This window comes from Phyllostomus discolor, chromosome 8 (assembly GCF_004126475.2).
Source record: "Phyllostomus discolor isolate MPI-MPIP mPhyDis1 chromosome 8, mPhyDis1.pri.v3, whole genome shotgun sequence".
In the NCBI taxonomy this organism is placed as follows: domain Eukaryota; kingdom Metazoa; phylum Chordata; class Mammalia; order Chiroptera; family Phyllostomidae; genus Phyllostomus; species Phyllostomus discolor.
In genome coordinates this window covers 112,976,290-113,044,053 of record NC_040910.2, presented here as the reverse complement: position 1 = coordinate 113,044,053, position 67,764 = coordinate 112,976,290, and the positions used below count along the sequence as shown (strand labels likewise).

Genomic DNA, 67,764 nt, shown 5'->3' with positions numbered 1-67,764 from the left:
GATCCACACACAGCGACTGTGTACTTGAACGAGAAAAGGAATTCCCGTCACACAAACCTGAGCTCAGAAGAACCACCGGTGGCGACAACCACATGGCCCCCGGGTGGCAGCCAGGTGCTCCCGGTGGGCAGGAGCCGGACATCTTCCCTCAGACCGACGGAGACCGCTGGCCCACCCTCTCCGCCCGGGGTGAGGGGGCTCTCGGTGCAGAGAGGAGGTGACGGCGCCCGGGCCCCTCCGGACAGAGCACGGTCCCTTTCTTGGAAATGAGGACCCAGCCTGCCTCGCTCCTCTGGTCACTCGTCTGGATGTGGGCGAATCCCGTAAACTCGACAGGAGGGGCCTGCGAGTGGTGGGGCAGACACCTGAGGTCGGCCTGAGGACACGTGGCAGGTTCTGGATGCGTCTGGATTGTCACACGATGGGGGAGGGGGAGGCGCCTGGTGTCTGGAGGGTGGAGCTCGGGGACCGTCTGCAGTTGGGCCGAGGGGAGAAGCCCAGAGGCCTAGGGGCTCTGGGCAAGGTCAGACAGGTCAGTCAGGCCCTCTCCAGGCTGCAGCCGTGGGCTGCACCGTCAGGACCTGGGCGCAGGAAGCCCGCCGGGTCCCGGGTCCTGCTGTGGCCGTTGAGATCCGCAGCTCAGGGCCCCGGGAGAGCCTGAGGACGAGTCCCTGCCACAGGGGCCTCTGCTGCCGGGGTCGATGTCTGTGCCGGGCGCAGGCTGGGCTTGGTTCTGCGGGGGCACAGTCGGGGGGGTAGGGGTTCAGCCGTTACTCGGGAAGCTGATACCCAGGAGGGGGCCTTGCTGCCTGTCTCAGAGATGTCACTTTGCAACAACACCTCCAGGCCAGCCCCGTAGACCCCCAGCGAGCTGCCTGCCCACTGTAATCCTGGGAGCACTTGTCAATGCCGGCCGCACGCAACCCGGCCGCAAACCGGCCCTCTGCCCGCCCGAACACCACCGTCCACCATTCATTCAGGGACCCATGGCTGGCCAGCCCCACGACAGGGGGCTCTTCCCCCTCCTTCCAGGTGGCTGCCACCCGAAGGAAGCAGTCCGGGCCCGGCCGCCCCCTCCCCCCGCCTCTCCTTTCCCCCAAACTGCGTCGCCCCTGCGTCTCCCGGCCCCGAGGTCAGCCGGCACGCTCGCGTGGTGATAGATCACTTTCATTGCCTCGCCCCGTGATTAATTTCCCATAGTCGTCCCCGCGCCAAGCCGAGGAGAGGAGAGGGAGAGAAAAGCCGACAGGACCCGCTCTGTGCTGGGAGTATCAATGAATTAGATTTAATTTCTGTTTAATTGTTTCCATAGCTCACCCTGTGCTGACTTCAGGATAATTTATTTTGCGGTCCTGGGGATGGGCGGGGGGGGGGGGGCAGGGTCTGCCTGTGGGCACGGTTTAATTACACCTGATGGTCTCATCTCCCTGTACTTCCTGGGGGCTGCGCCGGCCTGGGAGGAAGTCCCTGGGGGCCCGAGACGGCAGGGGGCGTGGTCCTGCGGCAGGGGGCGTGGTCCTGCGGCAGGGGGCGTGGTGCTGCATCGGGCGCCGCGGAGGGGCCGCTGGAGTCGCCGCCGGTGGGACCTTGGGAAGGACAGGGGGCAACCCCACGTGTCTCCAGACGGGGAAGTTTCTCGGGGTTGCCGTGGGCGCGGACGTCATGATCAGCTCCCCCGCGCAGGTGTCAAGGGGCGAGGCCGCTGGGCAGGAGGGGTCTCGCCTGCCCCTCTTCTGAGGGGTCACGAGGCTGGCGCTGACCGCGGCGCCTCTGGCACCCACATCCCCTTCCTGTCTCCACGGATCTGACTCCTCCTGGGACCTCCTCTAAGGGGGGTCACGTAAGATTTATCCCTCTGCGTCTGGCTGCTGTCCCCGGGCACCGTGTCCTGTGGGTCCATCCGCGCCGTCATGGGGGTCAGTGTTCCCTGTCCTTTTCCAGGCTGGTGGTAGCCACAGGACGGCCGAGCCACGTGGTGTTACCTTTCCACGCCCCACGCAGCTGCTTTGAGCTTCTCGTCCAAGTTCCCCGAGCCTCCCCGGCCCCTGCCCACGGCATGTCAGGAGTGGCCGCCCACAGGGGGGCGCTGTGACCTTGGCGCTCAGGCAGGGCGCTGGCTCTTCTGGGCCGTGAGCTGTGGTTGGTCTCCCCCCCCCACCCCCGGGGCACGAAGCCGGCTCCGTGTCACCCTCACAAGAGACCGGTGAAGAGAGGCTGGTGCCCCCTCTGCAGGTGGGGGACCCGGGGTCACAGGAGTCCGAGTTCTGCCCACGGTCCCTCTGGAGGGGCCGGCACCCAGTCTGTCGTGTGTGGCTGCCCGACCCTGCCTGGGCTCCCCCCCCCCCCCCCCCCCCCCCCCCCCCCGCCTCACCAGGGGGACCTCTGTCTGGAGCCACAGGCAGAGTCTGCCAGGCTCCGCCCACCCACCTAAGTCTATGAGGATGCAACCGGGGCATAAGCCTCAGGGGACACCGTGGCGTGTCCAGCCCTGGTCAGGGGCGCCCAGCGGGGGAGCTGGAAAAGGACTGGCCCCTCAGGTAACAGGTCACTGCCTTCTGGGTCTCAACGTCTGTCGTCCTTGGCCGAGGTACAAGCTTGTGGGGGGCAAGAGCCTGTCTTTCGGACCCCGGCCCCGGGCCCGGCCCCGGGAGAAGGGTAATACACATGCCGTGGACAGGACACAGGTTGGCAGTGCGGCCCCTGCTCCCGTGGCCCGGCGGTGTCCACTTCGCACAGGGTGAGGAGGGGCAGGGCGTGGGCTGGGGTCGCCTGCCCAGGCTCCCAGCGGGAGGCAGGGCAGAGGGGGGCCCAGGGGGACAGGCGGGGTTGGGGCGTGCCCAGGTGCATTCCTGCTGTTGAGGAGGAGACAGCCTCGTCCCCCGGGAACAGGGGCTGTTGGTGCTGCTGAGTGTCCCCCACGCCCGGTCACTTCGTCACACCTCATGCTCGGACCGTCCGCTCCCCCCCCCCCCACGAATCCCGCCGCACACGGCCTGGGAGACCTCAGCGGCAGCCTCTCGGCCTTGCCTGGGGGGAGGCTGGACAGACAGACACGCAGGGCGAAGGGTGAGCCGCCCCCGTGGGCCCGGGGGTGGGGGAGCGTCAGGGGCCCTGGGGCGGGCAGGAGGGGGGTGCTCAGCCACCATTCAGATCCCGCGTCCCCCGCTCCCTGCCTCCAGCCAGCAGGGGCGGGGGCGTTCCCAGCCAAGGACACAGCTCATTTCTCTTCATCCGCCCTGTCGAGCGCCTGTCACACCCGGGAACGCTGGCCGGCGTGGCAGCCGCTGACCCTGCCAGCTGGCCAGCGCCCGCTCCGCTGCCCCAGGAGAGGTTCTCGGCGGCTGCGGACACTGGAGCCTCGGGCCGCAGGCTGGCCCGGGGCGGAGGCCTCGGCTGCGAGGAGTGGAGGTGGCCTCCTGGTCCGGGGACGGGGACGGTTCTGGAACCTTCCTCCTGGGTGGACGTGAGGGCTCAGGGAGGTGCTGCACGCACGTAGGGGGGCACAGTGCCCGGCGGCCCCTCCAAGAGCGTCTTGCGAGCCGGCCCGGGGTCTCCCGGCACACACCGCGGACGGCGCGGGCGTCCTCCAGAGTCAGGCCCGGCGCAGCCGTCTGCCCGCCGGGTGACTCGGTCAGGGGCAGAGGCAGGGATGTGGGTCCCACGGGGGTCCCGTGGGCCACCACAGGCCACACTGAGAGTCAGTGGCTGCGCCGTGGCTCCCTGGCCTGTCCCCTGGCCACCCTGTGGTGCCATTTGGTTGCGGGGACGGGTGTCCGTGGGAAGAGTGGGGCCGGGCCCTCGGCCCGTGTGACGTGAGGGGCATCCCATGTGTGCGGCCTGACAGGCAAACTCCCAGCTGAGGTCACGGGTTGTCTTGGGGTCCCCTGGTCTCCCTCGCCCTTCTGCCCGGCCCCCTCCCGCGAGGGCAGACCCCCGTCCACCGTGAGCCACGCCGTGCAGGCCCCGCTCCCAGAGCCCCAGGCGCTGACCATCTCTGTGCCCACCTTCCCCGCGGGGCCTGGGGCCTCCCGGTCCGGGCTCTGTCACCAGACCCACTGTGTCCCAGCACAGAACACGGGGTTTAACGTGGACGTTTGGGCCACGCGTCAGGCTGCGTGTCAGCCCACAACAGACACACACGCGTGCCGTTTCATCTGCGTGGATGTCGGAACACCCAGGTTCCGGCAAACACCCCTCCCCCGGGGTCCTGCCCCCACCCCCGAATCCTCAGGAGGGGACCCCCCCCCCGCCCCTGCCCCCAGGCTCCTCGGCTCCCTCTGCTGGCCAAGCGGGGGTCCCGCTTGACCTGGTGCCCTTGCTCCCTGGCGATGGTCCTGCAGGGGCCGAGAGTCGCCTGGGCGGGGAGGGAGCGGCTGAGTCCAGCTTGCCCTTGCCCTTGGGCCTGGGGGGAGGTGGCACGAGGCCCGCCCAGGTCTTGGGCTCCCAGGTGCCCACCCTCCCCCACGCCTGGCCGGCTCCGTGGCAGGTGCCAGGGAAGCGTGCCCACTCTCGCCCCCTCCCCTCATCGCCAGCCCCGGAGCAGGAGGCCCCGGCGGCCCCGAGGTGTGCGCGGCTCTCCCCGCCGCCGCTGTTAATCTGCTCCCCGGGAGACGGGCGACCTCGGCCCGTTAATCACTCGCTGTAATTACCGCCCCGGCTCTGCGCCGGGGAAGTTAATGGATGCGTCTGGTGCGGGGGGCCGTGCACTCACGCGTCCTTATCCTGTGGCCCCCACACGCCAAGGTCGCCGGGTTTGGCGGGACGGACGGCGCATAGGAATGAGCACGCTGCCGTCCGAGGGTGGGGTGGCCGGCGGCCAGCCGTGGCCAGGTGTCTTGCTCTCTCTCCCGCGTGTCCTGTGAGCTTGGCAGGCCAGCCGTGGACACAGGGGGCACACATTGCAGAGGGTGAGGGCCGGGCTCGGCCGGCCAGGGTCCCCGGGTCCAGAGCTGAGCCCCCCGCAGGCTGGGGGGCCACCCGGCCCGCCTGTGGCACGGCCATCCTGCCTGCAGGAAGGGCTCGGCGGGTGGCTTTTCCCTGGGACCTCCGTCCACACCGGGCAGTCCCGCCGCTCCGTCCACCGATGGACCTGGGCAGGCTGCCCGGCAGGCCGGCCTCTGGCCAACCCCCGGTGCTGTGTGAGGCCCAGTGCGTCCCCACTGGGGCCTGAGGTGATTCTTCAGACCCTTTCGTCCGCTCCCCTCGTGAAGTTCAGTTTTCTCCGATTGTCGAAGAGACACGTGCTCGTTAGACATTACCTGGCCGCAGTGCCTCCTCTTCTAGGCTTTTGAGCCGGACGGGATCGGAAGGGATTTTGCTGAGTAGCTAGTGCAGTGCCGTCCTTACAGGTGGGGAAACTGAGGCTGGGAGCGGGCCGGAGGGGCCGGCGCAGCGGAAGCCCAGGCTGTGGGACCGGGGCCCTGGCGCTGGCCCTGTGGGATGCTCCCCACGCTCACTGCCTGGCGCTCCAGAAAGGAAGGGGCTGTGCCCGGGGGGGTGCGCTCTGGAGGTCCGAGAGCCACTCTGCCTTGGGGACCGGTTGGGGTGACGGAAGCCGGAGGGAGCTGGTGTCGGGAACCGGGCACAGTGGACAGAAACCCACTCAGGACCTAAAGCATGTCCCTCGAGCCCACTTCGGGCTGCTGGCCACTTCCCGGGGGGTGGGGGGGCCTTCCTAGCCTCTCAGGCGGCGTCTCGGCCCCCGCTGGGCCGCGGCAGAGCCGTCAGTGCGGGGAGTGGACGCGGCCCTGTTCTGGCTCGCTTGCCCGGCTAGGTCTCCTTTGCAGCCCGCGGCCTTGTCCTGCCCAGGCCTGCTTGCCTCTGTGTCCTGGCCCTGCCCCCGGCTTCCGGACCTGTGACCACAGACAGGGACAGGGTCCAGCTCCCCGCGCCTCTGCCCTCACTGCCCTCGACCCGGCCTCTCTCCCTGCATCCGGGGCTGGGCCGCTGGTTGCTGGCAGAGCCGCCCCGTGGGCTGGGGCCATGCCGCTGGCATACGGGCCGCCTGGCTTCTTCGTTGAGAGGCGGGACGACACTGGGAAGCTGAGGACGGGCCAGGACCGTGAGGCTTGGAGGGACCGGTTCCCGGCAGGGCGTGTGCCGCCCCTGGAATGCAGATCGGTGGTTTATGAGGAGAAGGGCACGGTGTGCAAATTCTAGCTACTGCGTCGCATCTGCCATAGTGACATCGAGGATTCTGTAGCGAGAGGGGAGGGGGCTGGGCCGGGTGAATCCTCAGCCCCCTTATGGGGTGGACTGCGTAGCTCGTGGTGGCTGGGGTCAGTGAGTGGACGGGACTGAGAGTGCAGCGTGGCCGGTCCCCAGCGGGTCTGGTCCCCTGGAGCCGTCGGACATCCCCGAGGGTCCCCAGGCAGGACCCACAGCCCGAGGGCTCAGACACCCCGTCTCTGGCGCCCACAGGATAAGGGGCCTGGGACAGCACGGGGGTGGTGCGGAGGCGTGGCAGGCGGCCAGGGCACCCCCTTACCTGGTGGCTCTGTCCTCGGGGCAGCTGGCGTGGGCCAGGCCGTGCTGCCAACCCCCCTCACCACTGTGCCGGCTGCTCGGACGAAGGGGACACCGTTCAGGTGTGACCCAGGTTTAGGCTGTGTTGCTATGACCACGGAAGGCCAGCCTCTGAGCCCCTCGGCGCGGGCCTGAATAGGGACTGACTGAGGGCCAGTGTGCCGGGTGGACTCCCAGCAGGCTTGCCGGGAAGGGCTGCAGTCCGGAACTTTCCATGACAGGTTTTCATGCTTTCCCACAGCCCGAGAGCCCACCCTCGGAGACTCCGGAAAGGGCGCGGCCTCGATGCACCAGCAGGCGGACAGACAGACCCCTGTGCCGGCGCCGCAGGTCCAGGCGGTGGCTGGCCGACCCTCAGCAACGGGAGGGGGGCTGTCCCTTCCCGTCTCCGGGGAGGGAGCTGGGCTGAAGGTGGGGGCCTTGCTGTTCTGGCCTGGCTTTGCAGGGGACACGTCCCCAGATGTCACACCACGTCTCCTGGTGCAGAGCAGGGACGAGGGGAGAGGTGACGTGTCGCAAACCACCTCCCAAGCCAGCTGCTCACACTCACAGCAGCGGGCACCTCCCTCCAGGGCTCCCGAGTCTGGGGCGCTGCCTCGGGGCTCTGCTTGGGGCTGGAGGGGCTCGGGCAGCTCTGCCCTGTGTGGCTGTCCTCCCCGCGCGGGGACCTGGGCCCAACCAGGCACCGGCAGAGGCGCAGGCGGATGAGCAGGGACATCGCAGGCTCCTTCTGGCTGAAGCTTGGGAACAGCTTTCCGCCTCTTCTGCCGCTTTCTGTCGACCACGCGAGTCCCGGGGCGGAGCCGGGGCTCCCAGGGTGGGGGAGGGGCTCCGCCTCTTCAGCAGTGCGGGGGGCTGGCCTGGAAGGTCGCTGGGTTTTTCCGGACGGCGGCTCTAGTGGCGCTCGGTTGTCTTGAACTTCCTTCGAAACAGGTTGGTTAGATTGTGCCGTGGCAGCTGTCCTGTCAGCGTGCATGAAAATAAAAAAAAAAAACGTATCCAAATTGTTGAATTCTCGTGTAGCCATGTAAATATTGAAGATGGAGGAAAACGCAGGACCCTTTTGACATATGATGCTGTGTTGTTTCAAGAAAGAGGGAAACACAGCTGAAGTGCAGGGGAAGGTCCGTGCCGTGTGCGACGGACGGAACGTGTCAGAGGCGGTTTCTGAAGTTCCTCGCTGGAGGTTTCTCGCTGGGCGATGCCCCACGGGCGGGTGGACCAGTGGATGGTGACAGTGATCAGATGGAGACGTTAATTAAGAACGATCAAGGTCATACCACGCGGGAGATAGCGACACACTCAAAATATCCAAGTCAATGAGGTTGTTGGCGAAAATGAAAAACGTGTCTTTTATCTCATGGAGAAAAACCACACGGCCTGGGCGGTTCACCATCCTGGTCGCCGCAGGGGCCTGGTGCTGGGGGTGGGGGTCGGGCAGGGGAGTGGCCGGAGGGGCCCGGGAAGCCTGGGCACGACGCCCTTGGTGACGTCATCACGTCGCGAGCTGCTGGAGGCCCACGCCGCCTGGTGACCCCCTTGGCGGGGCTGGGGTCCTCCTGGGTGGGGGGGGCATTTCCGGTTTGGGGCCCGGAGTCCCCTGGGCACCGGCCTCAGCTGCACGGCAGGGGTTCGGGCCCCCGGCTTGAGCCGGGCTCTCGGTAGGGGGGGCCGGCCTCCGGGAAACTGCCTCCCGAGGCACACCCATCCGCGCGGGAGCGCTAAACGCGGCACCGGGGGCAGGAGTATCACGCCCGGCCCTTCCCACCCGGTTCCACGTGTCGAGTGAGGAACTGCACCCGTGACGCCTAAAGGTGCGCCGTGTTATTAAAACGCACTCGTATTAAAAAATAAAAAAGATAAGCACAGCTCCAGGGAAATTGTCGCAGACTCCCCCCAGACGCCAGAACAATAAAATCAGAATGATTTCTGCGGGAGTCGGGACTCGTGGGGCAGGAGGGGCGTGGGGACCGGGGCCGGCTTCTCCGGGGCGTCTTGGAAACGGGAGGAGGCGTCTGGTTCTCGCAGGAAGTTGCCCGTCCCCTGCGATCTCGACGGCTGGGCCCGGGTGCTCGGTGTTGGCAACAGGAAGGGCGTGCTCGGCCTTTGAGCCCCACGGTGGGCTCCAGTGGTGGGGGTCCGCTGGGGTTTGGGGGGGGCAGAGACGGAGGCAGAATCGGGGTGATGGGGACTGGAGGCGGAGGCTGCCGGCACCCCCAGGAGGGAGGGGCCCCCGCCGCTGCCCTTGCCTCTCTGGTTTGTGGACGTGTTTTCGTGTCACAGACAAAGACGCCGGCGTCAGAGGCATCTGACGGTTCCCTCTCATTCCCTATCAGGTCGGCGGGACCTCCCTGCCATCTCTGAGGCCCTGAAGCTCTTCTCACTGACGCCCGTTCCCAGCCACCGTCGTCCACCCCAAGGCAGTCTCAGGAAGACCCCCGAGGGGCCTCCCGCCTCAGGAAAGCAGGCCGCACCTGCCCCGGCCAGGTAAGGCCCCGCGTACCCCCTGCACCAGCCTCGGGGTCTGCGTTTGTGGCGGGAAGCGCTGTGTGGTGGGGAGTTTATTTCACACTGAGACGGGCAGGGACGGATTCCGCTGGTGTTAGTTCGCAGGTCCCGGTGCTCCGTGGCTTCAGGGGGGAACCGGCAGGCGCCCGGGGTGTGCTGGGTGGGATTCCGTGCGGACGGCTGCTCTCTGTCTGCACCCTGAGACCGTGGGCCCGGCCTCGGCGGAGCGACGCCGGGAGGGAGGTGGGCCGGGCGCAGGTCCGATGCCTGGTGCCGGCGCAGAAGGACCGGGGAGGCCAAGGCCGGGGCTGGACCCCCCTCTGCACAGCGGGTCCCATGTCCCACTGCCCGGGTTCCCCTGGGGCCCGGGACGCCCTCATTGGCTCGAGGGGCCCCGGTTCCTGTCCCGTCCCCACCTGCAGTGCGTGGGCCGCACTTCCACTCGGCCACTCACCAGCTGGAGTCGGGGGCCGGCCGCCTGGCTGAGGGCCTTGTCCCTCAGAGACTGGCCCACGTGAGTCTCCAGGGCCCTCGCCCTTGGGGCCGACTGGCGTGAACGGGAGGGTTCCCGTGACCTCCTCCTTTTCGGCAATTTGCTAAAAAGACCGCGGGACTCAGGAGAATGCTGCACCCGTGATTGTGATTTCATCATAGAGGCCCCACGTGGGGCCGAGGTCGGGGAGGCCCGGGACGCGGAGCCCTCTCCCTGGGGAGTGGGGACAGGTCGCCGGCCCAGCACATGCACCCGTGGGTCCCCCGGCCGCTGCAGCCCGCAGCCTCAGGCCACCGGGGTTTCATTGGGCTCCAGCGCGTCCTGGGTCACGTGACCGAGCCTGGCTCCAGCCCATCCCCCACCGCCGCCCCTGGGGGGAAGGTCCAGTGGCTGCATCACCCAGCCCTTGGACCCACTGCACGTCCACCCTCAGCCACCTGGTCAGTGCAAAGCCAGGTGTCACCAAAGGGACTTGTCATAAATGCAAGATGCTCCAGTCCTCTGGGAATTGCAAAGGTTCACCCCCTAGGACCCAGGGCAAACAGCAGGCACACCCTTTATGGCAGGGACCGGCCTCTGTGAAGTCCGGTGCGGACCGTCCCCCAGAGCTGGGGGCCCCCACCCCCCAGGCCTGCCTGCCGGCCCCTGTCCGGGCTGGGCAAATGGTGCCGTCGAGAATTCTGGGCAAGGAGACGAGGGCGAGGGCCAGTCAGAGAAACTGCCGGAAGGCCGGTCTGCCCCTGGGTGGCTGTGCAGGGGGTGGAGGGGTAGAGGGGAAGCTGCAGGGCATGTCGGGCTGAACTCGGAAGCCTCAGGTGGGGGAGGGGTTTGGGGTTCTGTCTGAGGAATGATGGGAGCCCCCGGAGGGCACTTCGGTGTCTGGGGAGCAGGTGTGTCCCCGGGAGCTGGGGACCTGTGGCGGAGAAGCTGCAGGGAGAGCCGGCGGGGGCTTCTGCCCCGTGGGGGGTGCTGTCCACACCACGTGCCACGCAGGACTCTCTGGTGCGGCCCCTCTCACTGCAGAGGCGGCCTTGCTGGCTGGGGGGTCCGGGCAGACAGGAAGGGGTCCAGGAGGGCGTGGGAGGAAGCAGGCCCCGCCCCCAGCCCAGGACCCCGGCCCCGCCCACCTCCCTGCCTTGGAAAGCGTCCTGGCGATCAGACCGCCTCCTGCAGCTCCTCCTCTCCACGCGGGCTCCCCCGGGACCCCACTGGGCAGTGAACAATGTTTCTTTATCAACTGCTTTAAAATCGGCCTTGTCCAGGGGACGGCGTGTGACCCTAGCTGGGGCTGCCGCCCTTGCGTCGGGGCCGGGGTGAGCGAGGTGCAGCCGGGCAGAGGGCACCCCGGGGTGGGGGTGTTGTCCTGGCCCCAGCGTTAGAGCCGGTGCGGCTACCTCGGCTCCACCCTCGGCGACGGACCCACACGTGGCGACGGGGCGACTTCCCATAAATCATCCCGGAACGAGCAGGCTTCCCGCACCATCCATCACTCGGGCTCCTGTCCGCTTGTTTTTAAAAGCTGTTAAACTGGGATCCATCACAGGCACCCTTGGGGCCCAGCTGGAGCCCGGGCTGCCCGCATCGGCGGTGTCAGGGAGCCTGGAGCTTTCTGGAGCGTGGGGCCGCCGCCTCCCAGGGGTGGGGGCGGGGCAGTGGGGCGGCAGGTTCTATCTGGCTGCCCCAGAGCCGTGTGTGTGTGTGTGTGTGTGTGTGTGTGGCGGGGGGAGGGTTCTCTGCCACAGTCGCCGCTGGTGCCTCCCTCCCTGCCACACCCAGACGCCCTGACTCCCCTGGCGGGACGGGAGACGGACACCCACCCACCCACCCAAGAGGTGCTCCGGGGCCCCTTCCTCCCACCGGGCACCCTGCTGTTTCCGGCACCCGACCCTGGGGTTCCCGGCTGCAGCTTGAGCCAGCCTTTGGGTCTGTGGGTCCTTCCAGGAACACCCGTGCTTCCTCTTCTGTTGCTACATGTGTGTGAGCAAGACTCGGGAGAGGATGTTGAGGTCAGCTTTACGCTCTGCCCGCGCCCCGGCTCCTGTACGAATTCGAGGAGGGGCCGGCCAGGGTTTCGCCGTGGCTGGAGCCTCCCGGGCTCCGGAACGCCCCCCCCCCCCCACCGTCGACCAGCGCTGGGTTTGTCTCCGAACTCCCTTCTGTCTGTGCCCGGCGGGCGCCACAAACCTCGGTGACACTGGTGACATGTGCCACCCTCTGCTCTCGGCATCTTCCCCGTCCCTGTCGCTGCCCCGCCGTCGTCGGTGGACGGATAAAGCCGCTTATTGGCCCTGGCGCGACCTCGTGTTTAAACCAGGAGGACAGGCCTGTGTGTTTCTCTTGGCGACTCTGGGGCTTCCGGTAGCGCGTCCCGCCCGGGGCGCCGGGCTGCCCCATCGCATACAGCCCATCGGTCTCTCGGTGTGGTAAGGCATTAAGGACGATTAGGGGGAGAAGAGTTTCCAGCCGCGGCTGGGCGCTCTGCCGGCTGCTCCCAGATGCAGCCTGTGAGGAGACAGCCCCACCCCCGCCCGGCCCCGCCAGCCACCTCGGGGGCCGGAGTCGGTGTGGGGCTGGGCAGCCGTGGGCAGGACCCCAGACTCGGGCGTTGGGGAGGAGTGTCGGGGGTGGGCTGCCACGGGGGACCGCGGACCAGGCCCTAAATAAAACAGTGAGATTTGTTCTCCAGAGGCCGGGTGTCGGAAGCCCCGGTGGTGGCAGTGGGGCCACGCTCCCCCAGGTTCTGGGGGTCTCCTGCGACCCTCGGCGTCTGGTCCTGGCTCATGGAGGCATCATCCCAGCCTGCCTCCTTCGTCATGTGGCCGTGTCCCCTCCGCACGTGGCCACCCCTGGCGTGGACGCCAGCCATGGGTGCTGCCGGAACTTGTCACGTCGCGCAGACCCGGGTCCTGTCCAGTGGCACTGACGGTCCTGGGGTCAGGACTTCAGCACCTGCTGTTGCAGGACACGGCTCTGCCCACTCTCGCCTCCGAGACTGTGGGAGAGAAAGGCCAGGAGAGGGAGGGACGGTGACCTCCTTGTGCCCCCGTCGCTTACCTCCCCTGTCCCCTCCCCCTGGTACTGGCCTCACCCAAGGATGCTGGGACACCCTTGAGAATTATCCACTTGTTGTCGGTCACTTGGAGATGATGCTGGGAGCGCCGCCGCCCATGGGGCAGGGACGAGGGCTGGAGGCCGGGCCTGGCGGGGCCGGCAGGGACCCCAGGTCCTTCTGCTGAGTCCCCCCTGTGTGCTGTCCCCCGCCCCACCACCCCAGTGCTGAGATCGCCCTGGAGAGCCAACTAAGAATGAAACATGAGAGCCCCAATCGAACCCTAAAAATAAGCAGTTTATGGGGCAAGCCAGGCACACGCTTCTGTCCCACTGTGGGGGGTGGGGCAGTGTTTTTGAGCTGCTGTGGGGTGGAGTGGGGCGGGTGGGCCTACGGGGGCCAGAGGGACTGGGAGGAACGGGGTGGAGGAAGTCGGGCAGGGCCTGAGGAGGTGAGGCAGAGACCCCGGGGGAGGGGGTGGGGTGGGCACTCGGTCCGGCACCTGGAGGTCAGCGCCGTGAGGGGTCTGCGTGCGGAGGGGCCAGCCATGGGCGGGGGGCACTGGTCAGACGGATGGCTTGGGTGTGGGTGTGGGCACCCAGACCCGGGGGGTGGGGCGCAGGGACGCTGGAGAAAGGTGCAAACGGCGGGTCCTGGGGACACCCCCCTTCCCGGGAGGGGGGAGCTGTCCTGGTGAGGTCCTCGTCTCCACTCCGAGTTAGTAAATGACCGTCACTGTCCACAGCCGCAAGGTGCGGGGGGAGGGCCAGCCTTAGGGCACTGTGCTGACCCGTGTGCATCACTCAGGACCCGGGTCCTGCGTGGGCAGACACTGGGCGGAACTGGGACTGACAGCAGGTGTCCTGGGCGGGGAAACGGGAGTGTTTCCCACCTGGGTGTCTGTGTGCCCTCTGGCCGTGGCATCAGCGGGCCACCCCCGAAAGGCCAGGGGGGTGGGTGAGCCGCTGTCACCCAGGGGTCAGGGCTGGGCTCGCTGGCCTCTTGGCTGGACCGGCACCCAGCCAGCCCCTCTGCCCCCTGTCGGGACCTGGTTCAGGCCTCCGACGCGGGCACACGGGCTGGAGGTGAACTCCACTTAAAGGGCGGACGGACAGCGAGGATTTGTGTGGATTGGCAGAAAATTATGTTTTATCTTATTTGCAAGGGTGCGTGAAGAATCCCCAGGTCTGGTGCTTTCAGAGACATCTGGGTTCAGCGGGCAGAGGAGGGAACAGAGGCGTCAGCAAACGCCGCAGGACGGAGAATTAATTTAGCGGCAGAGGTCAAGGTTGTGTGTGTGTGTGTCGGGGGGTGGGGGGGCAGCGAGAACGCAGGGGGGCGGAACAGAATCATTATTCTCGTCTTCCTTGGGGTGGGACGGGAGGTGGAGCGGGGACAGATGGCGTTAGGAGTGACCTTGCGTCTCCGGCGATGCCGAGGAACGGCTGGGGCGCGGGAAGCTCTCGGGGTGCAGCCACCTGCCGCCGCCGATGGGGGGCTGAGTCAGGAAGTCCATGCCCGGGAAGGACCTGGAAGCACTCGGAGGGAACCCCCAAGTTCCCCGAGGATCATGGAGCGCGCCCCGAAGACCTGGGGGCCACGCCCGAGGGCCTGGAGTCTCTAAGCTGCTGCTGGGGGCTTGGGGTCAGGCCTGGCTGGCGTCCTGGGGGGGGGGGGGACCTAGCGGTGGGGGGGTTGGGGGTCGTCCAATCCGAGGTCCTCTGGAGGCTGACCCGTGCCGCCGCCCCTGTGCCTCTGCACAGCCCCGTGGGCCCGGCGCCGGGAGGGCGCGGCCGCAGGTGAGGGAGCCAGCGCGAGAACCGCAGGGAATCTTGGGGGACGACTGGGGCTCCAGGCGCATGTCTCCTGTGCTGTGCGTCAGGGCCGCTCGGTGCGGGGTCTGCGGGCGGGAGCCCCCCGGGAGCTGCCGTCCCCCGTCCCTGCAGGACGCGCAAGAAGCTGAGATTGGGCGCTCAGGGTCCCTCACAGAGAACGGAAAGGGCCGTTTTATGTCTGTTGAGTCTAATAATAAGAAATTGGGGTTTGGCCCTGGCTGGCGCGGCTCAGTGGACTGAGCGCCGGCCTGCAAACCAAGGGGTCACCAGTTCGATTCCCAGTCACGGCACGTGCCCTGGGGTGTGGGCTAGGTCCCCAGTAGGGGGCGCTCGAGAGGCAACCACACACTGATGTTTCTCTCCCTCTTTTTCTCCATCCCTTTTCCTCTCTCTAAAAATAAACAAAATCATAAAAGGAAAAAGAAATTGATATGTGTTTGGTAAGGCTTTCTGATTCCGTTTTCCCCATAATGCCTTTCAAACACCCCAAACGACAGGTCCGCAGTGAGCGGGGAATAACAGGAGCCCGTCAGCGCAGACGGTGTGGGCGGGGCTGATGCAGAGGGGGCGGGGTCGCGCCGGCGCTGGCAGGCCCCCGGCGCAGGGCCCCGGTGTGCGGGCGCGCGCTGGGAAGGCAGGATGCTCGCGGTCGCGCCGTGGGGCCGGCTCCGCCACAGAAACACGTCCTCACCGTCCTGGAGGCCGGGGGTCGGGGTCCTGGTGTCGGTGACCTTGTTTCCCTCGGCGGTCTGGCTCCTCCGCCCCGGTTCCGATCTGGGCCCCCCCCCCCCGCCCCCCACATGCTCTCGTGTAAGCTCAGTCCCCTCCTCCAAGACCCCGTCTCCAAACACCGCTGCCTTCTGGGGTCCTGGGGGTCAGGCTCCTGCACCTCCACGGACGTCAGTCAAGGAGACACACTTCAGCCTGGAACAGGGGAGCACAGAAGTTCCCTGTGCTGTTTCTGCAATTCCTCGTGAGCCTTCAATGATTTCAAGACGAAAAAACAAAACAAAATCATTTTTTTTAAAGGATGACTCCCTCCCCTCCCCACCCAGGTCTGTCCCTGATCCCCGGGGTTTGGGGAGGGGTGGGCTGTGTCGCCTGAAGTGGCCCAGGGGCCTGGAAGCCGCCGTGCCCCAGGGAGGGAGGCTGGAGGCCGGACCAGGGCGGATGCCCGGCTCGCTGGCGAGGCTGGGCAAGGGGCGGCAGGCTCGCTGGAGGGGCCGCCCGGGGCCAGAGCCTCCGCACCAGCACGGAGCGGGGGAGCGCTGGGAGCGCCCTTCGGATCTGGAAACGGAGCAGGCCTCTGGGCTGGGCGTTCTGACCCGCTGCTCCTGGAAGATGCGGGGACACCCAGAGATCTTGCTCAGCGGCAGGTCCCCCCGCCCAGACGGGGAGAGAATCCAGCCCCAGCTATGGCAGGCGGCCTGTGCAGACGGCCAACCCCACACCCACCCGCTGGGCCAGCAGACGAGTGGCCACCAGGGGACGCGCCCCGAGGGCCACCCGTCCGAGGCTGGGTCCAAGGGCAGGCCCCCGGGAGGCCGGCGAGGCCCAGGGGGGCGCCCTCCGGGGGAGGGGCTGGCCTCGGCAGCCCCTCCTAGTTAACATGCAGGCAGCGCGGCGCTCGGAGAAATCTAGATTTTTTCCGCATGTGCACTTGCATGTAAATGCGGGTAGGTGCTGTCCTGATTGATGGCAATTAGCATTTTCTAACGGGAACAGCTGTTCCGAGTGCCAGGAGGCTGGTACCTAACGCCCACGCGCCATCTGCTCTCGGGGCCGGGCCGGAGGGAGCGCGCGGCCCGCCGCCCTCCGGGCCTCGGCGGCGCGGACCTAACAGCACCGTGCACGGCTGCTTCTGGGGGGGGAGAAAAATAATAATAAAGATGTTTTCCAGGGTTATAAATAGTTGGCGCTGCGTATTATGGGATGGAGCGCGCTCTCCGAGCCGCGGCGGCACAGGTTTCTCCCTGGCGCGAACAAAGGGAGGGGGAAGGCACGCGGTCCCGGCTCCTCTGTCTGTGTGTGTGGGGGGCGGGGCGCGGCCTGGGAGGGCAGGGCCAGGCTGGGGTTGGGGGGCCGGAGGGCGGCTGAGGGTGACAAGGAAGGGGACGGAGGGAGACAGACGCAGGGGGCGATCTGCTGGAGCCTCACTCCTGGCCTGCGGCCCTCTGCTCCCCCAAGACAGCAGGGTGGGCGGGGGCTGGGAGCGGGGCCGGCCCTGCCTGCCCCCCCCCCCATACCCTGCTGCCCCACTACCCCGAGGCCTCACGAACAGGCTGAGCCCCAGGGCTGGGAGATCGGGGTGGTGACCGTCCAGCTTCCCTGGGGCTCTGTGCAGAGTGGGAGGGTGCCGGGTGCATCTCGGGGGGCCCAGAGGCCTGGCCGGCCGCATCCTCAGCTGCCCGAGGGGCCCTGGACGGTGGCCCTGGCCCCAGTGCCCCTGCTCTGGTCTTGGTCCTCAGGTGGACCATACCAGACAGCCCCAGCCATGAGCACATGCCCACCGTTCTTCCTCTTTCTCATCTCTTTTTGGCTTCTTCGAGGAAACCAGTTTGTTTGCTATAAAAAGAGTCGCCTCCCTCTTGTCCCTCCCTCCCCGGGCACACGGTAACCAATTGGAGGTGGCCTTTCCCCCTGACACCCCAGCCCCCTCCACGCACCCCCCCACCCCGTGTCTGCATTGCTCTCACCTCCTGCCAGCAGACGCCTGCGGGGGAACCTGGTGCCGTCCTCTGAGTGCCCGACGGATGTGCCAGGACCTCACAGGGGCCCTGGCGGCCTCTCTGGGGGCCGAGACCCCCACTCTGCCAGGCCCGCCTGCGTTCCCGTTCTCGTACCCACTGTCGTACGTGATGGCACCCTCCTGAACCTGAGGGCTCAGCGGGGTGGCACCTCGGGGAGGCCCACAGCCGGGACCGCTGTGCCGGGCCTCGAACCAGCGCCATGTGGGGCGGCTGTTACTGCTGGTGCCCACAGAGGGGAACCCCCCCAAAGCAACCCCCGCCCCCACAATCCCAATGTCCCACGCTCAGGGAACAGGGTCCCAATACCTGCCGCGCACTGAGGAGCCCTCTGCTCAGCCTTTAGGAATGCGGCCGGCCGTCCTGGGCGTGTCCGGAAGTCTCCGGAACTGGGGTAGGGTGGGGGCAGTGGGCGTGACCTCCCCTGGAGCACAGGGCGGCCCTGTGGCCCTCCACCCCCCGGCCCAGTGTCTCCTGCCTGGAGCACCGCCTGCCCCTAGGCACCCCTCCTCCCCAGACGGGGGGCCACCCGCACCCTCACCCTCTGGGCTCTGGCCCCCCCGGTCCCCACGGCTCCTCCTCCCTGGACAGACACCGGCCTGGCGGCAGAGGACCGGGCGACAGGGTCCTGGGCGCTCAGCACGCTGCTCCTCTCCCACCCGCACACCCACTCACCCTCCTGGGTAACGCAGCCTCCAGGTGCCGGGCCCCACAGAGGGGACACCAGTGTCCCCCGGGGCCCTGTGGGCTGGCCTGGACGAGGGGCTGCATCAGGGGCACGCAGGCATGGGGCCTGCTCGGAGGCGGACAGCGGTGTGCGAATGTGTGCGGGAGTCTGGGTGGGAGGTGTGCGGGCACACACTCGTGTGCGGGCCTGGATGTACTCGGATGTGGGCGGGTGTGTGGGGTGTGGGGGTGTCTGCAGGTGTGTGTGTGGCTCCACAGGCCTCGCCTGCACCCCCGCACCATCGGCACCCCCCACACCAGCTGACACCCCACCACACCAGCCAGCACCCCTCCACCAGCCTGCACCCCCACACCAGCTGCACCCCCACACCAGCCTGCACTCCCACACCAGCTGCACCCCCACACCATCCTGCACCCCCACACCAGCCAGCACCCTCCTCATTGGTCTTGGGAGCTGCTGCAGGGCGGGTGGACGCCAGATCCCCCGGGGGCTCCACCTGGACAGAGAGCCCCCCCCCACTTATCAGGACTCAGTCTGCCCTCCCCCTTGGCACCTCCGCATTGACAGCAGCTGCGAGGCGCCCCCCCCTCACGGCGGGCGGGGCTGGTGGAGAAGGGCCTGAGGCCCCACTTCCCTCCATTCCTGGCGGCTGGGAAGGTCCGGGGACATCGAAGGGCCTGTCGGCGTCTCTGGGCTGGCAGTGCACAGGGAGCCTCCGAGGACCCGGGTGCCGCAGGCACCCCTGCAGCCGAGGGCCCCTTCCTGTGGCGGCACCCCGCTTCCCGCTGGATGGCGGGGGCCTCCCTCCCCCAGGTCGGCCCCAGGGTGCTCTGAGCACTGAGGCGGCGGGTGGCTTGAGTGGCGAGGCCTTGAGTGGCAGCGGGAGTGGGGCGAGCTGGGAGTAGCCTGAGGAGCGATGAGTTAACAAGCGGGCTGGCCCGGCTCTTGGAGTGTGCCTGACCTGGCGGGCGTGGCGCGGCCCACCCTGACCTGAACCCCAAAGCCCACTCCTGCCCGGCCAACCTTGGCCGTCGGTGCGAGTGTGTGAGGCTGCGTGTACGGGCGTGCGGCACACGCCCAGTGCCCAGTAGGCGGTGCCTGTCTCAGTTGGCAGGGGGGCTCCACAGGGCGCACAGGGGGCCAGACCCAAAAGGTGCGTGTGCGTCTGTGCGAGGTCGCGATGCACACACGGGGACACTCGTCTGTAATTGAATGAAGGAAACTCGTGTTAATGGGCTGTTGTGCGACATTTTGAAATCTCTCCGGGCGGAAGAAGTCGGAGGCTCCTGGGTGGTCTCTGCTGGTTGGGTCAGGCTGGGGTGACGGGGTGGCCCTTGCTGTCTCCCCGCGGTGTGGGCTGGGCCACCTGTGATCGAAGAGAGGGATGGGACTGGACCGGGAGGAGAGAGGGCTGGGGGGCCGGGCTCTCGGGGCAGGGAGGACAGTGGGCGCACGGCAGGGAGAGAGGAGGGGCCGGGTGCTGAGTGACCGCTCTGTCCAGCTCCGGCCGTCACTTCGTGCTGGTTTTCTTTGTGGACACTGAAGGAGACAGAGTGTGTGACGTTGTGGGGATGCACTTCCGGTCCTGCTGGCCTTTCCCTGTGCCGGCCTTTCCCCTCCAGGCCCGGGCTCCCTGTCCCCACACTCGGGCCCACCCGCTCCTGGGGCACCCGGCTCGTTCGCATCAGCCTCGAGGGCGCCAGACACCAGGGTCAGGCCCGGAGGGGAGCTCAGCCTCGCTCACCCCTCGTCGCCAGCTAACCGGGTGTGTGAACGCGGGTGTGCACATGTGCACACAGTGTGAGCATACATGTTTGCACATGTGCACACATGCTCACCGTGTGGGCATTGCATGTGTGTGCACACATGCTCACCGTGTGGGCATTGCATGTGTGTGCACACAGGGTGCTGTGTGTGGGTGTGCACATGTGTGGTGTGTGAGCGTGCATGCTTGCATGTGAGCATGCATCATGCCAAGTGTGTGGGTGGCATGTACGCGAGTGCCTGTGTGCACACATCTGCAATGTGAGTGTGCCTGCAAGCTGCTGTGTGTGGGTGTGCACATCACTCGGCGTGCACCTGCAGGTGTGCAGGTGTGCATGCTGTGTGGTACTCGTGCAGGCACATGTGTAGTTGTTCATGTGCACACACGTGCTTTTGCACTTGCAAGGGTGCTCGTGTGCACTGCATGTGTGTGCACACGTGTGGAAAGATGAGGGTGTGCCCAGGCCTCCCGGAAAGCTCTCTGACCCCAGGCTGGGGCCCTGCCGACACTGGCCGCTGCCGCTGCTGATTGGGTGGAGCCCCCCCACCCTGGGGAAGCTGCTGGGCTCGGGGGAGGGGCGGCGCAGGGCCCCGAGTGCCCGCTGTGCAGCCTGTTACCTGCTCTTATTAAAAATCGATGGCACGACAGAGCGGTTCCACTCCATCTTCCCTAAACAACATCCAGTGTAGGGGAGCGGGCGGGGGGGTGTCTGGGCCAGATGGGGGGGCCTGGGCCCCCCGCAGCCCTGCAGCCCCTCGGCACCCAGCCACGCTGCCCCTCCATAAAATAACTGGCTCATCTCGGGCCCATCGGCGCGGGATTTACAGCCCGGCCCGCCACACGCCTCTCCCGGCTTCACTCCTGCCATTTATCACGCGGGCCTGCCGGAGCGCCGAGGGGCAGTTAATCAAGGCAGACTTTCTACCTTGTCATCCCGGGATTCTGCTGGGAGAAAATGTGAACCGTAAAATTAAAATCACGGGGACCGGGAATTGGCGGAGACGCGGGGAAGAGAGAGATTTCCCCAGCTCCGGCCCCAGCCCAGACACGCAGAGCTATGGTGGGGCAGGCCTGCCCGCCCCCCGTCCCTCTCCTGGTCCTGCCAGCGCCAGGCCGGGCCCTCCCGGATGCACCCCCGCTCCGTGCCCCCCGCCCCTGCCGCCCCCTCTCTGCTCCTGCCCTGTAGCAGCCCTTCCAGAGGAGGGGGAGGCGGCAGCCTCGGCTGGGAAGAGGACCGGAGGTGAGCGCCCTGGGGGACGAAGGACCGTGCCTGACCTGGAGTCTGGTTGTAGGGGTGTGTGTGTGCACACGTGTGTGCAGGAGGAGGGGTGAGGCAGGTGCTGGGACGCATGTCTTTCCAGACCCCCCCCCCCCGAGAGCCTTCTGAAGACCCCCTCCCCCATGCCAGGAGACCTGGGTTGCAGGGGTGCAGCCCTGTCTCTGCCTGGGAGGGGGTGTTTGGGGATCCTGGGGTTTGGGCTGCTCAGGTGCTCCCCAAGAACCAGCCCCCCGGGCCCCCGAACCTGGCACCGTGCGGGGCTGAGGCAGACAGTGATTGGCAGCCTCTGCTCCGAGGTGCCGCGGGCTCTGTCGCCGGCGCTGCCTCCCCGCGCTCATTACTTATTTAATCATCTCTTTATGATTCCGGAGGAGTCTCGGGAGGGAGGGGAGTGAGGGCGGGCGGAGCGACCCCGTGCCCGGGCAGGGGCCCGAGTGGGCAGCATGCACACGGGCCGCTGTCAGTCCAGGCCGAGGGGGCCGGCCCAGGTCGCATCAGCCCTCCGGGGCACAAGGACACCCGACTCCAGGGAGGCATTGGGGGGGGAAGGGGGGGGGTGCTCCGATGCCCAGAGCTTCCGGGGGTCCGAGTTAAGGAGGGCGGCCGGGCCAGCTTGGGGTGGAAGTCCCCAAAACGGCAAACCGGCCGTGGAGACTCAGCTCCCGGGGACTCCCTGCCTCACGGGGTGTCTCCCCAAGGGCCGATGACGGTGGCTGTGCAGCAAGGACCCTCCGTGCCCCGTCCTGTCCCCTGGGAGGCAAAAGCAGCACAGGGCCCTGGGTGGGAGTGGGGCGGGGGTGGGGAAGGGCACCCAAGAGCTCGACCTTCACGAGTGGACCAGCGGCGTCCAGTCAGGACAGAGGCTGGGTTTGGGGGGGTGCCCTGGGCCCCCAGGCCTCTGTACCTCTGCCTGCCCCCTGACCCCACCCCTCCTCCAGGCCCGCCCAAGGCCGCCCACACACCCCAGAGCGACTCCTCTCTCCTGCCCACCCCGCGCAGAGGGTTGCCGCTGCCGGACATGCCTGGTGCCCAGGGCTGGTGGTCCTCAGCGCCGTGCGTGCCCCTGGCGTCCCGAGTGCCCACACCTGGCTGGCGGGTTCCCAGCAGCTGCCTGCTGAACGAGCCGTCGCCCACCCTCCTGGGAGAACCCACCTGCCGCGCGTACCCACCCCGTGCAGAGAGCTGGAGTCGGCCCCAGGGCCCAGGGCTGCGTGGTGCGGGCTGCTGGGCGCGTGCAGGGGGAGGGGGACGGTGTGACGGTCACACCTGTGCTTCGGGGCCTCGGGACCCCCTGACAACTCCCAGGGACAGTCCCCTGGGTGTGGGGCGCGTTCTGTGACTTGGCTGCCGTGACGGTTTTCCCTCCCTAATTATGTTTGGCTTGGAGCAGCGTGGAAATCGCTCTGTGCTCCCCGAGCACACGGCGCCGGGCGTGGGAGGAGGTGGCAGGGGGTGCGAGGCGGCGGGGAAAAGACACTCGGGACCCGGAGGCTCTGGGGACCAGCAGCAGCGTGCGGCAGGGGCGGGGGGGAGCCTCACTGAGCACTGGAAACGGCCACAAGGAATGTGGGGTGGGGGGGCTGACCCCCAGCAGGGCCGAGGGGCCCGGGGGCTGCCGGGAGCGCCGGCATCCGTCCGTGCCTCTGGTGTTTGGGGGGCGGGCACACTCAGCGTTTCCCCGGAATCGGCTCATTCCTCCCTCTGCCGCCCTGACGGGGGGCGGGGGCCGTGGCCAGCCTCCTCCCACGGAGAGGGGGGCTGAGGCCTCGGGAGAGGGGGCGCCCCGGCCCGAGGCCCCAGAGTGGACGTGTGGCTGGGGTCCCTAGTGATAAGCCGTCTCCTGGGAGGCGGGGGTTCCGGGCCAAGAGTCCATTTCCTTGGGTGACCAGGGGAGAGGTCAGAGGCACCGGCGCGTCGTACCCGGACCAGGCTCCCGGGGAAGCTGCCTCCTCCCGGTCCTCCCAGCCCTCGGGGGGGGGCGGGGGACGCGTCACCCCTCATGGAGAGCGGTTGTTTCCACGATGCCCCCTGCACCCCGCCGGGTGGTACGACGCAGCAGCGGTGGGGCCAGCGGCGGGGTCCCAGGCCGGATGCACGCCGGGGGGAGCCTTCCTTTCCTCTTGCAGATGACACACTGGGGTTCACACCTCCCTCGGTGTCTCCTGTCCAGTTAGAAGGTGCGTTGCTCGCTTGCTCGGACCACATCTGCTGGGAGCTGGGCAGTCCCCGGAGTCACGGCTTCCCCCAGGGCCCCTGCGTGCCCGCCGGCCCCGTGGCCCAGAGCCCCACCTCCCAGGAAACAGCTCTGTCCTTATCAACGGCCTGAAGCGACACGCTGTTGCCCTCCAGTTCTGATTAACACGGCTTTGAAGCGACGGGAATTTAATCCGCTCCTTCCCAAGTAAGATACGGGAGACACTGGGGCCCCGGGGGCCCCCTCGGCTGATCTGCTGGACGGTCGGCCGGCCGGAGACGGGGGTGCTGGGGAGGCCTCGGGCGCCCACACTCTTCCTGGCCCCACCTGGACTGGGTGCGCCCCAGGGCGTCAGACGGTGGCGGGGCTTGCGAAGGTCGGGGTGAGCTCTTCATCTCCTGGGCGCTGTCTGTGCGAGGCTGCACCCCTCTGCCCCGTGGCGCCCGGCTCTGACCAGGTTTGCGGTTTCTGGGTGCCCGAGCCGCTTCCTGCCCTTCCCGTCCCACACGGCCCACGGATGAACACGCCTCCGTCCGCCCTCGGCCTGGCTTCCCGGGGGAAGACGCCCCCAGTGTCGCTCCGCACGGAGGACTCGGCGTCCCGTGGGCAGACTCGGTGCCGCCGTGGGGAGCAGCCTGGTCTGGCTCCTGTTGAGAGGGCCCGGCTGGCACGCTGGCGTCCTGCCCCGCCCCCCTCCCGAGCCCTCGAATCCTAAAACCTGCGCACGACTCCCGGCTGGTGGGCGGCGGAGCGGCTGCCGGTACTCTCCTCGCCGGCAGTCCAAGCCATGCCGAGGCCTCCGCAGCTGCAGCCTCCACGGGCAAATCTGCCTGCTCGCTGGCTGTGCCCGTGGCCCCGGCATCAACGCCGCACGCACGGCCGTGGTCATTCGTGGGCATGCGGTCGGGGTCCTGCCTGTCCCCTTGGCCTGGCGTCTGGCCCCTGTGTCTGCAGGCTGGCTGCGTGTCGGCCGGTCGAGCCTGGTGCTTCTGCTCCAGGCTGCGGGCGGGCTGAGCCCCGCACCTGGCTCTAGGTGGGCTCTGCACGTGGGCAGAGGCCCGTGCATCAGAGCCCCGCAGCTCCCGGGGGTCCTCAGCTCTGGGCGGGGGCTGGCGTGTGAACCTCCCGATGCACACGCTCTTTACAGCCTCTGCTTGTGTCGCGTCTGCAAACCGCCTGGTGGTCACAGCAAGTCAGGCGGGGCAGGGGCGGCAGAGACTCCGTCCCCAGGAGCTGGGACTGTGACACGAGGCGCCTGTGGGATGGTGGCCGGGGACAGGGTGGCACCCCGCAGGGTGTGTGGGGAACAGACACACGGAGTTCGTCGAGGTCACAACCAGCCGGTGGGGCTTCGGGCCGCCTCCCCGTCTCCCCTGGGTCCTCCACCCGTGTCTCCCCGGTGGCCCTTCGCCTCCTGCCTGTGCCCTCCGGTGCCCCTGGCAGGAGGGAGGTTGGAGTGGGCAGTGGAGGAGGGGGTGGCAATGTCCCTCCCACTGGGCTCCCGGGGGGTGCGGACGGTTCGAGGGGCAGACGGACAGGGCTGCCCCCCGACAAGGAGAGAGGTCTCCCAAGGGGGAGACACCCTTAGAAGAGCCCCGCCGGAAGCCCAGGATTGCCCGCACGCACACCTGTGCACGCGCACCTGTGCACCCGCGTGGCGGAGCAGCTCTCAGACGTGGGGAGGGGACACGAGGAGGAAGGGGGGAAGCCACGCTCGGCTGCCCTGGGGACGCGCCCGCTGACTTCCGGCACCCGGAGGGCCCGGGCGCTGCTCCCCTCGGAGCCCGGCGACGGCGTCGTGGCCCGGCGGAGCAGACGGCGGACAGGCGGACAGACAGGCGGTCGCCGAGGCCCGCGGGGTGGGGCTTGGGCGCAGACCGGCTTCGTGCAGGCCTGCCCTGCTTTGCACAGTGAAAGGGGGGCGTTGTGGGGAAAAGTTCCCTGCCTTAATCCATCATCCCATGGAAAGCCAGAAATTATTCTTAATTAAAAAGTAATAATAGTGTGGCGCGAAGGAACTCAGCCGCCGCTGCCCTTGAGGAAGGGGGTAGGGTGGACAAGCTATTTTTAATGGTCTCCATGGCGACAGAGGTTTTGTTTACAGTGACCCCCCCCCCTTCCCTTCATCAAGGCAATTGCTGATTTGCATTTTATTAGAAAACAGGGCTGGCCGGTCCCTGGTGTGGCCAGGAGTGAGGTCTTGGGGGCCTGGGGAGGGTGGGGGGGGCTGCGAGGCTGCTGTGCCCCATCCCACCCCGTCCCTGCAGGGGGCGCTGTCTCGCCCGCTCCTGTTTCAGCGCAGCTGCAGGGGGCCCCTCGGAGCCCACCACAGCAAAGTCGCCTCCGTGCTCGGGGCAGCCGGGCAGGCCCCAGCGTCCCCACCTCCAGCGCCCCGGAGGCCAGCGGGCGCAGAGCTGCGGGCTGAGCCACAGATGGCGCGGCAGCTGCGGGGCCCGCGGAAGCCGGTGCGCGCGGCCGCAGGCCAGGCCCCAGGGGGTGGCGCCATCTGGCCGGGCCGGTGTGAGTGCTTCCCCGGCCGGAGACCCAGAGTCCTCGCACTCGCCGCCCGCCGCCCAGGTGCGGCCCTGCGGGGCGGGGAGGAGGCTGCTGTCTGGCGTCTGGCCCTGGTTTTTTCCCCACCGGCCTTGGACTTGCCGCCCTCCAGGTGTGACCCGGTCACGGGGGAGCAGGGGCCCGTGGTCCTCACTTCTGGGCAGGGGCGGGGGCACGGGATGATCCGTGGCTTCCTGCGGACTCACGCGCTGTCCCGTGCGTGGGCCCCAGCGAGCAGGGCACCGTTGCCCCGCCTCTCACACCCACTTGGGTGCCACACAGGGTTCCGGACGGACGCCTTCCGTCCGGTACAGCGGCTCTCGGGTCCGGGCCGAGCCGTCCCCGGGGTCTCTGAGTGGAGAGCGCGAAGCCCTCACAGCCAGGGGCGCTCGTCCCCGGGGACGCGGACGGGGACGGCGGCCGGGCTGGCTTTGGCTTTCGGTTGTGGCCTCTCTCGTCTCTTTAAAATTCCGTCCGCAGGGGGCATGTTCGGGCAGGTCACCGGCCGTCCCCTCGTCGGGTTAACGCAGCAGAGCCTTCCCGTACTCGCCCGCTTCCTGTTCCCTGGGGGCGGCGGCAGGCCCGGGAGGGGGCAGCTTGCTTTCCTGGGTGCGCTGGCGGGACTGGGCCCGGGGGAGCCTGAGCCTTGGGGTGCACAGGGCCTGGGGGTCCCCATACTGTCGGCGGGAAGCCCACCCCACAGCCACAGGCAGACGCCCAGAGACGGGAAGTGGCCTCGCTGTCACCAGGGGCCGGGGTGCGGGTGGGGGGTGGGACAGTGAACTGGGGCAGGTAACGAGGAAAACCTCTGCATGAGGGGAACGTTTGGAACTTTCTGGAAAGAGGTCGGGGCTGCGCCACCCTGTGAACGCGCTCGGTGCCGCTGACCCGTGCGCTTCGAAGTGGTCAGTTTCATGTGACACGTGAATGTCAACACGTTAAAAACACTGTTTAGCGGAGGGCCGGTTCACTGGAGTCCAATGGGGGCGGTCGTTTATCGGGCCGGGCCGTCCCCATGATTCTGGGCGTCGTCGTCCCCGCCGTTATTTAGCTGGATGGGGCTTCGGGGTCCCAGGTGTGTTAAGGGCCGCCTTCCGCCTGGGGCCACCTGAGCGCCCCGCCCAGACGCCCTGGGCCCCGGAGGCCTGAGCGGCGGAGGTGCCGGCCACGCGCACGCAAATCAGACGCACACGGAAGGCCCCCCCCCCCCCCCGTCGGCGCAGCCCGGCCCAGCAGCAGGGTGGACACGCCGGAACCTCGGTTGTCTCGCGGAGGCGTGCACGCGTCCGCGGACGGTTTCGCGTTCTGGCCGGCGCTACACACCTGCGCGTCCGCACGGGCCTGGCGTCACCGGCTCCCGGGTCCCTCCGCCACCTGCTGGGCGCTCACACCCCCCCGCCCTTCAGATCCCCTCCCTCGGCGGCTTCCGCGGGCTTCTGGAAAGCCCAGCCTGCGTTTCATTTCCCCCAGAATATGCCCCATGCGTGGCGGGCAGCCCGGCCACGTTCAGAGTTGTTTGGTCGCCCCGCCCCGCTCAGGTCCTGGTGGCTTGGACTACGGGCTGGGCCCCGCGGTTCTGTGGTCCAAGTCCAAGGTCAGGTCTCTGGTGAGAGGCTCTTCCTGACTGGCACGCGGCTGTCGTCTCGTGGGACCCCCCACGGCCCAGGAGCGCGTGCACGTCTTTCTATAACGACATGAGTCCGCTTTGCACAGGGATCTCCAAGGGGGCGGTGGCGCTGCCTGGGGGCCTGGGCCCCTCTGGCCTTGCTGGCTGAGAGCCTCCGGAATGATGGTGGGGCCCCCAGGGGACGGCCACCAGGTCCTCAGACAGGGGAGCCTGTGGGACACACGGGCGAGCGGCCTGATTTCCACTGGACAGGGATAGGGTGGAGGCTTGCGGGGCGCTCCAGGGCAGGAAGGACCCTGCTGCTCTCCCTCCTGGCCAGGCTGCTGCCCGGGGGTGGACTGGGGTGGGCTGGGGCTCCTGGCTGTGTGCCGGCCCCTTAAAGGACAGCAGGAAGGGGCCCTCTACACCCGAGGGATTGCCTGTCCTGGGGAGACTGTCACGGGGGAGCTTTTTGCATGTGTTGCCTCGTGGCAGCCCTGTGACACTCTGGGGGGCGGGGGCCGCCCGTGTCCCTGTGTTGGAGATGAGGGACCTGAGGCTCAGAGAGGCTGAGTCGGCCGGATGCAGGTCAGAGCCTGCGGGCGGTGTGCCCCATGCGACCTGGGCCGTGACCCCAAACCCGCACGGCCCGCACGTGCAAGGTGCTTCTTGGCTTCGTCCCATCCCCCGGTCCTCGGCCATCCCCTGCTGGTCCCCCGTCTGGCCTCCTGTGTCACAGGCAGGCAAACGGCAGCCGAACCCATCCAGGCCCCAGACCCCTTTCTCCGGCGCTGCCCCTCTGCGCCCGCCTCGCCACGGCCTCCTCCGCGGCGCCCCGCGCCCACCGGCGGGAGCCTCGCCGCCCGTCCCGCCCGGGCGCACGGACGGACTGCCGCTCCCGCCGTTTCGCCAGAACCCCGGTGTGACTCGGTTCCCCAGTCCCGGGCCGGCGCTCCGCGCGCCGGTGGAGAACTCATTCACACCTGCTGTCGGAGAGCGCTCTCCCCCGTCAGGAGAGTAATTAAGCCATCATCGCACATCGGGCTAATGAATCGCCGCTTCGCACTCGGTTCTCAGGTCGTTTGCTTTCCCAGCTCCGGTGAAAGGGGCGGGGCGCAGCCTGAGCGGCTGCCGCGTGGGCCCCGCCTCCTCCCCCTTCCCGCCCTCTCCCCTGAGACCGCTGTCTGCTGCGCAGCCCCCAGGACACAGTACAGCCCCCAGCACACCCCCCCCCCAGCCCCCGGGACACACCCCAAAGCCCCCAGGACACACCCCAGCCCCCAGGACACACCCCACAGTCCCCAGGACACACCCTGCAGCCCCCAGGACACAAGGCCTCCACCAGGCTCCAGGTCAGGGACAAAGGTGCCACCTGCTTTGGCTCCTTCTCAGGCACCTCGCTCCCAGGTCACCTAGAAGGTGCCACCCAAGGGATGCCCCTCAGAGCTTCCTGGGGCTGACCAAGCGAATGACCCCACGCTGGGCCGCTTAAAACCACAGGAAGGCATTATCTCTCAGTTCCGGACGCCGGGGTTCGGAGGTCAAGGTGCGGGCAGGGCCATGCTCCCTCTGAGGGTCGCGGGGACGGCCCTTCCTGCCTCCCCCAGCGTCTGGGGGCTGCTGGCGGTTGTGGGCTTGTAGCCACGGCCTTGATCTCTGCCTCTGTCGTCACGTGGCCGCGCCTGTGTGTGTTGGATGTCCCCGCCTTCCTCTGTCCCTGCTGTGGGATCGGGCCCCGCTGTGACCCAGGGGGGTGTCAGCCAGAGGTCCTCACGCACATGACACCTTCGGAGACTCTGTGGGAGCTGTGACCTCTGCCTTTTTTGGGGGGCCTTTGCAGCCACCAGCTGCGGTCACACCTGGACGCCTGCGGGGTCCCCAGACAGGCTCCCCAGGTACCACCCAGCAAGTTGGCCCTTCCTCCTGCAGGGAGGGGGCTGGGCGCACGCCCTTCGCAGGACCTGGGTCACACACAATTATTCATCAACGGGAAAAAAAGTTGGCGTTTTGTTGACTCTCTCAAGGCGGTGTCCGTGACCGGCTCATTGACTGGCCCACGGCATGGGCCCATGGTCCTGGAAGGGGTCTTCTCTTTGGGACTGACTGGTTTTTCTCAGGGTGCTTTCCAAATTGCTCCCTTAAATTTTAGTTACAAGCTCGCTACCTGTTTTGAGCGGTAGTACCCAGGCTTGGCCACCTGGCGGCGCAGGCGAGCCACCACGGGGAGGCTGGTCCCTAAGTTTTTTATCTTCGTTTGCACTTCCACGTGGGGAGTGTGGGCTCCTGGGAACCGTCTGCCCTGTGAATCGCCGTCATCCCGGAACCAGCCGGGGGGCAGGTCCGGTCGGGGGACAGCGGTGAAAAGGGCCCTTAAACAGGCGTCCGGGCTGCAGGTGTGAGAGCAACCATATTCCCCCGAGCCCACACTCTGTTCTGAAATCCGGGTTTTCCTGTCTCTGGAGGAGGGCTCCTTGGCGAGGAGGGGACTGTGGCCTCTTCGTGTGACAGCAGCGGGGAGAGTGTGGGGACCTCAACTTTGGCCCCGGTGGCAGGCAAGGTCAGGGTTGTGAGGGGGCTGGCGGGGGTGCTGGGACCCCCCTGCCCCGCCCCCGGCTTCCACAACAGGTGTCTGTGTGGTGGCTGCTGCACACTGGGCTCGCCTGCCCGTGACACAGCCAGGCAGGGTGTCACACTCAGCGTGGGGGGGCTCAGAGAATCGGGACGCCCACCCAGTCCCCGGGCAACCTCCACGCCATCCACCTGTCCGAGGCTCCTGGCGCTCCGTACCCTTCACCCCCTCCTGGTGCCCACCCACCCGGGACTCCCTCCACAGCCCGGGGGCCCCAGAGTGGCCAGCTGGAGTTTGGGGCCCGTGGCTCATCCCTTCACGGTCAGACTTCCCCACCCCACACCCTGTTCCCAGAAACCCCTGCTCCGGTCCTCATGCCCCTGGTCACATCGACCTCGATAGGTGTCCTCCTGGTCACTCCCAGGGCTCCGAGGGCGTCTGTGGGTCCAGACGAGGGCTGGGTGGACCCGGAGGTCTCAGGACTTCTGAGTGCAGGAGACCGATTTCTGTGTCCCAGGAGCGGGCGCTGGAGAGAAGGAAAATGTTTCAAAACCAGTGCAGATTCTCTCTGACCGGTTGGGCCGGTTGTCTGGGGGGGTGGGGGGCGGGGGGGAGCCGAGCCTGCGTCCCCCAGAAAGCCAAGTGGGTGTCTGATGGAGACCCAGAGATCCGGCTGTCTCTCGTCCCGGGTGCCGCTTGGTCCATCCACGACACCTCCTCCTCCTGGCCGCCGGGATTGCCCGGCCGGCTGAGCGCTGGCACAGCCCCCATGTGGGGTTGTCCCGGGGTGGGGACCCTGGCGGCTAGGGTTCCCACCGAACCAGTGCAGTGAGGACAGACAGCCACACGACCCCCGGGAGGCCACCGCACTCCTGGCAGGAAGCCCCCAGGAGAGCTGAGTGCACCCTTGCTCTGGCAGGCAGACACGAGTCTCCCCGGGTCTCCGTGTCCCCATTTGGAATGTGGGGGTGATGTTACCCACCCCCCCGGTGTGAGCGTCAAAGCCGGGGGCCTTGAAGCCACAGGCTGGCCCTGTCTCAGGCCTGGAGGCCGGACGTCTGACATCCAGGGTCGGGGGGCCAGCGCCCTTGAGGCTCTGGGTAGAGCCCTTCCTTACCGCCACCCCCCACCCCGGCCTCTGGGGTCTGCGGGTAATCCCCGGTGCTCCTGGGCCTGTGGACACCCCACTCCAGTCTCCGCCTCTGTCCCTCTGTCCCCACACAGCCTTCTTCCCCCGTGTCCCATCTCCACACACATTTCCCTCTTCTTGCAAGGCCACTGGTCACGTTGGGTTACAGCCGCCCTGAGGACCAGTGCGGACGGACACACAGGGGCCGGCCCTCGAGAGACGGCGCTGCCTGCTGGCAGCTCTTGGAGGAAGGAGGCCCCCCTCGTGGCCTGAGGAGTTAGGACACAGGCATTCGGGGTGGCGCTGGCTGGTGGCCCTGAGCACCTAACTGTGTCCAGTTTGTGTCCGGTTTATACATGTGTCTCCGGGTCTGTGTTTGAGGAGCAGGTGCCCGAGGAGGGCCCGGTGCGAGGCCTGGCAGCTGGGGGTCGGGGCTGATACCGATCACATCGGGCTCTGCGTCCAGGTGGCCGGGGAGCCGCATCTGCACTGGGAGGGCCTGGGACTCGGGGTCCCTGAGTTCCAGGTGCTCGGGGCCCCTTCTGCACGGCAGGGTATCCCTCTGGACGCTCCTGGTTTTGCATCCTGCATCTTTGTCCTTTCCGTTCGGACATCCAGGTCCCCAGGTTCCACAGGTGGAGGACTCAGGGTCCTGTGACGGGGTGCAGGCAGGCGGGTGGGGGGCCCCGCCCGCCCTTGCGGGAGTCCCTGCACCCCGGAGCTGGCGCTGCAGTACCGGCCAGCACCACCAGGGGGCGGCAGGAACCGCAGTGAGGGGAGAGCCGTCCTGCCAAGGATGCAGGGCTGCTCACCTGGCCTGTCCGCTCGTCCCTCCCTCCTGACGGGGTGGGGGGCGACCGCCGACCACTCTGTCTCCTAACGAGCCAGCCGGGTGGATTGGGGGGTTCGGGGGGTGCTGGCGGTGGAAGAGGCACGTGTGGCCGGGCCTTCTCCTCCTGGCTGCGGGCAGGGTGCCCCCGGGGTGAGGCTGGGACCGAACCGGGAGAGCCGAGGCCGATCTCCGTGGAGGCTTTCGGGCTTTGGAGGAAACGCCGAGGGGCTGTCTTGTCCCCCTCCCCCGGGCCCCCCGCCCCTGACGACGCCTCTGAATCGCACACTTCACGCGACCGCTGCCTGGGGCTCTGGGTTTTGGAAAAGGGAACGTGCGCATGCGCTCACCCCTGGCGCTCAGGGGCGTAATGACGCACCGTCACGCCGGCCCGTGGCCCGAGCCCGTCGCACGCGTGGGTCCGCTCCGTAAGGAGGAGGGAGCCTGCACCACAGCTGCGGGACAGGCCCGGGTGTGTGTCCCCCCCGCACGGCGTCGTGCATGTCTGGGGAGGGTCTGTGTCTCCATCCCCAAACTCCAGGACTCGGGCTCGTGGCGGAGGAGGGAGGCGCCGGGCGCACGGCTTCCGAAGCTCCCGCCGGGAGCGCCACGGCCCCTGGGCCCCGATGTCGTTGCCTGCACCGTGTCCCCTGACGGGAGGGACGGCCGGGCTGTGTGGGGCCAGCAGGGGAGGGTGGCCGCTGCGGCCACCACGGGCACCGAGGGAGACCCCTCCCCACCCCACCGAGCACCCGGGACCAGCCTGGCCCTGCTCTTGGGACTTCAGGGCCACCTCGGTGACGCACAGGGTTGAGGGGCTTGCTCGGGGTGGCCCGGCGAGTGAGAGGCCGAGGTGGGGTTTCCAGCTGCAAGGCTACAACGTCCCTGCTGCCCGAGTTCGAATCTGGGGACCGGTGACGAGGAGGAAGATGGTGTGGCGGCCAGGCTGCCTCGGTTATGTCCGCCCCCCGCCAGGCACGCCCTCCCTGCGCTCACCGGGACTGAGACGCAGGACTTGGGGGGAAGAGGAGGAGGAGGAGGCGGCGGCCAGTGGACACGCAAACGGACTGAGGCCAACATGGTTGTGGATAGTCAGCCCCGTTGCCATGACAGCAGGAAGCCCAGGATCGATGGGCCCTGGGCGGGCCGAATTGCCATGCATGTTTCTCCCACCAGGTGGCAGCACGTGCCCTTTCGCAAACCACCTGCCACCTGCCCGGGGAGCTTGGGATCCAGGAAGGGGAGGCGGGCCGGGGGCTTCCCTCCGGCCCCTTCTTTTACAGACTGAGGTGCGGGAGGGAGCTTGGCGGCCCCGAAAGTATGCACTTGCAGTCATGTGGAGCCCGTGGCCCCATATGAGCCCCATTCAATACACACATGCACACACGTGTGGACACATGTGCATGGCTGGCAGTCCCAACTGCATTCCCAACCTCACCCAGCTCCATGCATTGATCCGTACAACAAGCATTTATTAAGCACCACTGGACACCAAGCCTGGCCGGCTGGTGAGAATGCAGGCACCAAGCCGCCCTCCTGACCCACCCGCCGGGGTCATGGTCCAGAGTGTGCCGCCCGCCGTCCGGTCTGGCCACCGTGGCGCGGGTCCCGGTGTATTTCTGTCGGGCGGTGTGGGTCCAGAGGAGGAAGCGAGTGTGACCCTTGGTCACCAAGGGTCCTCATGGACGACCCCGGGAGACGTGTGTGCCCATCAAGGTGTGTGGTGAGTGTGGGGGCTGCCTGGGGGGCGCGTGGGCAAAGCGGGGGGCCTGGGTCTGCCGGCACCCCCGGGCTGGATTCGCAGCCTCTGTCCCCCGGGCTCCCGCCTCACCGGAGGGCTCTGTCCCACTCTCCGGGGGGCGGGGGGCGTGCATCTTCTCCCCCGCCCGCCCCTCCCTGCTCCCAGCTGCCCGATGCGGGTTCCCGGCAGCCGTGGGGCCCTGCACTCTCCCCCGGGGTGGGGGCGGGGGTGGGGGGGCGCGGGGAGCAGCTCGGGCAAGGTCGGGGCGCCCAGGTGAGGGCCCGCACGGCATTGTGAATGCACGGTGGGGCCTCGGATGAAGCGTGCCCGGGACGGAGATAATTGAAAATCAAAAAAGACTTTGTTAATTTGATTAGTCAGAGCGGTAGCTGAATTGTTCTTCATCAAAAGAGATTTAATTTTGACATGCAATTAAATCCTTCTGCTGCGCGGCCTGCCCCTCGCGCTGCAGATGGGCTCGGTGGCGGCGGCGGGGGTGGTGGGGGCGCGGGGTGTGGGGTGCGGGGTGCCGGCCGCAGAGGGGCTGCTCCGAGGCGGCGTTGGGGGGAGTCACGGCCCCAGAGGAGGGGTCGGGAGAGGAGAGGAAGGGATCGCCGAGGGTGGGCTGGCGCAGGGACTCGCATCGAGGCCAAGGCAAGGGGTCTGGACCCAGGAGCCCGGTGACAGGGCGGGAGGGTACAGGGACTGGAGGGAGCAGAGGGAGGCCACTGGCCTGAGAACGACCCCGTGACTCCCGGGAGGGCCAGCGAGGGGGAGTGCGGTCGCCTGTCGGGGGCAGGAGGCTGTCGAGAGCCTGAAGTTGGGAAAAGTCCCGGAGCGAGACCTGGACGTCTGGCTTGGGGGAAGCCAATGGGGCCATCCTGGGGGCCCCCCTCTTCCCCGGGGCAGGGATGGAGCCGGGGTCCCCGCTCACACCCCAGGTTTTCCCTCTCGGGGCGCTCGACTGCATGGAAACGCCCCGCAGGCTTCTCGCAGAGCCTGCGGAACCGGGGAAGGTGTGAAGAGAGACGTTTCTGAGACCCGTGGGTGACACAGAACAAGCTCGAAGGGGTAGGATCGGAACTCGGGCCTCTCTGATCGAGACCTCGTCATCTGTGGTGGGGGGGGCAGGCTGCTGGTCCGCGGCATCTGCCCCCGAGGCCGGGCAGAGAGACCGTGGTCCTGGCAGGTGACCTTCCAGCCCAGTGCCTGGGGGGCGGTTGTCACGCAGGGGGCGGAGGGCAGGGGCTGCCCCGGGGTCGGTGCGGGTGAGGCGCTGTCCCACCCGAGAGCTCGGCGCCCCGGGAGTCCGGCCGGGGGCCTGGGACGGTCAGGCCCAGTGCTCCTTCTGCGGTTGGGGCGCCCTGGCCAGGGGCCCTTTGCCCGGGGGGGCAGGGAGCAGAGGCCACCAGCCTGCGGGTGACCAGACTCCCCGCCAGACCCCTTGGAGGAAAGGGGGTGATTTTCCAGGTTGGGGGTTCTCTGGCCTTGTTTCCCCGGGTCACACGGTCCGTGACAGGGTAGTTCACTGCAACTTAATATCTAGACAGACAGACGCCTTGGGGGAGGGCGTGTGTGTCCCTGTGTCTGCGTGTCCCCACACCTGTGTCCCCGTGTCCCTGGACACGCACGGGCACCCCAGCCGTGTGCTGAAGTCTGGAGCCCGGTGAGGGGAACGGGTTTTACCGGAAGGGAAGTATTCTGTGCTTGTTCGGGGACTCAGGGACCCCCCCACCCCGGGCCGCCACCCCACGCGGTCTCTTTAAAACCATCAGGAAAACCACACAGAACACCCCCGCACCTGCGCACCCTGGCTGGAGGGCGGGTGACTCTCACCTCCGTGGAACCCAGGTGGGGGGGCAGCTGTGTGGGCTCAAGGTTTGGGGTGGGGGCTGGGCGAGGGGGACGAGGACGTGGGGGCGAGGCCACTGGGGTCTAGAGGAAGCTCCCGGCTACGGGGCCCGTGGACGTGGGCAGGGACCCATGGGCCGTGGGCTGGTGCTCGGGCACCCTGACTCCTCCACGCTCGGGCGGTCCCCAAGGGGGAGGGACGACAGAGGCTGGACATCCTGGTTCCCTCGCTGAGCCGCCCCTCCTCACCTGCCTGCCGCAGTCCATCCTCACCTGTCCCTTCCCCGCCCCGCCCCCAGTGGCTCCCGCTGCCTCTGAGCCGGGCTCCTGGCTGCAGGGAATGCACCATCAGCCAGGCCACCAAGACCACCGGTGACTTAACTGAACCAGTTTGTCCACAGGGGAGTGTCATCTCCCCGACAGTAGCTTGGAAGGAATTCCGCTGGACACTCGGCTTGGAGTTCCTGCCCCCCCCCCCCCCAAGGCCCGGCATTTACCCCTGTTGGCCGTGCTGGTCTCCGAGGTCAGAGCCGAGATGGGGCCCCTGTCCCCCACCGCCACCTGCCCCCGCCCCTGCTCCAGTCCCTGTGGGGTGGGGCCCCCGTAATCCGTGCTGGTGACCAGCCCGCCTGGGAAGGAGTTCCCTCCGCCGTCTCCCTCGCCTCCGGGGGTGAGGGGACCCTTGTCTCCACCGAGCGGCCAGGGCCTGGAGGGCCGGGTCCCCGACCCCCCGGGACGTGACGTCACCGAAGGCACCCAGGGTGGGTGTCTCCCAAGGCCGGGGGCCAGTGTGACAGCTCGGGGAGCCGGGGCTGGGGGCGGGGGGCTCTCCGGAGAGGAGGTGCCGGGGCTGGGCTGTGTGGCAAGGGAACCGTTTCTTCGAGTCGAATCCCAGCACCGGGAGGGGCTCCGTCTGAGCGGAAACCCGGCCGGAAGCCTTTCCCGGGTCCTCCAGCTCCCGAGTGTGCACGCTGCGTGTGCTTACAGCAGGCGCTCCCGAGCAGGAGGGCACGGGTGGCCCGCGGGCACGAGAACGGCGGACCGCACGCGTCTGTGTGACCCCCTGCTGGAGTGTGACCCCTCGCTCACACGTGGGGGCAGCCAGTGCGTACCTGCTCCTCCCTCAGCTCCATTTAAATTAAAGCAACGGTTAAGAGCCCCACCCCCTCCAGTTTCCATTTGCTGGCGAGGCCTCCCGCAGCAACCAATTAGCTTAATGAGTTTTCCCCACTCCCGGGTGTTACAGAGCCTGTTTGTGCCCGGGAGCCGGTCCTCAGGAGAGGGCTGGGCCCTTCCCACCCCGAGGCGGAGGCAACCCCTGCCCACCCCACGCCAGCCGCCCCCTCCCCCACTCCCCCGAGGGAGAAGCCTCCCAGGTGTGTCCCTCCCTCCCAGGCGCGTCCTTCCAGGTGGCCTGTGGGCTTCATCGGGGGGACGCCAGCCCTGATGGACTCACACATGTCCCCTGGGTCCTGCAGAGCTTCCCGCCCCCGTCCCCCCGCCCCCGCCTGCTCTGGCCGCTGTGTGTCATGTGCCCGCTCCTGCTCCAGCCAGGGCCGGTCCGCCCCTCTGGGCAGAGACTGCTCCTCTAGGGCTCAGCGTGGAAGGGGTGGGTTCCGGCTGGCCTGCTGCCTGCCTCCCTTCCCGGGACAGCCTGCGTGCCCGCGGTCAGCGGGGCTGGCGGCCGGGTCCTTGGCCAGCCCCGTCCTCCCTGGGTCTTATTTCCTCCAGACAGAGATGGGGGCTGTGGAGGCGGGGAGGGAGGGAGGTTGTAGGGGGCTGTCAGCTGACGGTGGGACCTCAGAACGCAGCAGGGTGGGCGGGTCACCGGGAATGCGTGGGGCCCCACCCCCACCGGAGCCTGGGCTCTGGAACCCAGGCCTCCCACCTGCCCGCTGAGAGCCCACGCTCAGCGCCCCCTTCAGGTGGCAGGAGGCAGGAGCACGCCCACGGTGACCCTTTGTGTGTGGTCCATCCCGGTGCAGAATGTTCCGGGTGAGATGCTGCGGTGTCCCCGGGGCCACTCTGCGGGGTTGCCCTGGAGGAGCTGCCCCCCCACCTGTCCTGGGAGTCCATGACCGGGTGGGCACCCAGGGTGCGAGGTGGCTCCGAGCTGTCCCCCCACCCCGGGGCCCGTGACGGGTTGCCGGAGGGGGATTCTGCGCTGCTCCCTCGTGTAGTTGCTGCCCGTGCAGCCTAGGCCCTGCCCAGGGACATGGGTCCCTTCTGAGTCCTGGGCGTCTCGCTCCACCCGGCACATGCCCCCCAGGGCCCACGCTGGTGACAAGGGCACGAATCTGGTCGACGTGGTCAGGGTTTTGAGCAGAATCAAGCAGGGGGTCAAGGTCAGGGCGCCCGAGGAGGAGGAGGGGCCGGTGGGGGAAGGGGAGGCCCCACCCCCCGGGAGGGTCCCCGCATCTGTCCTCTCTAAGTGAGCGGTGCTGGGCCGGCAGCGGAGTCACCGGCATCGACTTCGTGGGACGGGGCATCCATGCGGCATCTCGGGCGAGGGGCCCACTGGCACGCCGGCGGCCGCCGGGAGCCCAGCAGTGGCGCTCCGTCCAGGGTGTGTTGGTTTCTGGGCCTGGGGACGCCGACTCCGGCAGGTGAGTCTGGTGCCGGCGCGGTGCACCTCAGAGTCACAGCTTCCTCCCGGAGCCAGCGCGAGCCACCGGGGCCGCCCGCTCCTTTAAGAGCAGATAAACCCTCTAGGGATGAAGCACAGCGTGGGGAAGACAGGCCTGAAATCCTCGGTGTTAATGGCTCAGGCAGCCGAGGCCGGGCCCCGCACCCGTGCATGCCGGAAGCATCCGGCGCCTGAGCTTGAGGGGTGGCCGCCTGACCGCAGGGGACACCAGCGCGGGCCTGGTTGTCCAGTGAATGGCGGGCTGGGCATCGGGCTGCCTCTGGTCACTTATGGCGGCCAGTGACTTGTTTCTGTCCCGCTGCTGCTGGCCCCCAGCTCCCCGAGGTCAGGGCCCCCTGGCCACTCTGCCGGTCCCTCTGCCGTGTCCCGTGGGTGGGGGCGTCCCGGGTGCTGCCCCCCCCCCCCCACCCGCGTCTGCGCTGAGGCCTGGAGGACGGGGCGGGGCCATGGGCAGACTGGCGGAGGGGGGCCAGGCAGAAGGACCAGCCAGAGGCGCTTCTGTCCAGTGCGCTGCCTCCCCCTGGCCGCTGACGCAGGGCCCGCGTGCGTTCCACTCGTCGGGCAAAGTGCAACTAGCCGCAGTTCTCAGGTCATGTGCGTGGAGCGTAGCCTCCTCCTTGTGAGGTGTCTGCTCTTGTGGGGGTCCCCATGCTGCCAGGGGGCTCCGAGGATCAGAAGCATTTGGCCGTCCAGAATGCCCCTCGAGCTAGTCAGACATGAGGGGGCCCAAGGCCCCTTCCCCACACGAGGGGGCAGCCACGCAGTGTCTGGGGTCTGCTGGTGGTCACCTCAGAGGTGGCAGGGGAGGGACGTGGCCCCTGAGCCCCCGAGCCACCTTCACCAGGCAGCTCTCCCTGTCCAGAGCTGCGGGTTACTTTGAGCCCCAAAGAAGGGTGCAGGACATAGGGGCTCCTCGCCCCCTACAGTGCCCTGGAGGCCCCCAGCTGGCGTGCATAGCCTGCACTCTGTAGCCCGGGGCAGCCCCCACAGCCCCCGCAGCCCAGCTCCAGGCCCAGCGCAGGCGGCCGCCCACGCCTGCCCCTCCCGCGCCCCCAGGGGCCCTCCGCCCCCGCAGCCCCGGAGCTTGGGCCAGTTTGGCTCCCAGGGAGCCGCCTCCCATCGTCAGACTCGGGGTCTCAGCCGGTCCGGGTGCATTTCGTCTGACCCGGCGACGAGCTGACAGTGCTGGCTCCAGAGAAGCGGGAACGCGAGGCGGGTTCTCCGGAAGGGGCGGGAGGGTCGGAGAGCCGCAGGAAGTTCCGGGCGCCCCGCCTTGCACCGAGCGACCCCCCAGCGGGGCAGAACTCACACTCCGCAGGCCGAGCGTGGCTGGTGCCAGAGCAGGTCCCCTCGGAGGGAGTGACGCGTTATGGGCCGCCTGTGAGCCCCGACCCCTGAGCACGCCCCGGCAGGCAACCTGGTCCGGGGCGGCCGCGTTATTTACGGACTCGGGGAACCTCGAGGGACAGCCAGCGCCTCCTGCGTGTTACCGTGGAAGTGGCAGTTAACCACCCAAATAAGACACTTTTATCACGTTTTTATTGAAGTTTTAATGAACAAATAAACAGGAACCTGCATATGCCCTGTGAGCCGTGTAGAGACAACTAAATCAGGGTGGGGTGGCGGGGAGCGGCCACGCCCCCACGTGCCCCGCCTCTCGGGATAAAGAAGTACAAGAGCGAGGCAACTGCACGCAGGTGGGCGCCAGCGACCGAGCGCAGGGGGTGGGGGCGGAGTGTGGGAGGGAGGGAGCCGGGAGGGGGTCCCCTGCCACCGACGGCCCCTGCCGGCTGGGGCACCCAGGCGGGAGGCCTGCTGCGCTCGGGGACAAGAGGTGGTGGCCGAGGGGTTCGGAGGTGTTTCGGGAATCCTCCTGACCCCACTGAGCACGGGGCGTGCTGCGGCGGCGGAATCTTCCCATCGCCCTGGGGACCCTGGGGACATCTGCAGGACGGGAGGGGGACGGCGGAGGGTTCCGTCGCGGAAGGCGGAGGGAGCTGAACGGAGCGGTTCATTGGCTGAGCCCGCTGGTGACGTCATGGGCGGACCGGTCGGCAGAAGGCGGGGCGAGGGCAGGCGTGGGGGGACATGACCCACTGTCTGCGGGGTGGTGTCCGATGAGGGGGGGCGGGGGCGGGTCAGAAGGACAGCACCCGTGGTCACCGTCTTCCAAACCTTCGAGGCCAAATGTGGGTGTCTGCGGACGTGGGGGGCGTTTGTCCCTTTGCCCGCGTCCTTGCCTTCCCCCCCAGGACATGCGCCTCTGTGGCCGGAAAGGGACAGCGGCGGGGACAACCCAGACAGGCTGCCCGCTCCCGCGGCGATCACGCACAGTCCACCAGCCCGCGGGCCGCCACGCCCCGATTTTACCGCAGCTAAGTTAAAACTCACGTGACTGCTGCCCTCCCCCCACATAATTAGTTTCTTAAAAAAAAAAAAGTCAAGGAATTTGATCCAGAGCAACTTTTCTCAATTAACATTTGTGATCACGTTTCTGAGTCTCCGCGGCCCAGTGCCGAGGGGCGCTGCGACACCGTCTGGCGCCGCCTAAATTGTCGATACCGAAGACCCTGTAAATTAACACAGATGGTGGAAGGGAGCCTCCCGGCTTCCTCCTCGCGCCTCTGCCGCGGTTGGATGTTGCAGCGGGGGCCCCGAGGCCCAGCCAGGAACCCCTCCGCTGCCAGCCCAGCCCGCTGGGTCTCTGAAGCCAGCGGACAGATTTCCGTGCCCTGGGGACTCGGCCTCAAGGGGACTGACTTCCCACCTCCTGGTCCCAAACTGCCCCCTTGCGGAGCCTGACCCCAGGGAGCCCCGGGCTAGGGACTGTCCAGGCCCGGCCCTGTCTGGGCTGGCCCCCTCACGGTGGCCGGGTTGCTGTGTTTCGGGGGGTGCCCAGGCAGTCACAGGGCTCCCTGCCAGCCGAGGCTGGCTGGCCAGTGGGTTTCTCAGCTCCCAAGCTGGCTGCCTTTGTGGGGTTGTTTTAACGTGTGCGTAGTTCTCCAGGGCCTCTGCCCGTGGGTCTGGAAGCTCGCCCCTCTGAAGTGTCCAGCATCCCTAAACACGGGGCTTCTCGGGCTCAGCGCGCGGAAAATACCCATCAGCGAAGGTGCGTGGGGGTCAGGAAGGCTGAGGGAGGGTAAGACACCCGGTCAGTGGCACGCTGGCTGCTAACATGAAAAAAATCAAGAAGTAAAAATGACACCCCTTGCCCTGGCTGGCGTAGCTCAGTGGATTGAGTGCGGGCTGCGAACCAAAGCATCGCAGGTTCAATTCCCAGTCAGGGTACATGCCTGGGTTGCAGGCCACGGCCCCCAGCAACCGCACATTAATGTGTGTGTGTGTGTGTCTCTCTCCCTCCCTCCCTTCCCTCTCTAAAAATAAATAAATAAAATCTTAAAAAAAAATGATGCCCCCTCCGCCTCCGAAGAGCCCAGTGCAGTAGATGGTTCGACCCAGCAGAACCTGCTGGAACCAGTGTGCCGGGCCTGCGGTGGTCTGCAGGGGAGTGGGGACTCCGCCTCTACCAGGATGCCAGGCACAGTGGGCCGGCGGCCTGGGCCGAGGGTGCCCCCCCCCCGCAGGGCGACCCCTCACCTGCTGCAGCCACGGCGAACACCTCTCTGTGGACTCGGGGGAGGTAGGGGCTGGAGGCTGCTGGGTGAAGTACAGTTGAGTTTGACTTACAGATAAATAAATTTTAGTATCTGATGTATACTCGTACTAAAAAGTCTTTGTTGTTCACTTGACATTCATATCTCACGGGGCATCTGCATTTTTATTTGCTACGTCTGGCAGCCCTGGGGGGGGGGGTGTCCTGGCAGTCAGCCAACCCCCCTGGCCCCAAGCCTCGTGGTGGGAGGTGAATTCGGGGTAAGGTGCAGCCCACCTAGCTGATCTGAACCTCGGTTTTCTCCCTCAGCCCCCGAAGCTGCTGAGAACGTTGGGGTTGTGCTGACGGTGCGTCGGTCGGCCTGGTCTAATGAGACGGACCCATTTCTGAGGGTTCCCAGCACCCCAGGCACGGTCTGCAGGGCTCTGGGTGGGAGGGGAGGGGAGAGCGGGAGGGAGGCCCTATCTTGGCCTCAGAGTGTCTCCTGAGCCTTGGTGTGGTGCTGGGGCCGACCCACGACTTGGGGGCCGGACCCTGGGGTGGAACCCACATGTGATCGGAACCCCCAAAGGGAGCCACTTTCGTGGAGGAGGTGGGTGAGGCACTGAGCTGGAAGCCGAGGGCTTGGTGGGTGAGTGCGGGGGCAGCTCGTGCAGACAGAGCCACCCGCCCAGTGGGAGGGGGGACGCTTCAGCTCCACCCCCCCACCCTCGAATCCCTGATGCAGAAAAAGGGCTCCTTTAGGATCTGGCAAGTGGAAGTCGCTATAATACAGAAGGAAAAAAATCCTTGATTTAGCAAGTTTTAACATGAGATGAGTCACTAAATAGTTTTTTTGGTATCAGTTTAAGGTTCTTTTACTTTTTAAAATTATATTGTATTGCTTACGCTATTACATTGTCCCAATTTTTCCCCTTCTCCCCCTCTGCCCAGCACCCCCCACTCCCTCAGGCAGTCCCCCCACCACTGTCCATGTCCCTGGGTCACGAGTGTAAGTTTGTTGGCTGCTCCATTTCCTACACTGTACCTTACAGCCCCACGGCTGTTCTGTGACTGCCTGTTTGTGCTTCTTAACCCCCTCCCCTCCTCACCCGTTCTCCCCCACCCCCCCATCTGGCAACCACCACAGTGCTCTCTGTATCCATGATTCTGTCTCTGTCCTTCTTGTTTGCTTAGTTTGTTTTTTAGATTCAGTTGTTGATAGATATGTATTTATTGCCATTTTGTTGTTCATAGTTTTGATCTTCTTTTTCTTAGATAAGTCCTTGTAGTATTTCACATAATAATGGTTGGGTGATGATGAACTCCTTTAGTTTTTTCTTGTCTGGGAAGCTCTTTGTCTGCCCTTCCATCTAAATGGTGTCTTTGCTGGGTGGAGCATCTTGGCTGCAGGTCCCTGCTCTTCATGACTTGGATTGTTTCTTGCCAGTGCCTTCCAGCCTGCAGAGTTTCTTCTGAGAAATCAGCTGACAGTCTTAGGGGAACTCCCCTGTAGGTAACTAATGCTTTTCTCTTGCTGCTTTTAAGATTCTCTCTGTCTCTTTAATCCTTGACACTTTAATTATGACGTGTCTTGGAGTGGGCCTCTTTGGTTCATCTCCTGTTTGGGACCCTCTGTGCTTCCTGGTCTTGTGTGTCTGTTTCCTTCACCAAATTAGGGAAGTTTTCTTTCGTCATTTTTTCAAACAGATTTCCAATTTCTTTCTCTTTCTCTTCTCCTTCTGGCACCCCTACGATGTGAATGTTGGAACACTTGAAGTTCTGCTACAGAACAGGTCTGGGATGGGGGCGGTGAATGGTATGCTATTACCGAGTGGACCCACCCTTGTGCTCTGGGGCCCCCCCTGTACTAGGTTCACCTTGCCCCCCACCAGGGAAAGACGTCTCTCAACGCCAGAGATTGGTGAAAAGGAAAGGGATTATTTATTTAAAGAATTAGACAAACTTAAGAGTAATAACTTAATGTCTTCATTGAGATCCCAAAGTCCTTTAGAACACCCACAAATATATAGTCCTTCTTTCCCCCTTTACCCATGTCTCAGAAAAAGAAATAGAAGTCCGTGGTTCTCCTCTGCCCAAGCTGCGTGGTCCCCAAAAGCCCCAGCATGGCTGCCGCCCCGGGTTTAAATCCCCGCGTCAGTCTTCCTCCCCCGCACCGCTTCCGACTCCTCCCACAATCAGTTACACCTGCCAGCATCCCCGTATCCTTCCAGCTCTGCTGGGCTGCCATAGTAAGTCCGGGCAGGTGTGGCCCCATGGCGTGGAGCCAATCATCTCCAAGCTCTCCCGCAGGTGCTGTAACCGGGGCGGGAGGGGGGGCTGCCTCCCAGTTACATCACGGGTTGAAGTCACTCCCATCCCCCTGGCTCAGAGCATGGCCACAGAGGTTTAACATATCCATGGAACCAGTAAAGGTTATGGACATGTTAAACGACCATTCCGGAGGTTATCTGCAAAGCTGTTGCTGTACAAAACAGCTCTCAACGGCCCTGCTCCACGAGTCCCATCCCCCAGCTCAGGCTGGTGGGGGTGAGGACACCCTATATATGTGTATTTCTAATATTTCCTGGACACCCCAAGTTCTGGACCCCATTGCAAATCCCTATTTGCCCCCCCCAACTGGCTGCACCCTGTCACACTCCCAGAGGTTGCTTACTCTGTTCTTGGTTTTTGGATTCTTTTTCCTCTGGGTGTTCTGATTGCTTTTGTTTGTTTGTTTGTCTCCTTACGTTCCAAACCACTGATTTGATTCTTGGCTTCCTCCACCTACTGTTGTTTCCTGTAAATTGTTCTGTATTTCAATTAGTGAGCCTCCGTTTCTGACTGGGTCTTCTTTATGCTGCTGAGGTCCGCACTGAGTTTCCTTGAGCATCCTTGTAGCCGGGGTTTTGAGCTCCGCATCTGATTGGTTGCTTATCTCCCTTTTGTTTCCTTCTTTTCCTGGAGTTTTTGTTCTGGTCTTTCATGTGGGCCGTGTTCCTTTGTCTCTTTATTTTGGCAGCCTCCCTGTGTCTGTTGCTGTGTGTCAGGGAGAGCTGCTCTGACTCCGTGTCCTGTTGGTGTGGCCTAATGCAGCAGGTGTCCTGTAGGGTCCAGGGCACAGCCTCCCCTATCCCCCAAGCTGGGTACTCAAGGTGTGCCCTTTGTGTGGGTGGAGTACACCCTCCTCTTGTAGTTGAGCCTGGGCTGCCATTGGCAGGTCAGTGGGAGGGGTTTACCCAGGCCAGTCAGCTGCAAGGACTGGCTGTGACCACTGACCACCCACCTCCGCCTTCCGTGGAGGATCAGCTGTGCAGGGGCAGGGTGGTGGTGTCTGATATGGTCTGTAGCTGTCCACTGGGTGCACCAGCTCTGGAGTTTCCTGGATGGTGCAGGCCAAGGTCAACCCTTACCTGCATTTTTCCCAGGGCCACCCTGGGCTGTAAAGCAATCCGAGGTGGCTGCTACTTGTGCTGGGCTTGGAGATGCCCAGGCGAAGCCGAACTTTGAATCTAATCTGGCTCAGCTGCTTGTGCCGGGCCTGGGGCCATTTAGCAAGAGGTACCAGGGCTTGGGGCTCCCTGAGACCAGCTGTTGGTTGTTTGAGAGGATTTAGGAAGTCATGAAGCATGAGCCAAGACCAGCCATTCATATGGAAAAGTCTCTGTTAACCATTTGGGTGGGCCCGTAAATTGGGTGGGACAGAGTCTCAGGGTATCTTGGGGGGGCAAAGAGTGCTGGCCAGGTGGGTGGAGTCTCAGCTATGGCCTCCACCCACTGACACTGTGGCTCTGTGTGGGGAGGGTTCAGGAAAGGGACAATGGCCTCTGCCCGCCTTTCTGTCTGGGAGAAAGCTGTCCCCCAGCTCCCACCTTAGTGCCACACACTTCAGTTCCTCCCTGTGTGCCCCTGGTGCCTTTTGAGCTGCCACCCCAGAGCCAGAGCTCAGAGGGAGTGAATATGTGTTTGGGTTCTTCAAGGGGAACTGCGTGGGGCTCCAGAAGTCTCTTCCACCAACATAGTCCCCAGAAATTACGGGGACGTATCTTCCAGGCACTAGAACCCCGGGCTGGGACTGCTCAGTCCTGAGGCATCGCTCCTGAATTTGTCCCCACCGCGTGTGGGGGTGGGGCCAGCCCATTCAGTGTCTCTGCCCCCCCTACCCGTCTGGATGGGTGTGGTTTCTTTAATCCCACAGCTGTGAGACCTCCGTTCAACTCCATTCCTGACGGTCCTGAGTGATGGCTGCTCCGTAGTTTAGTTGTAGTTTCGATGTGGCTGTGCGAGGGGGCGAGCCTTCTTTACCTGTGCGCCATCTTGACCGGGAGTCGCTAAATGCTTTTATTAACATTGGGAAACAGCAAGTTAAAAAACAAACCTGTTTTCTTCCCCCTCTTAATTCTTTCAGGTTCAACACATGCCTTTGAGTATCTTTCGTAGTTTTAAAAATATCTTAGTGAGCCCTGGCTGGCATAGCTCAGTGGATTGAGCGCGGGCTGCGAATCAAAGTGTCGCAGGTTCAATTCCCAGTCAGGGCACATGCCTGGGCTGCAGGCCACGGCCCCCAGCAACCGCACATTGATGTTTCTCTCTCTCTCTCTTTCTCCCTCCCTTCCCTCTCTAAAAATAAATAAATAAAATCTTTTTTAAAATCTCAGTTAAAAAATATCTTAGAGTTTTGTTTTGTTCTGGTCAGGTTGCAAGCAAGTGGCCGCCTCCTGGTTTAGAGGTCATGTGCCCGTGCACGCGCACGCACACACACACACGCACACGCATGCACACCGCCCCTCCCGCCACATTGCGTAATCTCTAGCCGCTGTGTTTGCGCTTTGGGGAGCGTGCGGAGCTTTCTAGGGCAGCAGCCGCAGCACCGGGGGCGGCGGTGTTTCTCGGGGGTCGGTGTGTGTGGAAGTGTCTGGGGCCCAGGCGGGGCTGGTCCGGGGCAGGTGTGTCCCGGGGGCGAGAGGCACCTGCTCCCCAGGTGTCACGGCCAGGCCTCCATTTCGAGCACTCGGGTGAACACTCGAGATAATAGCCTCTCCCGGAGGTGAGCGGTGGAGGAGCGCTCAGCCGGGCCGGAGCGCTCAGCGGGGCTGGGCTCAGCCTGTTTCATGGCGAGCGAGCGCGTGTCCTGCCGGCGAGGGGCCCCCAGCGGCCCCCAGGGGCCCACACCGCCTGCCCCCGGTCGGGGGTGGCCGGCCCTCGGCGCCAACCCCGGAGATCAGAGCTCCCCGCTGGACCGCAGACCAGACAGGTGTGCCACTCCAGCTCGTACAGAACGTCAAGGAGGCAGAACGCTCGAGTCTGGAGCTCAGCTGGGGCGAGCCCCCCCAAGCCGCCGTAGCCCCCAGTTCACGGCGCAGCAGCGTGGGCTGGGAGGGCGGGGGCAGTGTACGGACTCAGGGACGCCTGGAGCTGGGCAGGAGCCAGGCGTCCGCACGGCAAGCCGCCCGGCTCCCGGGTTACATAACCGGTTGGGGGGGGGCGGGGCCTGTCCGACGTTGAGCGGCGCTGGAATTTTCCTGCTCTCCCCGGAACCGCGGTTTAAAAATAAATAGCGCACTCGGGCATATTCAGCTTTTTCGTGTCCATCGTGCGTTGAAATCAGCGGTCCGGGAGCCTCGCCGCGCAGCCGGCAGCAGCCGGAGAGCCGCGGGGGAGGGCCCGGACTCCTCTGCAGCCCGCGGGGTCCCCGGTCTTGGGCTCAGGTGGAGAGAAGGGGGGCCCCAAGCAGAGGGGAGGTGCCTGCGAAGGGCGCTCCACCTGCTCTGCAGCCCTCAAGTGGCCCAAGTGCTCCGTGTGCGGTTGGAAGGGGGGCACGGGCTCCTGCGGCCACCCCTCCCCGTGGGTGCCGCGTTCTCGGCAGGATGGGGCCGGTCCAGACCGGCCCTTCCCTCCCCCTCCCCCCCGCCCCTCCCCCCACCGCGTCCCTGCCCCACGTCCCCTGGGTCACCACTCTGTGCATTTCCACCTGAGAAATACGCCAGGTCCCCCGCAGGGCCCTGTTTCAGACCCGTGGGAGTTTGCAAGACGGTGACCCCGTGAAGCAGAATGACCCCATTCGGGGACCTGAATGGGGGAGGTCGGCCGGGGAGCCCCCTGGTCAAAGGGTGGGCTGTTAGCAATGTCACCCACTAGTGGTCCTGCGGGGAGGGGAGGGGGCCACCCGGTGGTGGTGGCGAACCTGGTCGGACCCTGCCAACCGAGATAATTAGAGCCTTGCACGTCCCTTTCGAAGGACCCAGGAGACTCGTGCAAACACACAGCGAGCCTGTCAGGTGCCGCTCCGTCTCCGGGAGGGAAACCCTGGCGGCCTCCGCTTCCCCAGGCCCTGTGGTCCTGATGGGGGTGGGCCGCCAGGGCTCCCCTCACCCGTCTCTGAGTCCGGGGGCACGGCCCTGCTGAGCACGCGCTGGATTCCGGGGCTGCGCTGGGTGCTGGGGGCAGAGGCCGTGCAGGCAGCACTTGGTTCCGGGGGATGGACAGACAGCGGACAGACACCAAACGAATAGAAACACCAGAGGATGGTGAATGGCAGGAAATGCATGGGGCTCACAGGGGGTGTGCCTGGGCTGGAGGGCCGCCCTGAGAGTGGGCAGTGTCAGCAGAGACCTGGAGGGTGGGCAGGGTGACGGGGGGAGCCACTGCCTTGGCCCTGAGGCGGCAGGGTGCCCGGCAGGGGGAGGCACGGAGCCCAGAGCAGCCCCGCGGTGGGCGGGCGGGTAGAGGTGGGGAGGGCGAAAGGCTGCCCTTGTACAGGGACACGCCCAACTGCCCGGGTGTCTAAGGGGCTGTGTGCCTGGACGACGGAGCCCAGGGGAGTGGAGGCTCCGGGAGAGTGGGCAGGTCAAGGGTCGGCTTCGGCCACGTTGCCTTCCACGTGCTGGGTCGGTTCTGAGGCTCGAGGAGCAGGACCAGTGAGCGACCCCCGGCACCAGAGTCCTCCCCGGGGACAGCAGAGGGACCTGAGGCGGTGGGGGTGGGGGACAGATGGGTCTCCGTCCTGTCTGCGTGGGGCTGAGCCCCTGGCGTGGGGTGGGAGGTGGCCAAGCACAGCCGTGGCGGGAGAGGGTGGAGGGGACAGTGGAGGCAGCAGCTTGTCCCAGCTCCTGCCACCAGGGACCTGGGACAAGCGGGGCCTGCAGAGCTCGGGCGTGGGTGGCCGGCACCGGAGCCTCGGAGCCCTGTGCTCTGGGACGGCGAACCAACCAGGTCTGAGGGACCTCAGCGGTGCAAGTGTGGCGGGGGGGGGGCTCTGACCCGGGGAGGGTGCGTGGAAGAGCGTCCCCTGGGGCTCCCCCGCCCGCCCCCCCGCCCCAGACACACTGCGGGGAGAGCAGCAGCTCCCGCGGAGGGAAGCCGGCTCGCGCGCAGGACAAGACCCCTGCTCGGCCGCAGCAGGGAACAAACGGAGCGGCGACCTGGGTCGCAGGTTCTTCCAGATTCCGGCCGGAGCGGAGGCCGGCGTCACGGACTGGCCCGCTAACCACACGGAGCGCAGGGAGGCCACACGAGCAAGTGCAGCGAGGACCAGGAGACCCAGCAGGCGCGAGGGGAACGAGCAGAAGCATGAGGCGTCCCGGCGTCCGCGCTGGAGTTAGGGGCACGCGCACACGCAGGCCAGCGGAGGACTCCGCGGACTGAGGGCTCTGGCCGATGAATCCGCCGGGAAAGTGGACGGGACGCACAGAAGACAGAGGGAAAAGCTCTAAGACGTGACAGGGCTCGTGCCTGAGAAACAGCGTCTGACGGAGAGAGAGAGATTCAAGTGTGAGGACAGGGTGTGTTCGCAGAGAACGTGGGAATAAAATCTCCGCCGTCAGAACAGAGCGACAGGAACGGCCCCAGGATTACAGGGTCCCGGAGCGTCAAAGCGGAGAGATGAGGGGAAATTAAAGCTACACAGTTACAAGGAAACCGAGACGGGAAAATAAAAACCCTAAAGAGAAGGAGACCTGCCGTCTGGAGAGGAAGGGGACACCGTGTGCAGAGAACAGGCACCGGGTGAGCGCGGGGATCTCCACGGAAACCCCAGACGCGGGAGGAAAGCAGCCGCGTTTCCAGGGCCGGGAGGACACCAGCCGAGAACAGCGTGGGATCCTACCTGCAGCCACGTGGCCGGGAGAACGCGAGGCCCGAGGAAGATGCCCGTCACCCGCCGTCCTGGGCGGGGTGACTCGGGGAGAAACAGCACCCAGAGGGAGACGGGTTGCAGAGGAGGGGACATGGTGTCGTTTTCTGGGGAACTGGCCCGCAGGGTGGCCGCAGGGTGACAGCGAGGGCCGGGTGGGGGTGCACGTCTCCCTGCCTCCCCGCCTGCAGGCCCAGGAACAGCTGAGCCCACGAAGGAGGAGGGCAGAGTGCCGAGACGGCGTCTCCACTACCAGTGGGGGGGTGGGGGGGCGCCCCCGGCCGAGCAGTGTGAGGCGGGAAATCCGGAAGCCGCAGAAAAAATAGGCAGGAACACTTGACTTTTCTTTGGGCGTTCCCGTGCACGTGTGTACACGCATGCACACGCACATGCTTCCATAAGCACACGCCTGGGTCCCCTCGCTGTTTTAATTCCAGAAAGGACGGCGGCCGGTGGACTCAGGAACCCGGCCCCTCGGCGTCCTGGCGTGCTGGCTGGTGCAGTTCCTCCCGGCGGGGCCTCGGGACCGTGGACGCACGGGCCCTGCACTTTCTGTTGTGCGGCTTTAACTGCCTCCCAAGGGCTGTCAGCCACCAGGGAGGGCCCCCGGACCCCGGAGAGTCCTCCCCCCACCCCCCGTTATTCTCCGTGTCTGCCTTTCCTCCGCCTGCAGAGCCCCAGCTCTGTCCGGCCTTGAAGGAGTGGCTAGTTCCAGGGGAGCCAGGCCCCAGCGGGCTGGGCGGGGAGGGGCTGGCTGGGGGCGGGGGGCGGCCTTGGGCTGAACGGGATGCTCGCTCTGTGAGTGAGAGCAGTGGCCTGGGAGGGCGAGACGTCGGGTGCTGATGGGAGGGCGGGGCACGGGCGGCGGTGTGCCCCGGGGTGCAGGGACCTGGACCCGAGGTCGCTCTCGGGGTCCCGGGGGCCTCGGGGGCTTCGTGAGCAGGAGAAGCTGGGCGGCCACTTTTTAAAAATGAAAATACTTTAGGAGGAGGACAACATTCTCCCAGACTCCTTGGAGTGGATACGGGCCTCCCCGAGGCTGTGAGGTGACCAGTTGTGTCTCCGTGGGGCTTGGCGGCCTCTGGGCCTCTCTCTGTCTCTGAGTCTCTGGGGCTCTCCTCCTGTGTCCCCGTCTCTGTGCCCCGCCCCCGCCCTCCCCACGCCCCTCCTCAGTCCAGCCCATTGACTCGGGTGCTGGGGGCTGGCCCTGCCCCCCTCCCCGGTGCCCCGGGCCCCTCCTCGTTCCCTCCCGTCTCCCGCCCCGGGCAGCCTGTCGATTTATCACCGCGCTGCCTCCCTGACAGCTGTGCTCAGCCCGATCCCTGCTTTGCTCAGCAGCATAAAAAAATAAAAGAGCTTCGCTTCGAATGGCTCCTTCCCCCCGCGGGCCCCACGTCCAGGCCGGAGCGGCTGCTCCGGTTTCCAGGGTGGAAACGGGATCCGAACCCTGAGGTTGCAGGCGAGGGTGAGGGAGCGGCAGGGCGGGTTGGTGAAGGGCGGCAGGGATGGGCCGCTGGGGGGCGCAGTCCTCTCTGGGCCTCGGGGGACGATCCATGCACTCGCCCCGCTGGGGGCGGGGCCAGAGGGGATGCACCCAGGAGCCCGGAGCTGCCCGGGGAGGCGGCCGTCCCGCCCACCCTCACTGCGGAGCGAGGACCGAAAACACAGCGCTCCAAGGTGGTGGGGTGACCATCGGCTGCCACGGGGTGGACGTCGCTGCTGGGGGGAGCTGCCCGGGCTGAGAACGACCCCCTTCGACCCCGCGGGCCTTGGGAAAGCTGTCCTGGTGAAATCGGGTTCTGCGGACTCCCTGTGCCGGGCTCCGCTGAGATGGGGGTGGTCCCCGGCCTGCAGACAGACTGGCGCCCCCTGGGAACAGCGGGGCCGGGGCGGCGGTTCCGGAAGAGCACGGCCCTGCGCCTGGCTCCCGGGAGCACCTGATCTCTTTGGAGACCGGGGATCTTCAACCCGTGGAGACGCCCCGCGTGCTGAGCCGGCGCTGGGTGGGCGCTGGGCGGCCCTTCGGCGGCAGGCAGCGGCTCCTCTGGGGCCTGGGGAGGGGACGGGAAGGCATTTGCGTTGGGCCCGTGGAGCCAGCTGGGGAGGGGGGCCTTGAACCCACGCTGAGAGCTCTGGCTTTGACTCAGGGGAAAGCCCACCAGAGAGGCCCTGGTGGGGCCGTTGTGGATGCCAGGCGATGAGGGGCAGTCAGAGGCGGGGGCGGAGGGGCACTGTGGGGCCAGGGCCGGGCTGTGAGGAGGCTGGTGGACCTGAAGACGAAGGCAGCTGTGCCAGGGGGAGATGGAGGCCGAGCACGGGAGGAGGCGGGTGTGCCGGCGAGACTGCAAGGCCACGAGGGGTGGGGCGGGGTGTCGTGGGCAGACACGGGACGTGGCTCCTGCCTTGTGAATGCATCCGGGATTGGGGGTGGGCAGGAGGCCCAGGGCGTGGTTAGAAATGGGGGCCTAGGGCCAGAGTCTGCAGATGTTAGCTTAAAGGTTTAATTAGAAAAAATGCGTGTGTAGGTACACAGGTCAGCTAATGAGGCAAGACATACACTCGTGCAAACAGACCCTAAGCCCTAACCGGGGAGGCCCTGCGTGGGCTGGACGTCGACCTGCAAAGCAAAGGTCACCAGTTCGATTCCCAGTCAGGGCACGTGCCCAGGTTGCGGGTTTGGTCCCCAGTTGGGGTGCAGAGGAGAAGCAACCAATCGATGTTTCTCTCCCTCCCCTTCTCTGTTCCTTCCCCTCTCTCTAAGATAAATAAAATCTTTAATTAAAACCAAAAAAGGAACCCAAACACTAGGTTGGAATGATGCAGAAGCCCCCGGAGAGCAGCGGCCAGGGCAGGGGGAAGCCAGCATGGCCGTCCCCGCGGCCAGGGCTCCGAGGTGGTGAGCTCCCCGGGGCCTCGGTGGTGAGGGCGGCAGCCTCTTCCGGCCTGGAAGTGGGGTGCAAACCTGCGCTGAGACTCCAGGACCCCCGACCCCCCAGGGCCGGCTTTCCTGTCGGGGAACCGGAACTGGTGAGTGTCGGGGGCTGGGGACATGGAACTCCTTCCTTCCACCCCAAGAATTCTGCCCCAGAAGGTGGCCCAGGGCAACCCCAGACCCATCCCGGGGTGCGGGGTGCACTACCTGGGTCCTCCGTTGGGGGCACAGTGGACAGGGGAGGCTTGGCCCACCCCCAGGCAGCGCTGACCTCGGGTGGGGGAGCAGCAGGCCCCCCCACACGTGTGTGCCCCCGCAGGCACTCCACACAGTTTCTGGGGTCCGTCTGGTGGCCCATTGCTCAGGACAGCTTCCCTCCTCAGCGGCGGATGCAGAGGACGCAGTGTGGGGGGGGGGTCTTCTGGCCGACTCTGGGGTGGAGGGTGTGAGTGGATACCCTGCCGGAGCCCGAGGCTGCTCCCTCTTGGTCCGAGACCTCAGCACAAGGTTGGGACCCAGGGTCTGAGAGGGAGCGGGCCGTGGGGCGGAGCCCCGGTCCCCACAGCTGCCGCTGGCCCCGGGGCAAGGGGAACCGGGTGGGAGGCCGTGGACAGGGCCCCTGGCAGAGCAAGGGGGCAGGGCCCCCAGGACAGGCCCTGGGATTCTCTGCATTCCCCAGACGTGCCCCCAGGGGGCGGCCATTGGGCTGGGGGGGCCCCCCTCTGGGTTTCCCTGGGGTTCGGGAGCGAGAGGCAGGGGCCAGAGAGCCTTACCCTCTGGAGCACCCGGGGGACTGCGAGCCTCCTCGCCAGGGGAGAAGGCTCAGGTCTGCAGTGGCTGCCGGGCTGGGCAGGGCGCTGTGCTCAAGGGGTCCTCCTGGGCCACGGGGCTGTGGTGCGACCCCACGACACCGTCAGCGATAATCTTCACGGAGCGAGAGGACACACAGAGTGGGGCACCGCGCCTGGCCTCCCCCGAGGCTGACCGTTGCCAGCCAGCGGGGGCTCGGCCGGGCCGGAGGGCGGGTTCGGGGAAACGGCCCTTCACAGGAGCCCCGGGGGTGGTTGGGGGGGCTGTGCTCTATCAAGCGCTCATGAAGATAATCATAACAGTAATCAAGCAGGAGGGGACTGGTTTCCCCAGGGAGCAGAGCTGGGCTGGAAGTCACAGGGGTCCGTAAATTCTCACTTGCTTCTCGGGGAGGTCCGAGCTGGTGGGAAGGGGACAGGGAGGGGTCCCCCAGCAGGGTCCCCTGTGGCTCTGACTTCCCCCTGCTCCTCTCCAGCCATAGCTGGTGCCCGGGGCACCTGCTGGCTCAGCTGTCCGCCTGCCCTGTCCTTCCCTGTCCCCTGTGTGGCAGCCGCCAGGGCCAGAGCCCGGGCCCTTGGCTGCATGGGCTCCCTCCCCGTGCCCTGTCCCTGTCCCTGTCCCTGTCCACACCGAGAATTTAATTTCACAAGTCCATGGTGTTTTCACGGGGAAGCCAAACGTCTCAGGCCAGAGGCAGATGAGATGCGCCCCCTCCCACGGCGCAGGGGCCAGGAGCCTGCTCAGGTGTCAGGGCTGTGGGCAGGAGGGTCTTGTCGAGGCCTGCGCTCAGCCAGCGGCCGGTGGGCTCGGGCAGCCTGAGGCCCCGGGGCCGTCCAGAGCCGGGCTCTCCAAAACGGCAGCCACGGGAGCTTCGGTGAACTGACCTAGCACATTCGGCTCCTCACGCTGGCCGCCGTGCAGGTGCTCAGAAACCACAGTGACCGATGGCTCAGCCGCAGCCATCTCTGGGATCGGCCACCCACGGGACACGCGGGTCCCGAGGGAGAGGTGCCCCCCGTCCCCCCACCCACACCTGCTGTGAGGAGCAGTGTGGCCCTCCCAGCTGATGGAAGCCGGTTCTGCGGGGCCAGAGGCAGGGCGGGGGCACAAAACAGGGGTGCCCCCCTGCTTGCCAGTCCGTCCTCACCCCCTACCAAGCCCCCACCTTCCTCCCCCCTGCAAACACCCGGGAGGGTGGGAGGGTGAGCCTGCATCCTGCTCCCGTTTGCATGGAGCCCGCCCACCTCCCTCCTCACCTGGCCGCCTGCCCAGCCCTTGCGTCCCAGCTCAGCCCGGGTGCCCCCGCCCAGGGTGAGGCGGGTTGGGTCCGACAGGTTGGTGCAGTGCCTGGGAGGCAGCGGGTGGGGCGAGAACCACCTGGAGGCTCCCCAGATGAAGGAGTCCCGGGGGAGCTCCCAGGGCGAGGCAAGCAGGACTGGCGTGTCTAAAGAAAAGATGAAATAAATAAAAACAGCACAAAACCATTTCACCGAACTGCTGCTGCTCTCAGCAGCAGCCCAGTTAAGACCCAGCCAACTCCGGGGCCCTCGGCAGCCGGGTCTGGGCCGTGGACCTGGGCATCACCTCGGGGGTCTCTGGCCCCCGTGTCGGAGAGTGGCGGGTCCCCGGGGAGGGAAGTTCTCCAGGGCATCCAAGCTCCGAGCAGCTCCCCGCCCCCTGGAGGGCAGGCGGTGGGGCCCTGTGCGCAGAGCCGGGGGCAGGGGGGGCCCTGGCTCCACCTGGTTGGCCGTGTGGCCTGGAGAAAGCGCCCTGACCTCGCCCGGTCTGTGGTCTCGTCTTCGAGGCAGCAACCAGAGAGCCAGTGTCACCTGCTGCGGGGGCTGTGGCTGGAGTAGGCAGCAGCGGTGCCGGGGGCCCGGGGGTCAGAGCTGGGGGGCTCCGTTTGCTTCTTCACCCCAGGGCCACGTCGGGGGCCACCGGAGACCACTGGACAAACGTCCCGAGTCCGTCCCTGCCAGGTCCCTGGGGGAGGGGGCCGGCCGCCTCTGGCAGGGGGACAGGCTCCCTCTGCGTGGCCGTCCGGGCCTGGGGGCAGCAGCCAGGGAGGGTCAGAAGGACCTGGGCTGGAAGCCCGGCCCTGCCACGCACCTGCGTGGGCTGCGGTCTCTCGCCTGTGAAACGGGAAAAGGTTCCCGAGACGTGTGGTGCAGGTGGCCTCCCGGGCGGCACCTGACCCGGGCCGGCCTGCCCTCCAGGGTCCCCCGCCCCCCGTGCACACAGGTGCCGCGCCGCACCGCCTCCCGGGAGCACCGGGTGTGCTCGCCGCGTCATCCGCAGGATCCTGGTGTCAGCGGCCTGGGCTGGATCCCGGGGCCGGGGTCGAGGAGGGAGGGGCGCAGCGGCAGGCCCTACCTGCCCAGCACCCGCTGCAGAAGGCGCGCCCTGGCGGCCGGGAGCACCAGGGTGTAGCCATGGGGGACCCTGCTCAACCAGGCAGGGGGCCCCTCGTGCCCCTGCCCCCCAGTCCTGTGACAGCCCTGCCCTGGCGGGGGTGGGGGGCAGGGGAGAACCACCCCAGAAAACCGTGACGGACGCCGCCCCCTCTCGCCGGCCCTGACCGGGGCCCCGGGCAGCAGGAGGGCAGCTGCCTGGTGCGAGTGTCTCTGAAGAGGGCCGTGAGTCACAGTGATGGCCCCTCTCGGAGCTGTCCCTGCCGCTCGTAAATCTGCCCGCTCGGAAAGTGCAGACGGTCCATAACCGTCCATCACGTGGAGCCCGGCGCCGGACAGCTCCCCGGCGGGCGGGCTTCCCCTCGGAGGCTCCTCCTTCTGCCCGCTGCGGGGGTCTGGCTGCGCCGGGGGCGGAGCCTGCGCAGTCCGGCCGCCCGGCGTTTCGGGAGGGGACGCGCGATAAATCTTGGCGAGGTCGGAGCCCGGGGCAGGGAGGCGCCGGAGGGGGGGCCGGAGCTGTGGTTGCCCTTGTGCTGTTCTTTCCATTTTCACTTCCGAGGGACGGCAGGCAGTGACATCCTGGGGACCGGAGGGTCTCGGGCGACCTTTCTCAGGCGCGGCCTCCCCACCAAGGACAGGCGGTGGATCGGGGTCAAGGGGACACGTGGGTGGGGCTGCCCGTGGCAGGGCAGTGACAGCTCGGGGTGACACGAGTCCCCAGTCTCGCTGGGCTCCTTGGGCACGTCCCCCTGAGGTCACCGCTGTGTGCTCTGATGAGGGGGACCGCGTTGTCCCCCAGAGTCCTGCCACGCTCAGGCCCAGGATGGCCCAGCCCCGCAGGCGGCCAGCCCCACCTGTGGAATCCCATCACCGTCTTCCCAGGAGAGGCTCAGGTGACAGTGGCCCCCCTGTGGCCCCCCCTGTGGCCCCCCCTGTGAAGCTGTTCACGGCGGGAACCGGGAGGGTGTGACCCCCGGGTGGGGGGTGGGCCCCGGGGGCCCTGCCAAGGGCCGTGCATCTACCCGGTGTGCTGACCGCACTCTGCCTCCCGCATGTGGGAGCCCTCCCCGGCACGCCTTTCTTCTGGCCCTGCTCGCCGGCCTGAGGAGAGCCCCAGACAGACGGAGGGCAGTGTCGGGGGCCGGGACCCCCACCCGGGCCCGCGGGCAGCACCGAGTGGCCGCCCAGCCCTCGTCCGTCTGCTCTCCTCGCCCAGAGGAGCGGAAGCGAAGACCGGGCCACAAGGATGATGAGTGGGCGTCTGCTTCCTGCAGGCTGTGGGGCTCACCTGCCAGGTGGTGCCTCGTGGCTGGCTGCGGCAGAAGGCTGCCGCCTCCCCAGCACGGCCTCCCGCCCTCTGCAGGAGCGGCTCCTCTGACTCCAGATGGGGAGGTGTTCTGAGCGGCGGAGCTGGGGAGGGGGTGTGGGGGTGGGGGGTGTCACAGGCCAGACACCAGTCAGCCTGTCCGCTGCCCCTCGGAGCGGGAGGTGAGCCGCGTGCCCCTCCTCCGAGAAAGGGGAGCAGGCTGGGTGCCCGCTGCACCTCCTCACTGACCCTTGAAAATGGAGTTCACCTTGAAGGCTTCCTGGGGATCCCCGGGGGACCCCAGAGTGGAGCACGGGTGTCCGGGAAGTTACAGCAGCAACCCTCCGTCATCTGCCAGGGGTCGGCCAGCTCCGGGGCCGCCCCTGGCCCGTGGTGGATCACTCTGGAAGCTTCCAAGCCACCGCCCCCCCCCCCCCCGGGGGCAACCACCAAACCCCTCAGCTGGCTCCTTCCTCGCCCCCTCCCCTCCCAGCCCCCTCTCACTGCAGGGGGGCCCGGAGAGGGTGGCGGCAAGGCGCCACCTGGAGTTCCCGCCTCATGCTGCCACACCCCGTCTGCCCGAGCCCTCGGCACCCCCCCACCACCCGAGTCTGCAGTGAACGTCTCTGGGCTCACGCAGGGGCATCGCGCCGGGTGCTGCCGGCCGTGGGCAGGGCACGCCTCTCTCGCCGGCTCTGGGTGAGCGGTCGTCGCTGGAGGGGGCACAGGAGAACCACGCAGGGCCCCCGCCTCCTCTACAGTCCCGGCAGCCCCCGGCACAGGAGGACAGTGAGGTGCCCCCCCCCCGCCCCAGCAGGGAGGGCGGGGAGGAGTCCAGGGGGGCGAGCAGGCGCGGCCTGGGGCATCCAGCGCCTGTCGGAGGCTGCCGTTGGAGGCCCTCCCTCGCTGCACAGCGTGCTGCCTGCCGCACGCCCCCCCCCCCTCCGCGTGGGGCTGAGCGGGGGGAGTGGCGGCTCCGTGTGAGGTGGAGGTGTGCCGTGAACTCGGCCGAGCCCACGCTGGGCTGCGGCGCCGACGGTGCGGACACTGTCAGGCACGGGGGCCTCGGAGATCCACCCCACACACCCCGGAGCCTCATCGAGGTCTCGGTAGTTCAGGACACAGGAGGAGTGGGTCTGCGGGACGCGCCTGCGCTAGGTGCCTGTTACACGCAGCGTTTCCGACCCGGTGACAGCGGGGGTGGGCGGGCACCGAGCTTCAGGGGGCCCCGCAGCCAGGGAAGGGAAGTGGCAGTCGGGCCCGCCTGGTTTCCGGTAGTTTTGGGGGATCCCAGCTGGCCTCCCCCCCTTCCTCGTGGCTTCCTCCATCCTTTGGCCACTGGGCAAGCCATGGACACCCGGCCGCCATCTGGCCCAGGACGCTGCCGTTCCACCCCGGGCAGGGAGGAGCCGCCGTCCGTCCTCACGAGGGCCTTGCCGGCAGCCTGGGCAGGAGCCCTGGCTACGCGGAAGCTTGGCCGGCGGCCGGCAGGGGAAGGGCGCACCCCGTGCCAGGGGCTTTCCCCGTCTGTGAGACTCCTCTTTGTAAAGCGGGGAGGGGGGGCTTTTCTCGAAGTGACACAATGGTGAGCCTCACTTCCATTCCCACCGGGCCGTCACGGACCCCCCCAGATTAGACACGGAAGGCGCTGTGTGGCGTGACAGCTCTCTCGTCGGAACATAAAGGGCAGGACTCGTCAGCCAGATCCAATCTCCCCCGTGCCAAGAGGCTGGCCCCCGGGAGGAGAATGAGGCACCCCGCCCCGAGACGCACCTCGGACTCGTCAGAAAGGGCAACTCTTTTTATTTTTATTTATTTTTATTTTTTAAATGATCTTTTAATTATGATTTTATTATTCTTTTTAAAAGATTTTATTTATTTATTTTTAGAGAGGGAAGGGAGGGAGAAAGAGAGAGAGAGAAACATCAATGTGCAGTTGCTGGGGGCCGTGGCCTGCAACCCAGGCATGTGCCCTGACTGGGAATTGAACCTGAGACACTTTGGTTCGCAGCTCGCGCTCAATCCACTGAGCTACGCCAGCCAGGGCGTATTTTTATTTTTTTCAAGATTGTGACACTGACCCCACAGCAAGTGTGTAAACCGCCTGCCGGCTGCCTGGGAAGCACGTAGCTGGTAAGGAAGGGTCCAGGGTTCGGGGCCCCTGGCCCGTCTGCAGTCTCGGGGTCCCCTCCTCAGCCCACGGAGGCACACGTGTGGTGCCCCGCAGGGTGTCCAGGGAGAGAAACCCTCTTTTCTAGATCGCCCTGCCGCCTGCCCCGGTCTGTTCTGCACACGGGCTCAGGACTCCCTCTCCGAGCGGGAGCCGGCCACGCTCGCCCCCACGCCGATCGGACGGGCCCCACCACCCGTGCCCCCACGCCCCTGCTCCAGCTGCGGCACGCTCCGGCCGCCGGGGCCCGCGCCAAGGCCTCCAGGCTCGTCTGTTGACTTGACTGCAGAATCAATAGCGACTTCCTCACGGCCGTTTTGTTTGGAAATAAACATCCAAAATGCGGTGCACTGGGTCTGGTCTGGCGGAAAGAGTGCAGACGTCGGAATGCAAACAGCCCGGGTCTGCAGTTTCCGCCGGGCTGCGTGCTGACCGGGCGGACGGGAGGGGGGGCGGGGGGGAGGTCAGTCCCGAGCCCGGGGGCCTTTGTCTGCTGGACACGGCGGCCGTGGGGGGGCCACCAGAGGGTCCCAGGAGCAGGCGGAGGGAGGGGCCGGGCGCCCAGCCGGTCCCTGTGAAGAGCCAGCTCCCCCCTTGCCTGTGAAGGAGGTGCGTGCCTGTGTGTGCACACGCATGGTGTGCCCATGTGTGTGCGTGTGTGTGAATGTGCACGTGTGTGCGCTCACGTTGGTCCATAGGACAGCAAGGAGCCAGGTGTGGCAAGGAAAGCCACAGGGCGCCTGGTCCAGTCCCAGTTTCCGAGGAACCGTGAGTAAGCGTTAGCACGGGCACGTCCCAGACGCGGCATGGCGCACACGCTAAAAGCACGTGAGCCCTCATTCGCGGTTTGAGAGGTGAGCTTTCCCTGGCACCTGCTCCTGTCGTGTGCCGAGTCTGACAAGCCCGGCTGGAACGAGGTTTGTCGTTTCCATTGTCAGGTGGGGTTGAAGGAGGCAGGTGTGCGGGGCCCTGGAGCCGGGGTGGCCCTGGGGGGGCGGGGTGCGGCTGTGGGAAGGAGGCCCCTGTCTGCGAAGCCGACCTCGCCCAGCGTGGAGTCCTGAGTCTCCGCTGGGCCGGGCGACCCTTTTTCCTCTTCTCGTTTTTGGGGTCCTTCCAATGGTGTGGGGGGCACCAGGAGCCACACGCAGGCGGTCCTGGCTGGGAGCGAGGACGCAGCCCCAGCCTCTGAGCCATGGCGTTGCCCCGAGTTCACGCGGGCTGCACGGGGCTGGGGCTCCGCCTCCTCCCCGGCCGGGTGCTGCGGTGTCCTCTGAACCCCATCCGTTCCGCGGGTGGCAGCTGATCTCCCCAAAACAGGATGCGGCAGAACTCAGAGCAGCTGCCAGGCGGCTGGGAGCCCGGGAGCCCACCCCACTGGCCTCCGCCTCCTCTGCAGCCCCGGCGCCCCCACGGCGCTGTCCTAGCCCCCCAACCTCTGCTGGCGCTAACTCACCCCGCCCCCTCGTTTGTGGGGCGCCCCAGCCCTCTTGGACGTTGCCTTGGAAAATTCCACCCCGGTTCCCCCCACAGGCTGCTCGGCGGGTGTGGCAGCCGCGGCAGGCTCTGGTGCCAGCAGCCGGCACACTTGAGCAAGGGCACTCCGGGGCGTGAGAGGCTTCCTCTGCCGCGGACCGCCCCCCCCAGCCCCCGCCCGGCCCCGCCGCCCCCGGCCCTGCCAGCAGCCCCACCCCTGGCAGCGTGAATTGTTTCCAATCCAATCTCATTTTTATTGAAGTTGCCTCCAGGGCTAGCGCACGAGCCTTCTCCTCCGGCCCCTTCCCGTGGCCTCATTCGCCAGGATCCCCTCGGCGTGGCCTTTAAGCGTCTCCATTAACATTTCCTGCATCTCGCTCGTGGCGCGCACGGGCCCCCTGGGGCCTGCGGGGCGGCGGGCGCGGCGGCGGCGGCGGCCCGCAGGAACGCGGGGCTGCTTCTAATGTGTTTGAAACCGTCGCTGTCGACCACGGAGGGGCCCCTTTCCTTGAGGAGTGACCTGGCACTCGATCACGCAGTGTTTACTGGCTTGTACCGCGGAAGGTGTAACTGCATGTGGTCTGAGCCGGAGACCGGCACCGCCCCCCTGCCCCCACCGTGGCGCCCCCTGGGGCACCTGCGCTGCCCGGCCCAAACCCAGACGCCGCTGGGGGGCCGCTGGGGTGAAGACCCGGGCGCGGAAGGATCCAGTGAATGAGTGACGCGTGGAACAGGGCCCTGAGACCCCACGCTGTCCTGGGACTCTCGTGAGGCGCGAGGGGCCCGCGCCCTCTCGGACGCTGTCACGAGGCCCAGCGCCCCCAGCCCCACCTGCTGCTTCCCCGTGGATGACCCTGCCCGACTGGGGCTGCAGGGGGTTTCCCAGGGCTGTGCTAGCGCTCACGTCGCGGATGGGGAAACCGAGTCACTCCCCCCGGCTGGCCTGCCGGAGAGTGAGGACAGCGTGGGGGTCGTGAGCTGGGCCGTGGAGCCAGGGAGCCTGGGCTCCGGTCCGAGCGCTGCCCACGGGCAGGATTTCAGGTGTTCCATGCCTCAGTTTCCCCCCAGCGTCACTGGGAGGGTTAATGAGTCCCAGCACAGAAGGTTCTCAGAGACTTTGTTATCCTGAGCTCCTGGCCTTCGGCCCCCACCCCCATCCTCGCATGGGCTCCAGGGAGGGGGGGCCCTGGGGGAGATGCCACGGGGGGGGGGGGTTAAGCCGCAGACACTTTCGTGCACCCGCCCCGAAGACCCCTGAGGTCCCCCTGGGTTCAGAGGGCAGCGGGTTTCATGGCCCAAGCCTCGAGTGCTGCCTGGGACAGGGGCCGGGGCCTGTCCCCATCCCCGGGGGGGTTCCTGCCTCCTGAGAGCCCCGTGACACCCGCACCCGCCCTCACCGTGGCCCTGGACATGGCCTCCCGCCCCCTGCGCCCCTCCAAGGCTCTGCGGCTGAGGCTCCTCCGGTCCCTTTGTGTCTCTGCCCGGCCGGGACTCAGGACGCGCTTGAGGTCCCTCGCTGTCAGTGTCACCGAGGGCCCCCATTCCCCCACCTTCAGAAAGTCCTCCCTTCCCCTGGCCTCTCCTCCTGCCCTGCCCCGCCCCCCCCCCCCACGCTCGTCCCCGGGGCCTCCCCGCCGCACGCACACCCCCCGGAGCCGACTCTGAGAGCGATTCCCCGCGGCCCGGCAGGCTGCTCACCGGGCCTCTGGCTCTGCAGGGACTGGCACGTCGTCAGAATCGAGACGCGACGGATGGGTGGTGGTGGGGCGGGGACGACTGTCCTGCTGAGTCAGGGGGCGGGGCTCTGCCAGCGAGGAACGAACTCTGAGGCCCGGGCTTCAGCAGTTCTGCTGGGGGCAGGGTGGCTCTGGGCAGAGACCCCGGGGGTGGGGGGGCGTGGCCTGCTCCTGGCTGGTGACCGTGCAGTCGCTGTCCCCAAGCAGATGGCCGGCCCCTCGCTGCCTCCTCCCCCATCCCTTCGATGACCCTGTGGGGGCCAAGCCGCTCCCCCAGAGCGGAACTTAGTGCTGGACAGAGCCCTGCGAAGTTGGGGGTGGACAATGGCATTTATGGTTCTGTGCGTGGACGGCGGGCTGGGGAGACCCCGAACCAGCAGGGTCCCAGGGCTGCTGGACCCACAGGGTCTGTCTCTGTCTGCCAGCAGCCAGCTGAGTGTCCTGTGGGCACGGTAGGCGGGCCATGGGCTAGGCAGGTAGGTGAATAGGCGGACAGGCAGGTAGAGAAGACAGGTGAGGTAGCTGGTGGATGAGTGGACCAGACAGGAGGGCAGGTGGGCAGACCAGGCTGGTGGGTGGGCGGGTGGGTGGGTAGAACAGGTGTGTTTGAAGGAATCGGCGCTCACAGCTGGTGAGGTCAAGCCCCTAGGTAAACGGCCAGGTGCACCAGCCGCAGGTCGGTGGGCCCCGGTCAGGCCCCCACCCCTGGAACCCAGCAGGGAGCTGGGGACCCTGGACTGGTCATGGGGTGAGGCTGCACTTCGGCCCCAGCAGGGCCCCGCTGATCCGGGAGAGGAGTGCGGGCTGCAAGGGGAACCGGCGACGCGGGCCTCCCGCCGTCGGTCTCCTTGGCGCCGGTCGCACCCCAGGGCCCGTGGGCGCCCGTCCCCGGTGTCCCCGCGCCCGTCCCCGCGGTGCGAGTCCCGGCGCGGAGAGTGGGCGGCAGAGCTGGGGCGTCTGTTCCCGCGAGCGAGCGGCGAGCGGGGCGCCTGGTGCCTTCTCGTGCACAGCGCTCAAAGGCTCGGTTCCCATGGCACTCGGGCCTGTGATATTTTTAATCGCGCGCGCGGGAGAGCGGGCGCCGAGGCCCGCAGACAGCCGGGGACTGAGGTGGTTTTGTTCTCGTGTCTTCTCTCCGCAGCAGCAGCAGCGCGGCGTGCGGTCGGAGCCGCCGGGGGAAGGCCCTGCCCGTGGTTCCCTTGAGCTGGTCTGCGGGCCCCTCGGCCGGGCCGTCCTGGGAGCCGCTCCTGGAACAGGTGAGTGGCCGCCCAGACCCGGGCTTCTCCGGGGAGGCCGGGCAGGGGCAGGACGTGGCCTGGAGGCCCCCCCGCTGGGAAAGGGGGGGCCCCACCTGGCCCCGCCCCTTAGTTCCTGGACCCCTTGTGCTTTCCCCGTGCCCTTCCCCAGCCCCGTCACTAGAATGCAAATCAGCGAGTGTGTGATGGGTAATTCATAGACTGATCAGCCCGCGAGGGAGGTCAGTAGATAAATAATTTTAATTATCCTTGGTTGCCCATCAATTCCCTCGCTGCCTTTTTATTAAACTCTGTTTACAGGAGTCATTTACCCTACGGGTCCTTTTTGCGAAGCCCTCCCCCGCTTCCCCGGTGTCTCCCACCAGGTCTGACCCAGGTCGGTCACACCACGTGACCGCCAGGCCTTTTCCCCCCTTGGGGCCGGGCTGGGGCGAGGAGGCGGAGTCAGAGCGCGCTCAGCTCCCCGAGGCCCCGCCCCTGCTGCGGCCGGGCGCGGCCCCTGTGTGGGTGGACGGAGGAAACCTCATTATGCCTGGCACCTGCGCCGTGGGGGTGCGCTCAGCGCCGTCCCCGGGGATGGCCTGGCCTATTCCCGGCCTTGGCCGAGGTTCCCTCCTCGCTCCGAGCCAGTGCCAAGAGAGAAAGTGGGTTAATAAATATCAGAGAAAAGTCCCTCAAGAGGGCCCGGGGCCAAATTCTGTCCCTGACTCTCTGAGAGCGTGGCTGACGGGATGGGGCGCGGGCCACCCCTGCCCCCCCTGCTCCTGCCCGAGGCCGGCGCCCAGCTGGCCGGCCCTGTGGCGGCTCCTGTGGAGGACCTGGGGCAGCTCCAGGTCTCCTTGGGGGACGGAGGAGGCTCGGGCGTGGCCACACAGACGGTGCGGGACCCTGGTCTTTCCTGCCTCACCCTTCCCACCCAGCCCTTTCTCGCTGGGCTCTGCTCCCGACCTGCCGCGCCTCCTGGTCAGCACGGAAGGGAACAGGGGAAGTGGCTTCGGGGTTGGTCTCGGAGCCAGAGCTCCCCCCCATGCCCCTCCCCCCGGGCCCTGGGGCAGGAACAGTCCGGCCCGAGTCAGAAACAGGTGTGCGCAGAGCGTGCGGTGGCGCCCGGGGGCCCAGCGTGTGGCCAGGGGAGCCTCTGAGGACGGGCGGCCGGACTGTGCTCGCGGCCAAACTGCGAGAGTGTCAGCTGCGCGAGGCAGTGGCCGGCGTCCTGCGTGGACGTGGAAGCCGGCCCAGGGCAGGCGGGTTTTACCCGCTAACACAGCCGAGCGCCTCATAGCAGGACCGGTTCAGCCCCTGCCTGGCTTGTTGTCGCCGTGGGGCTGAGAGGGGGCACTCCTGGATCCGTCCTTCCTCCCTGGGGAGCGGGCAGGAGAGGTCGCTGCCCTCAGCCCCGGGGGGCAGGGGGGAGGCTCACAGCTGCGTGCGTGCGTGAGTGGCCGAGGCCACCCGCTGCCCACAGGCCTGGCCCAGAAAGTTCTCCCGGGGCGCTGGGCCGAGTCTCCCCTCCGGGTGCTGCCCGGTGGCCAGGGTGTCGCTGCTGCGTCTCCGAGTGAGACGGCCCCTGGGGAGCTGCAGGACACGGCCTCCCAGGGCCACGGGCTGGTTTGGCTCAGCTGCGGGCCTGGCCCACGGAGGCCGAGTGGGAGGAAGACAGGCCGGGCAGAGGCAGAAGGGGCTGGCAGGTGGCTCTTCCAGGCGCTCCCTGCGTCTGCTCGGTTCTAGGCAGCCGCTGAGCATGGTGCGCTGCTGTATCTGGGGCGGGCGAGGAGACGGGTCTCTCCGTGCCTTTGTCAGGACATGGAGACCCGCGGAAGCGCTTTCCCGCCGCGACAGCGCTGCGTATCGGCCTTTCTGGTGGTTTTGTGGGTGTTTCCAGGGTTTCCTGTGTGTTTCTGCTCTGGGGAACTGGGGGTGGGCGGGACAGAAAACAATAACGGATGGGAGACAGGACCAAAGCGGTGACCCAGTGTCCCTTCCCCCGAGGAATGGCATTGCAGCAGCAGGGCGCAGCGAGGCCGTCTTGCCACAGACCCCACGCTCTGGGGCCAGCGGGGCTGGGCAACAGGCAACAGCGGCCGGCCCGCTGGCCCCCCGCTGCCTGCTGCTCCAACGTGAGAAGTGAGGGGGCGGGGGGGGGGGGGGGGGGGGCGCTGTGCTGCAGGGCTCCTGACTGGCGAGCTCAGAACTCGGGGACCCCCTGAGGGACCCTGTCACTGTGTGTGCACTCACACCCACTCCTGCGTGAGCCCCCGCCCGGCAGGTGAGGACCCCGGGGACCAGGGGACGGGGGCTGGGACTGCACTCACGGCTTCCGACCCTTTGCTCAATGCCAGCCGTGCAGACGCGGTTTGTCCGTCCGCCGCCTTGAAGGAGGGGTGGGTTTGGCTGTAGGAGGGTCGGCCCTGACCAGCCTCCTTGCACAGGGGCTCGTGCAGGATGGCGGGGGGGGGGGGGGGGCTCAAGGTGGGAGCTCCAGGGGCGGGGGCCGAGGCCGACTGTGGTCACTGGAGCTGCCAGTGTCCTCGCTTTGCAGGCCTTTCGTGGAGTTGAACTGTGGCGTCGGGGGGACAGAGTTGGGGACAGGGGTCCAAGCTGGCCAGCACTTTCTGCCCCCCAATCCCTGAAATGTGGGGGAGAAGGTGCCATTGAGCCCCAGCTCCTGTGAGAGCAGCCGGTCACTCTCGGTCACACCAGAGACTGCCGCAGACCCGGGGGCTGTCTGGTCTCACTCCCTCCCTTTGGCCTGGAGGGACGGCTGTCTCTGGAAGGCCCAGGGCTCGCCCCCTGGCCCACCGCAGAGGGCCTCCAGGGGGTGGCCTCATGGTTTCCAGGCCACCAGATCGAGGTGGCTCTGTCCATGATGAGCAGTCCTGGCCCCCTGGCCTACCTGAGACCAAACAGGGGAGGCGTGAACTGATTTCACAGGGGCCCACGTGGCCCTGGGAACGTGGATGAGCTCAGGGGCCGAGAGCCCTGCCTGCCCGGGGATCGGGGCTGGTGGTCGAGTGGCAATGGCCAGACCTGCGCTCGCCGGCCGCCCTGGCTTAGCCTCGTCCCCCACCGGCGCTGCTGACTGAGCACGCACGGGCTGACAGCGAGGGAGGCCAGCGCGGGGCGCGGCGGCCCCTGCCTGAGGAGTGAGTGTGGGGCCCGTCGGGAGAGGAGCCCCAGGGGAGAGGGCAAGAACTTGGGGGTCTATCTCACAGACTCGACAACGTGTGACTGCAGGGTCCCCAGAACACGGTTCCGGGCACCAGGGTGACCTCGTGGCTGCAAGCCAAGGGCCCCCGCGGACACCGCAGAGTCAGAGCCCTGGTACTGGCCCCTTGCAGCTTCCGCGGCAGGTGCTGGGCGGGGGGGAAATGCAGACAAGAAAAACGAAGGGAGAAAACACACCTGCAGCCCGCTCTGAGCTCAGCGCCTGTCACCTTGCAGACGGGTGTCTCCACGTACGAGGACGCACGGCGTTTCGCAGGAGCCAGGTCACTCGGGATCTGTGGTGGGTGTGCGGCCCGAGTCTGGCTGCGGCGGAACCGTGTTTGCAGGAACGTGCTTCGGCGTGGACGTCCCCCTCGAGTTCACTGAGCAGATGTTATTTCAGTGCCCAGAAGTGCCACCGTTCCCCGAACGGGCCCCCTCGGGGACGTTTCCAAGCCCCACAACACGCGTCGGCCACAGACCCTGTTTCCACAGCTCCGTGCCACGCTTTAAGGAACCAGAGGATTCATTCCTCAAACAAGAATCAGGAGATGATTATTTGTGTTATGGAGGCATCTGCAGTCGCACCTTCCAGTGAGCGGCCCTGAGAGATGGGCTCCCTCAGGCGTCGGAGCATGCTACAGTGTGCCACAGTGTGCCACCACAGCATGCTACACTGTGCTACAGTGTGTCAGTGTGCTACAACGTGCTACACTGTGCTACAATGTGCTACAG

The 67,764-nt window shown here is 66.8% G+C and overlaps 1 protein-coding gene across 1 annotated transcript; it reads right to left on the bottom strand.

The window, feature by feature from the left end:
• Positions 1-25,376: 25,376 nt before the first annotated feature.
• LOC118496665 (collagen alpha-1(I) chain-like) lies at positions 25,377-57,836 on the bottom strand. Its single transcript, XM_036009078.1, has 12 exons — positions 57,827-57,836; positions 57,173-57,294; positions 56,053-56,463; positions 55,729-55,876; positions 55,303-55,519; positions 54,730-54,820; positions 33,315-33,388; positions 32,120-32,419; positions 29,407-29,629; positions 26,183-26,313; positions 25,904-25,987; positions 25,377-25,668 (listed from the first exon to the last, which is right to left on the bottom strand). The coding sequence occupies exons 1-12, from the start codon at positions 57,834-57,836 to the stop codon at positions 25,377-25,379; spliced, it is 2,103 nt and encodes a 700-aa protein (XP_035864971.1).
• Between the last annotated feature and the right edge of the window lie 9,928 nt (positions 57,837-67,764).

Excerpts from the sequence above, each read along its gene's own strand:
- LOC118496665 (XM_036009078.1), bottom strand. Across the intron at positions 32,420-33,314 it reads CTGGACCATGACCCCGGCGG|GGGACACGGTGCAGGCAACG; the intron begins GTGGGTCAGGAG and ends CCCTCCCGTCAG. Across the intron at positions 25,669-25,903 it reads GAACCCTGTGTGGCACCCAA|GGCCGCACCTGGGCGGCGGG; the intron begins GTGGGTGTGAGA and ends CCCGCCCCGCAG.